The sequence below is a fragment of the Pleurodeles waltl genome, chromosome 10, assembly GCF_031143425.1.
Source record: "Pleurodeles waltl isolate 20211129_DDA chromosome 10, aPleWal1.hap1.20221129, whole genome shotgun sequence".
Classification (NCBI taxonomy): Eukaryota; Metazoa; Chordata; class Amphibia; order Caudata; family Salamandridae; genus Pleurodeles; species Pleurodeles waltl.
In genome coordinates this window covers 150,354,601-150,426,689 of record NC_090449.1, presented here as the reverse complement: position 1 = coordinate 150,426,689, position 72,089 = coordinate 150,354,601, and positions in this window count along the sequence as shown.

The window sequence follows — 72,089 nt, the reverse complement described above, 5'->3', positions numbered from 1 at the left end:
ACGTTCTTTCTAGCTCTACTGCTTACTTTGTGCCGATGACTGCAGGTGGTGGGCATCAGCATGTTTTTTCAGGGAACTGGGACTTATTTTTCATCATTAGACTTTGACCGAGGAGGAAAGGAAATAGACAGAAAAAAAAGAGAAAGATAGAAAAATAGTGACAAAATAAGTCGGCAGGGACAAAGGAGAACCTGAAATAGTGAGATAGAAAGTTAGTGGGGTAAAAACAAGAGGCACAAGTTGGAATCAGGACTAGGAGCATTAGAAGTCAGCCACCGCAGCATTCATCTGCACTAACGGTTGACTCCAGAGACAACCTTGGGATACATGCACTTACTTTTTTTATTTTTTATTAAGCAGTATGACTAACTTCAACCTCTCCATTGTCTTCCTGCATTTGCTATTACCGATCCTGAGAGTAGAAAGCTGAGTCCGTCTTTTATGTTCGTAGATGTGGATTCTATACCTGCTATCCAGGATCTTTGGGATTCAATTCTCTACATCAAATTTACTCTGGCTGGTGGAAGTCATATTAATATCATTATTTTTTACTGTAATTGATTCCTTATGTGTTTTGAGACCCTTTGAACACCGTAAGCATGCAAGGGGCACACACTCGTGCACCCACACAGTAGAAGCCTTATACACACACACACACACACACACACTAGATAAAGGTTTTAAATATACAGAGACACACACTCAGACACACAGACATGGTAAAAGTTTGTAGAGCAGTCAGGGGCAAAAATTCCATAGGAACACATAGAACCTTTTGTGTCCTTGCTACATTAGAACTGCATTTTCATCACAGGCCCTAAGAATGCAGTTTCCTGTCAAAGGACCTAATTGTAGGCAGGGACGTTGTTGCTTCTATTTACATTTTCGTCTGTTTGAACAAAGAAGGGGTCTAGGCAGAATTGACATGTCAAAATATGAAACTAAAGCAGCGAAGGCCCAATATCCTCTGTTTACCATGTTTACCTGAAAAATCATAAATGTGATTGAATTCAGTGTACAGTAAAGATAGCTAGCACCAACCACAGTGAAGAAAGCCTTAGAGGAGGTTGCTAAATAAAATTTTGCACTTTCTAATGAAATGTCCTGGCTTCCCACATCCTAAAAGTACTGTCTTCCATTTATATGTCTGATATTGGACAAGATCTTTTGCTTTTATTAAAATTATATATATTACTACTTAAAGGGGCTTTCAGCCCACCTTCTTCACCCATTCGTCTGTTATTGTGTCATTAACATTTTTCTTCCTGCTACAGCATTTAGCAAGGGGCAGTGGATCAGCCCACTTCAACCATTTTCTAACTTTGTAGTTAGTGATGGCATTCTGCCCTTTAACAAGGAACAAATCAACACAACACAACACAATTCCCTTCAGTGCCAGTGACTACTATCTGAGAGGAAAAAAATGTTTTTGCTTTTAGTCAATTATATAGTTTTTCTAGATTGATGTGGGCCCAGCATTTTTCCCTGTAATAAAAGTTTGCAAATACCATGACAAAAGAAAGCAAGCATTGACAAAGTCAAAAAGCTGATATCCAACACCAGACCTATTGACTTCGTCAATAAATACACACAATAAAATGAGGCCCTTTTTAGGTCGAGGGTGCAAGCGATTTGACCTGTTGTTAATGTGGGCTTTTAACCATGCCTATCTCACGTCCATCACTTTCACTCGTTCGTGGGCTTGCCTTTCAGAACTCACTTTATTTTACTGGTAATGCTTTACGTGTGTCCCACCTTGAGGCTGTTTTTGTCACGCCTTGCAGACTGCCCATCTTACATGGGCTATTTTTTATATTTTGTCTCGCTACTTCTCGCTGCTTGGTGGTCATGGCAATCACAGCGCAAACAGGCACAACAGCGTGAACTCGTTGTATGAATCCTACCTATTTATTCAAAATATTTTGTACGGATACAATGCACTCCTAACTTTCCTTCCACCCTCCGGAAAATAAGATATAACACAGAGAGCGCAGCATAACATAACACAACCCAGCATAGAATAACATAACACTACATAGCATAACATAACACAACCTAGCAAAACATAACACGACATAACATAGCTTAACATAACATAGCATAACATAACACAACATAACATAACACAACATAATATAACACAACATAGCATAACATAACACAACACAACATAGCATAACGTAACATAACACACCATAGCATAGCATAAAATAACACAACATAATAGCACAACATAACAGGGCATAGCATAACAGCACAACATAACACAACATAGCATAGCATAACATAGCACAACAACACGCATACCATAACATAACACAACATAACATAGCATAACATAACACAACATAGCGTAGCATAACATAACACAACATAGCATGGGATAACATAACGCAATATAACACAACATAGCATAGCATAACATAACACAATAATACAGCATAGCATAACATAACACAACATAGCATAGCATAACTCAACATAACATAACACCATAACACAGCATAACATAGCAAAATATAACGCAACATAGCATAGCATAACATAACACAATATAGCACAGCATAAGATAACACAACACAGCATGGAATAACATAACACTACATGGCATAGCATAACATAACACAACCTAGCATAGCATAACATAACACAACATAACATAGCATAACAGCACAACATAACATAACACAAGATAGCATAACATAACATCATAGTATAACATAACACAACATAGAAAAACGTAACACAACATAGCATAATATAACACAACATAGTGTTACATAACATAACAAAATGTAGCATGGCATAACATAACAAAATATAACACAACATAGCCTGACATAACATAACTAAATAATACAGCATAGCATAGCATAACATAACACAACAGCATAACATAACACAACATAGCATAACATAACACAATATAACACAGCATACCATAACATAACACAATATAGCATAACATAGCATATCATAATACAAAATAACCCATATATTTCCACGTCACACCACATACATTCACTCCATTCCAAACCAAAACACATGGGTAAAAAACATTGTTATTTACAACGCCAGTAGCTCTAACTATAGCAAAAGCGAGACCGGTTTTGTTGCAAATGCTTGTTAGGGTTTTGCGAAGTGGGAAGAGTGCCATAAAGTGTCTTCACTCGCCCCACCATGCCTGCCAGGATACCTCCTCTACTTAGAGACTGGGAAAACACTTGGTTACCGTCAGCGGAGCCTCGCTGGCGCTACTGGGGAGCAATCCTGATCCAGTGGTCCATTCACCCAAGGACCACCTCTGGGTCACGGTGATACCTGTCAAGCCATCGTGAGTGCAGGACTACAGTCCCTTATTTTCCAATGACTACCATGCACCACTGTGCAGTGCATGCCAGACAGGGCCCGGGAAAATGTTAAATGGCACTCACGCAGGGTAGACGCTCCGAGCACGTCTGTTCTAGGCCATTTACATTTTGTTAATAAAAAACACAACTCCTGCTTTGAGAGTTTGCTTTTGTATGCACAAAAAAATGTTGCCATACAGGCACTTTAAACATGGCACCCACATTCAAACATGGCAGCTAGGAGGGGAGCGGACCTGGCAGTAGCTCCCTTCACAGCAGTGAACTCCACGCCAGGCACAAGGGATCTCTACAAATGCAGGCAGTCATCTGCCTGGGACGAAGGTTGGCCTAAATAAGGCTGTGAATATTGGCTTGGTGTTTAAATAGTAGGCTCCTTGGTTACAAACCCTAATTAAAATGGCACAGTTGGTCACAGGGGAATGAAAGGATAAGTAAGTCTCAGGGTAAGTTGAAATTTTAAACAGTAGGTTCATGCAAAGGTCCCTGCTGCAGAAACGGAAGAAACATATGTCAGTGCTCTGCTACTTGGGTAGAATATGAACGTGTGGCTTCATTAGAGATCACAATAACAAACAGCCCTCTGGACATAGGTTGTCACAGTTAATGCCAAAAAGTGTGGTTCCTCAAGTCCTGAACTGTCTCAAATCTCTTCACTGCTTAACGGGAGAAATCTTCCAGTTAATGAGACTCATGATAGAATCTATTGACAGGAGGCGCCAAACTGTTTCTATTGCTTTGACACAGCCTTATTTTCACCCGCGCAGTACTTGTCCTGTGTGCTTGCTTGCCTTGGCAAAGTTTCAGTTCTATCTCCTTTTTACCTACACACACTTTTGATGGCAGCCATGATGAAAATGCTTTTTGACCGACATAGGTGCCCGATCCATTCAACCATTTTACCACCTGAGGCAAAGCACCGGATATGTAGAGCGCTCACTCGCCAATATCTAGGACCACTGTAAGCATTTCTTCCTACTATTCCTGTAATCAAAGCTAATGATGACCATCCCATCAACTTCTGTAGAAAGAGCAGCAGAGTTGATCATTCATTATTTGAAACTGTATGTTATACATCGATCTCAGTACAAACAGCGTTAACCCACTGCACTATCTCCTCATCAACATTGGATGACTTACTCCAGAGTTATCAGCAGGTATATTTGCGCACGGTGTGCCATTGCTAAGGCCCTGTCAGATGTCTGGAGGCCATCCAGTGACAGCCAATGACATTCCAGCTAAAGCAGCATAGATCAGAATTTGAAAATGCCCAGCATGTCATTGTTAGGTAGTTACAGGTGCATGAATACACAAACACAGGAGTCAGATTCACAAAATCTTTGGTGCATCCCATGCGAGGTGAGAAAAGCTATATCGAGGCCAAACCCGTTTTGCGGCACATGAGATTCTTTGAGCTGTAGGCCTGATTTCCCATTGAGAACACATGGGATTGACCATATGTCCAGAGTCCTCTGAACCATGAAATAACCACAGATTAAGTAGCTTTGTATACCACCAACCAACGTTGGGAACTCAAATTGCCCTACCTTAATCCGAACAGCAGAAAGAACCCCTAAGAAAGGTGGGGGTTTAATAGCATCCTAGACATAATGCCATGATCTTTGTCAATGAAAAAGGTCTCAACCCTAGCTACCCCATTCTTGAACAGAAATGGGTCTGCTTTCCAGTAAAACTTGAGTTACAAACTTTCCTCGCTATATATTGTAGACCCGTATATGTTGTATACAATTAAAATGTTAATTTAGAAACTGCTCATTCATGCTTATCAACTTTTTGCTGGTATGGCAATACAGCAGCACCGTTAGCCTGCACCAAGAAAATTATTCGTGCATTTATAAGTATTCAGTCATATACTGTCATGGCTACCATTGAATAAAACAGAGACTGAGAAAGGCTTTAACAATCTGTGCACTCACAAGATATCAGTCGCTATATATAGATATCACTGAATTAATATTATTCATGATTTAGCATGCATGCATTTGTGCCACGGTACAGATGGTGCACCACGGAGCACTAGCACAGCACTCCAGCATGGGAACTCAAGGGTTGTGATCATGTTCTGTTTTTGTTAGTGCTCAGAAGCAGCCTCTTGGTTGTGATGGCAATGTACAAAAAAAAAAGTAAATTTGCTGGTATTAGACATATATTTGAACATATAAAGGGCAGTTACATTTTGAAATAACACAAAGGGGCAACACTTTCAAACAAAAGTGAAAATGCTTACTTGGTACATTCAAAAGTGGTTGTTTTTAATAAGTAAAACAAATGTTTTACGCCTTTTTGTGTGTGTGTGTATATATTTATATATACATATATATATTTAACTGTAGCTGTGTAACTGTCACCCGACAGCAAGTGCTTGAAATGGAAATATAAAATTATGTATACTCACTAGCCCAGAGTACATTTTGCTACTGAGACGAGACTGTACTCTCCCATTAAAAGTACTGCACCCCTGCTGAGAGGTGCTGGTACTCTCCCTTTTTAAATGTAAGACCTGCAGTTACTCAGTATATAATAGGACCTGCCAATTCAAAGCACTGCCTATTAAAGAGCCAATCGCCCATCTCAATTCCAGCTTCTTTCAGAAAGGAGGTGGCTTTACTATTGGCACACGGAACTTATGGTGAAAGGGTTTACTCATCTTTTACCGAGCTGCCTGTATCCGTTTTATCCTCCTTGTCATAGATTAGCCTCTTGCAAGTCAGGCCGGATTTAACAAACCTCATTCATGAATTATTGATTGGGCCCAAGCTCCATACCCTACTCAAAACCAGTCCGTGTACACGGGAGTGCAGCTTTCAGTAGTACAGCAGGTGAAGTGGCACCATGGCTCAAGCGTGTGATGGCTCAGAGTGCTCCATTTTGTGCTAACGATTAGTAAACTTTGCTCAATGACATGAACCTTTATAGCTTTGGACTCCAACTTTCACTGAATGCCAGGTCTTTTGGATTCACCAACCTCCCCTTCTATGCACCCCTTTCCAAACAAAGAGGGCCTGGTACAAGCTCTTTCTTCAAATAAAAGTGAAGCAATTTCCTCCAGAAAGCGATTTAGAACTGTTGTTCAAGCACTTGAACTCTCACATAGAGTGGTAACGCCCTGCTCCTTGGCTTCCAAGACTCCACACTAGCGCCTGTTACGCCTATCCTACACAACAGATCATCTCATTCACAGCCTAAAGAAATATGATCATATGCCCCCATCTGCTCTCCACTGGCTCCCACTGCAAGCCTGCACCATCTTCAAAACTATGTGCATCATTTACAAAGCCATCATGACCAACACTTGCGCTTATCTTATAGATAAACTCACCATCTCTTATTGCTCTTGGCACACCGCAGCCAGGGCCATTAGGTTGTTGACTAAGAAATGTAAAGAGAATTAAAAGCCTGCATGACACTTCTATCTGTGTACTCAGAATCTGACACAAAATCCCCGTCTCCATCATGACTGCCCAAATAATTCTCTAAGTATGGAAACAGTTGAAGATGCACCTGTTTAAATAATACTATCTCATAATCCATTAACGGTCCACACACCAGGTACCCCCGCTAGTGCTCGTTTACTCTATACTCATCTTTGACTCTGCACAGCCTTTTGGCTATATTAGCCTTTTATAAATGCCACATTCATACAGTCACAGAAAAGGGTTCCAATTTCTAAGTTTGCATTACGGCCCGTGTCACCCTTGCAATGCCATTACATGTAGCAGTCTGGTCCCACTGACATTAACATAACATGTGGCAGGAGAGGAATAATCGAAATACTCAGGATACGGCTGCAACCTGACCAGCATTCTACCGATTTGAGTATATTTCCACAAGACACTTTTTCTCCTAAGCAAAGTATTCTCAAACCTACAAATCGCAAAATGAAAACATATTTTTTTTAAAGTAATGCTGTCTAGAATATTCATAAAGCAATTTAAGATAGATAGGCACAGGATTACTGAGTTCAAAAGGAGGATGGAGGATTTTTCACACTCTTATTGATGCGAGAAGGTTCGAGAGAGAGGTCGGTTCCTCTGTGCTGTCGTAAGGATATATAGCAAGTTAACGGAAACTCACTGTTCTTTACCGCTGCCTCCCCTCGCCTCCCACTGCTACCTATCCTATGTGTTACCGCACACTAACCCAGTTTCTGGGCTCGAGGCTGCTGCGTGATGACGTCTTTCGCCCGGCGCAGGTGCGGCGCCATCCGCAGAAGAAGAATAGAAGCCGACCACTTAGTCGTCGGAGCCTGGGCTCCCGCACCGCGAAAGCGACGCGGCAGCAACACTTCCATTACAGTATTGATTCGAACAAACTTTAATTAACGTGAACTGAAAAGGCCCAGATCGGATTGGCCTCCTTTTCTACATAGCTGTGAAGCTCCTGGCCCACTAACCTGCTCTATTCAACCATAGCGCACAGGGAGGCGCATGTACCATTCAATATTATTGATTGGTTAACAGCTTTACACTTGTTCCAGCAGCTCAATCGTAACACATTGATTTCTTGCTCAGGTAAAAGCAAAAAGAAAAAAAAAACTTTCTAATTTCGGAAACTCGGTAAAGATGAACCTGCGGAAGTGTGAATAGAATGATGTGTTCTGAAGGGTACAGGGCAAAGACACAACAAACAGGCCTAGTTAATACACTTAGGGCCTGATTCTAACTTTGGAGGACGGTGTTAAACCGTCCCAAAAGTGGCGGATATACCACCTACCGTATTACGAGTCCATTATATCCTATGGAACTCGTAATACGGTAGGTGGTATATCCGCCACTTTTGGGATGGTTTAACACCGTCCTCCAAAGTTAGAATCAGGCCCTTATTGTCCTTTTTAAATACCCAGTGCTTAATTTGAGCCGGTGGTTTCCGGTGTGGGACACCAGCACTTATTTTTGAGGGCCGGCACTTAGTTTTCTGTTTTAGGCATTTTTACCGTGAGCAAAAGGCATATGGGGAACGTGGAGGAAGAGAAAATGAAAAAGCCTCACAAAGGGAGAAAGCAAACAGCTGCAACAGTGAGCTGAAGGGGCAGGGAGTGGCTGTAAATGGATTAAAGCAGAGGTCTTCAAACTGGGGGACGGCCCCCCAGGGGCCTCAAGTGATCCCAGGGGGGCCGCCAAACTCTGGCCAAAAGAAATATTATACAGATAACATGCCTTTGTTTCAAGCAGAAGCATGTTATTGCAGTTTTAAAAAGGTAACAGTACCTAACTGCAATGTTTAAATAGGTTTAGACTTATTTAAACATCAGCATCTTTCTAAAATAATTGTGAAAAATTCTGAGGGGGGGTAATGATTTTTATTTTTCAACTGGGGGGGCACGGCATTAAAAAGTTTGAAGACCACTGGATTAAAGAGTCTTGAGGTGGCTTGCACAATGCAGGAGCTGCGTGTTTCAAAAGAGAGCTTTGGGCACCAGTGCGTTTTTATTTACAAATTAAACACTGTAGATTCCCTGTTTCATACATGCAAATGTTTTAGAAAATGAAAGTGGGAGATTTAAAAAAAATAATTTTGAGACTGTATTTTGCCCACTCGTTTCTGTTGATTGAGAGGCAGTTTCTGACAGGTCTCCGCCAAAAAAAGTCATTTACCATTACCGTCTAGATCCGGTCTATTGGCATGTATGTTATTTTGAAGACACCTGATATCAAACCCCTGTAACTTACATTTCAGCCCCTTCTTGAGGCATCTTTATAAATAATTTAGCTGAACAACAACTTCGACTTAACTAACTATTTCAAGGAAGAGTATAAGTTTATGCTATACATAGGGTGACCCCGCCCACTCCAGGTCAGACACTGTCTCCACTCCCGAAGTTTTCACCTACAAATCAATATTTTAATGTGAGTTTACCTAATTTACTTTACAACATAATTCATTATGTTATCATTAATAAATACAGGGTTTGGAAGAGTCTAAGGGCAAAGGGCCTGATGTAGACTTCAGTGGATGGGTTACAACACCACAACAGTGACAGATAACCAGACGCCAACATATAAATCCCATTATTTCTAATGGGATTTATATTTCGGCAGACGGGGTATCTATCACCGTTGTGACGGAGTAACACGTCCTCCGAAATCTAAATTGTCCCTATGTTTGTGAGGAAAATGAGCAGTTCTTTAAATGGACAGCTGCTATCAGATACTCCGGGCCATATTTATACTTTTTGACGCAAAACTGCGCTAACGCAGTTTTGCGTCAAAAAAATTAGCGCCGGCTAACGCCATTCTGAAGCGCCATGCGGGCGCCGTATTTATTGAATGACGTTAGCCGGCATTAGCCGCCGGTGCTGCCTGGTGTGCGTGAAAAAAAACGACGTACACCAGGCAGCGCCGGCGTAGGGGGATATGGGGCTTGGGCGTCAAGAAATGGGGCAAGTCAGGTTGAGGCAATTTTTACGCCTCAACCCGATTTGCGCCATTTTTTTTCCACTCCTAACCCCCATAGAAATGACTCCTGTCTTAGCAAAGACAGGAGTCATGCCCCCTTGCCCAATGGCCATGCCCAGGGGACTTATGTCCCCTGGGCATGGTCATTGGGCATAGTGGCATGTAGGGGGGCACAAATCAGGCCCCCCTATGCCACAAAAAAAAAAAAAAAAACACTTACCTGAACTTACATTAATGTCCCTGGGATGGGTCCCTCCAGCCTTGGGTGTCCTCCTGGGGTGGGGAAGGGTGACAAGGGGTGTCCCTGGGGGCATGGGAGGGCACCTCTGGGCTCCTTCAGAGCCCACAGGTCCCTTTACGCCTGTCTTTTGCAGGCGCTAAAAAACGGCGCAAAAGCGGACGTACGTAATTTTTTTTGACCCGCCCACTCCCGGGCGTGAATTTTGCCCGGGAGTATAAATCCGACGCACATGCCTCGGAGTCGATTTTTTAGACGTGAACGCCTACCTTGCATCTCATTAACGCAAAGTAGGAGGCCACGCTAAAAAATGACGCAAACTCCATGGACTTTGGCGCTAGACGCGTCTAACGCCAAAGTATAAATATGGAGTAAGTTTTGCGTCGAAATTGCGTCAAAAAAAACGACACAATTCCGGCGCACACGGAGTATAAATATGCCCCTCCGTATCTGCACTTCTTTAATTTGGAAGAAGTAGTACTAGCACTTTTCAGCACTGCTCCAATGCTTTAAACGAGAGTGTCAGCACATCTCAGCAGCAAACAGGTACTCTAGGACAAGGAGTACCTGCCCTTCTATATTTCCATTTCAAGCACTGCCCAGGAGGGATATGGTCTAGCTCTGCTTGTCTCAGGAGTCTGATGAGAAAGAGGCCACTGCTTACTCAAGATCTTGTTGATTCCTTTGGCACTCAAGCACTTCATCTGCCCACGGCTGGCTACTTACCGGTGCATAATTGAGAGCACTCCTCTGGTACCAAGTTCTGTCCTAATATCTGGCTTCTCTTTCACTGCACTTGATTTATACAATGAGAACATTCTCCTCTTACCATCCTGAAAGCAGTTTGGTGCATCATCCAACTTATTCAAACATATGGTTTTTCATTGTGGAATGTACCTCAGCTCCAATTTGAGAGTTTGGAGTAAAATCCAAACAGTAACATTAATTCAATGTCCTCACTGTTACTTTCCTTACACTATGACTCAGTCTCATGAACAACTATATTAAAACATAACGAAGAAGGATTCCATGTAGTTGCTCAGCCGGATACCATTTTCCCTGGTTGTGCATAAATTGCACATGCAAGCTGAACCCTAAATCACCCTTACCCTCCTTTACCTCTACCCGCGTGTTGACCGACCTTCATGTTTTTTAAATAACATGAAAATAATGTTATTAAAAAAGTTTCCTCTGATGGGAAATACCATGTGGTAAAGGGAAACCCCATAGGAATAAGTCACCTGTGTGATACCTGCATGGTAAATGCAATAACTGGTGAAATCCATGTGGTAAATGTAACAAACCCATGTGTTTGTATTGGGAGTGGGAGGGGTCACTATGTGCTTCCTTTAATTGACTGCCAACAACATGGCCACAATGTTCTGGCAGCAATTATAGGACTTTGGATCATCGTCCCATTGAAATGCATTGTAATGAAAGCTTGTTTTCGAGTGGCACAGAAAGGTACACACGTGATGGGTGATACCAGATTTTAATCACAATCCAAATCCTTTTTCTACTGTTATACTCACTTGGGTAATTTAGGAGAGTTCTTTGGTGAGTTTACCTGATGAAAAATGGTGACTCTCTGCCGGGATTCAATGACCCATGTTTGAGAGAATAATGCGGTGTCTCATAATTTTCTCATAAAGGTAATGGAAGGTGTTCCACAAGATACATTGACAATACCTTTTCTATATGTGCACACTATCTTCCTCAGCCAGGTCAGAACAAATGTCTGATATTCTGAGTAAAACTTGTTCTTGCAACAGCTGTAGAAGCCTGCCAACTTATTCCCTGGTGTTCTACCACCGCTTGCTCCAGTGTGCCAGTGAACAGCTAGAGGGCTCAGATGTGCCACACCTGACGGTCATCTTGATGGAATCAAAGCAGCAAACTTAAAGCATTTCATATAGAAATTAACGAAGCTAAGTGGCACATTTTGTGATAGAATGATGGTTAGTGCTCTACCAAGGTAAAATAAGGATACATTTTCTTTGAGTTCTCAAATATTTTCCTCCTCTGTGTCAGTAAAACATTTTGAAATGCAGAAAGAAACCTGTACTTCCATCGCAGACAGCAGTCTATGAGTTAACTCCCTAGTAATCGACTGTAGCGTTGCCACAAAGTTTTAATGAGCAACTTGAGCACTAACATTTTGCATTTAAGTCAAAAGTGAGGCACTCCAGAACCATATTTTGTTAGAGTAGGAGCTGTTGAATTCAAAGCCTTTCTTGAGTAGCAGGTTGAAGTGAAGAATCACTGAGGTGTGATTGCAAGCATGAAACCAGCGGGTTAAAAAAGTGAGTGGAGGTATGGATTTTTATTAAATTTAAGCATAAAATATTTCTCAAGGGGCTAAAATGTTTAAAATGAGAGAGATGTCTTCATAAATACAGCCTCCCCTTTTCACATCGGTTTACTCAGACTACCAATCTTCTCAGTCACTTCACAGCTCCCTAATTTTAAAATGTTAACAGAGAAATAACGAAGTTGAAGTAGCATTAGAGTTAGGTTAGGTGCTAAAACATTAATTTATATTAAAAATCAGAAATTCACTGAAAAAACAACTGTTGTAGTGATGTTCCATAACACACTGAAAATCACTAGTTAAACTTAAGTGAACTAAATATCACTTGTGTCCCCATCATGCACTGCTTGACCTCATATTTTACATCACCAACTTGTTTCCTGTAGGAAGCAGGGTTTCTTGGAGACTGCAGAGGTCAGACACTGACACCATAATAATTGCAGTCATTCATGAGTTCACCTTAAGGAAGTTCTTACATCCAGTCATAGCTTTCAAGCATCTGTCTAGTTTTCCCAAAACTATTCAATGATTGCATTTTAAAGATTAATAAACCTGCATGTAAAACAAGTGAATTACTTTGATTAGTGGTACCAGATATGCTAACAAAGGGGTAACAACGTTGTCAAACGTTGCACTTTACACCGGGCTGGGCTGCCTGATGGAGGATTATAGCCAAAACTTGTGCCCAATATTGACAGAAGAATTGAAACCATTCTCGGGACAAGCTGCTCCTGCCTTTATAAAATTTGGGGATCGTAATGGATCAATGATGCTGAATGGGACTGATAGAGTAATGAAACCGGAGTACTGCAGTTCTCAGCTGTCCCTGGTCGATTAATTGAATTACGATATTACTGTCTGCCTCCTATGACCAGGTATATCATTTTCTTGAGCAGAATCAAATAGGCGATACTCCTAAAGCAAAGGACTACATTTGTGCAGTAACAGCTTGTTCCATCAATTTTCTTGAATAGAGCAGATTGGGCACTGTTCAACAGTTTGGCGCTGGTTTTTATAGTGAATCACCACATACTCTTTTACGTTTATAGGTTTCTGTGGCCAAGTTAAAAATATTTAGTGTTTGAAATACATGGTTTAGCAAAAGAGTGGCTTGGAAATGCCATTGCTGGAATTGGACACTCGAAGTAAAAACTTTTCTGAAGTATTACAGCATTTTTCCATGAAACAGGCAGCATCACCCATCCCTGCCTTCCTTCTGCCCATGTGAACCCACACTCGTTTGCCTTGGTCAGCCGTTCTGCCCGTGTGATGGTTCCGACAAAATAAAACTCCCTGATCACACGTTCTGCCCAGAGGCTGAATCATTAAGAAGTTCAAAATATTTAACTTAAGATGCACTCGGAATATGGAAACCACTGAAATACCTCCTCCAAGGTGGCCACTATCAAAAACAAATTCTTGCATCTGGACCTGACACCTGAAAAAATAGAATTACACTGATTGAAACGCCTCAGCCCCTGCTACGTTTTCTATGTGCATAGTTCTCTTAAGAAAGTTATAGAGTTGTCTTTCTACGGGGTTGTGATCAACTTTATGTCAGTACCTGCGCATGATCAAATGTCTAAGTAGGTAAGTAATAATGTCACAAAATCTGAAGCATGATTTGCCTTAACCATGCTGCTGTCCTAACCGGTGTACGAGTGTTGAATGAGTTGGGCATATGGCGCTAAAGGCAAGTATATCTGGCTGTATATGTTGTGAATTTTGATCCGATGGGGGTCCACAATTGTCAGCTGAATTTATTTGGCAGAGCAGCAGAACCTTTTGTCTGGAAATAAACCTATTTATCAGTCCCCTTGACTGTCTTCTATTTGTAGTGATAAAACTGCATAATTGATGTTGCCTGCTTTGACATATAATTTAGTCCACCCACCACATAATGTGGTCCTCAATTGATGTTTACTTCTATTTGCCCTATACAAATCTAACCGTGACGACAATTCTCTTGGTTTGTATATAGCCTTCACACACACAGCATCAACTTACTCATGTACTTACTACCTATTGCTTAAGTTACTGATCTCTAGTGGTTGCGGATTCTCCCTCCAGATAAGACGCACACTTACTTGCAGGCCACAATTCTACTTCTTGAAGAGGAACTACTAAACAATTAAAAGTCGATGAAGTTTGCAACTGGTGTATTTATAGTCTGGGACAGCTGGTGGTCGGTGGACAAAGCACCATGGTTCTGAGTAACAGGAAGTAGAATGTCAATCTGTGTGCTTTCAAATACAAGATCATGGTATTCTGTTTCCGGGTCATTGGAAGATGTGTCAGCACTGGTTTCCTACTTAAGGGCTTGAAGGCTGAGCCGACATGCTTCTCAATGTTCAAAGATCCGTCCTTACTGCATTCTTTTCCACTGCACCACATGCCCTTGTGTTGGGATTTTGTTTATTTTTTCTTTTTGTGCTTGTGCCTTTTTTCTGCTACTTGTATGATTATTCCTCGCTTGGTTACCTCTGTGTTGCCTCTGTCATCTTGCACAGCTTTCTTGGTGCCAGCTTGGTGTCTCTTTACCTCCTCTCAATGAATCTGGCGACAGTTGTGAGACTCCTGGAGGAGGTCACCCTGACCATCCTTCGCTCAAGAAGATGAAGGTAACGGAAGTGCATCCCGCCATTAACAGGGTCACTGTACCCTGGTGTGCTTTGTAGCCCTTGCAGGCTTCTCGGCAGTCATTTGGTTATTAGTGCAATCAAGATAGTTTCCGGCCTGTCAGAACTTTTCGAGGGCCTGGGAGAAATATAGCTTTGGGGCCCCAACAGTACATCCCAGCTAGTCTCCCAGCAACATTTCTGTCTGTGGTAGAGTGCTCTAATAGCTTACAAGTCACAATTTAGCAGGCCACCGCTGTATTAAGAGTAAAGTATGTTTACTATTTACCACTGGCTGCTATTGTCTGTAAAATAATTACAGACATCCCGGGGGTTCTCAAGTGCAGGGTGTTGGAATAATGCCCCAGCCACCCTCCCTTTGTGACGGCCCTTGTTAGTTTGCTCATGCCACTGCGATCTTCGCTCCTCTACGCAGGTTACCACTGTAACTACATTTCTTCCATTTTTACACGCATCATAGCTAAGTATCGAGTAGCTGTGTTCTTTTTTGCTTATCTTTGGTATTTGCAGAATGGGGGCAATGATATGGTTAAAATGCTTCCTAAACTAAGCCCAAATTGCCAGTTTCGTGTCATGGAAATTCATTGTTACCAAAGTTCAGATGGGTGCAGATGGTTCTCAATTGTGTTTCTGCTTTTTCTTCTGTTCTGGAAGAGCCCTATAAGGAACGGAGTCAGAAGAGGGCTTTAAGTGGGCTGGGTCCCACCGGTGCTAAGCACCAGCAGTTCTAAAACAGGTGCTGAGATGGGTTCCTATCCGGCTGTTCATTTTTGTCCACATCCTTGGGATGAAAATAAATCTTCAGTGGGGTTAAGTACTTACAACCATCACCAGCCTTCGATGTAACCCTGGAGGGACTCCTTTGTTATGCATGCTGCCATGAAGGAGCTGATCAGAAGATACCTGCTAGTGATCTGAACGCGCGCTATGGGATCCGCAGCAGAGCAGGAGGTGGGGTGTGGGGGGGGGGGGGGGGGGGTGCAGAGCGCAGGCTTAGGCTCTAAATTTAACAGCTCTGCAAGGATAAAGTGGGCAGCAGCTGTCAAGTCTTACCAGCGCCTAGACATTTTTTCAAGCCCACAGTAAATAAAAGTAACAATTTTACAAAGAGTTTTATTTAACGTTTATCATGGAGTGGTATAGTTATTTCACAGAATCATAATTACAGAATTGAAGCATTTTCACTATTATTTACCACAAAGTCATTGTTACTCGTTCATCTTCTGCAGCTAACAACCATTGACAAAGCCAATACTCTGGGCTTGTTTCAAGTGCTGGCCAGCTGTTCTATTATATATCTGGATCCGATAACAGAGGCAGCAAAATACCAGCAGGCAGCAGAGATTTTTGTCATACATGTTTAAGCCACGTCATTTATTACAAAATGAATTATTACATAGGTTATGACCCTTTGAGAGACCCCCGTCCCAGTTGTTTCAACCCCCTTAAAGCCCTGAGTGAGAGCATCCATTTTGTGCACCTTCCAGCACTGGCACACTGCATGTGCAGTCACTGCTCTCCTGCTATTTCAGTCACTAAGTCTAACCTTTTACCTGCTGTGTTCCCACAGCAAAGTGGCTTGGCAATGTATTACTCCCAGTACTCACATGTACAAAGTTCAGAAAAACGTACTATTCTGTTGAATAGGAATTTATAGTGCAGGCTTAATACCTATACCTTTCCGAATGGTAGTTAAGAAACATCCTTTGTCATGTGGTCTTATCAGAGAACAGTTTTATAAGTGATAGAGCCCAAATAGCCTCCAGCTCACACGACTGGGATGGAAGCCGAGCAAGGAGGATGCCCTTTATCAAATCAAGCTCCGCCAATATTTGCCCATATAACAGAAAGCGCCTTATCTTTTCCTGATAATATTGACCGGCATCAGCTTACACCTATGTTCCCGCTCATTCTCTTCATTATTCTCTTTGTACAGTGGCAACTTGATTGCTTTCAGCTGTCCCCAAGTGTGGGCGCAGGTGCACAGATTGCATGCACCACTGCAGATAGGGAGTTGGGACACTGCTCTGTGCAGATGGCACCTGGCAGTGTTTGACATCTGACTCACGGTTGTTAATTAAGCCTTGCGGAAGGTTGTGCTATCTGTGAAAGGCCTTGACAGTGGCCGACCCAGGGTACCCTAAATTTATTACCAATATCATAATTGACACTTTCTCCCCTGTACCGTAGTAGGCCAAACCCCACGCAGATCGTGCTAACCACCCCAAAACAAAATCTCGCACTGTACCTTGGCACGCACCTCGTTGGATACAAAGGCACTTCTGAAACTGAGGATGCGTGGGACTTGACTAGGACTCGGGGCCATTGCGGGGCAAGAGATGGAGATGCCACCAGCGGTAGAGCTCATAGTCCCATGCCGGGGGCCTCCCTTGGCACAACAAGCTCAGGCGAAAAGAGTCAGTTGACTAGCCTTGACAGCACAGTGCTTGACCACCTGGAGGACAAGCCCCTGGGACTCTACTGGACTCTTATCCCATCATCAAGTCCGATGCTGAATGGATCTCGTTGACACCCAGAGCTACGGACAATTTAGAGGGAACCTTCCGCACCTCATTCAACTGCTTTTTTTATATACTTTAGTGCATTGCCCCAAGTGGGATGAGTATGTCCAGACATGGGTCCCATGCTTACTGTGACACAGGAACTAAACTGTACCTGGCTGAAGAGCCCTAACTAGGCAAAACTGGTCCTAGATTGCTTGTGTTCCCATTCAGGAAGAATCTGGCCTAGCAGTTTGAGATGGGTTGTTCCCATCGATGCAGGGTCAAGAATGATTTGCATATCGCTGGGTCAAAACTAAGGTGGAAATGTATGCAAAATAACGATAGACTAGGATGAGGCCCAGAGTAATTACCAGTGGCTGAGATTAATTCAAGACTTCCTTCCATCATTTTTTTGTGTACTTTAGGGTCTCATTAAGGTAGGCTCTTTTGGTCCCACTTGTCGAACAATGTGTGGGCACTGATGAATCAGGAGACTATCAGCACCTATTGATGTGACAACTACAAAATTATTAGCAAAGCCATTGCTAACCATATCCTCCAGGTCCTCTTTGACCTCATCCACTGGGACCAAAGTGGCTTTGTGCTAGTCCATAGCACATCCCCCTGGAATCACCCCTCCACCCTCAATTTTGGCAGACTTTTCATATAATCTGGTTGGAAATGCTAGACTGACAATAGTACTTAATTACCTGCATACTGCCTCTGATACCTTTAACTTGGCTTACCTATTTGGGGTGATGGTGAAACTTGGTTTCCCTGTTTCGTTATTCAGATGGACTTGAATCCTGTGTGCTGACCCAGTGGCCACTGTCAAGACCATGCTGGTCTTCTCAGGGCATATTCATATGTAAATGGAGGCCCAACATGGAAGCACCCTCTCACATCTCTTATTTGCTTTAGGAATGGAACCCATGGCAACCAGATTCTGCGAAGAAGGCAAATGTTTGGACATATAAACAGAGGGGAACGTACCACGGAATCTTGCTGTAAGCAGACAACTTCCAGATTCACCTGAGAGACTTGATCCGAGGTTTACCCTGGGCCAGAGTGCTTCCTGGGCAATTCAAGCACATATCCCACTCACAGGTTAACTGGGCAGTGTCCTGTATATTTCCTGTCAAACTAGATGAAACAAATGCCCCTAGCACACTAGGACGAACGATTCCGCTGGGAGCCCTGCTCCTTCAAATACTTAAGCATTCAGGTGTTCTATGGGCCCCAGGATATCACTGAAGCTAATATTGGGAAAACAATTAAGGCAATTCAGATTTGCATGGATTTCTGGAAGAAGCTACCCGTGGTCATAATGGACAGCGTAGCCATCCCAGACGGGAGTATTCCCCAGATTATTTTAGCACTATGCAAGACTACCATATGGAATTCCCCCCAATGCTTCCCGGACCTCAACTGCCTAGTGCCCTCTCTGATGGGAACACTGGGAGATGAAGGGTTGCGCTTTCTACTTTATAACTCCCCCCGACTAGAAGGAGTATGGCGGTTCCTAACTTTGCCTATTATTTCATGGTTCGCTGCCTGTGCCCCGAGCGTCTGTGTTGCCGTGTGTCTGCGTTCGCGCTCCCCTTTTTTTCCTTCTGTATCCCCGAGTGCCTGTGCTGTGTGATCGCGCTCCCCTTTTTTCCTTCTGTATCCCCGAGTGCCTGTGTTGTGTGATCGCGCTCCCCTGGTTTTCTTCTGTATCCCCGAGTGCCTGCATCTTCTGAGTGCCGTCCCCCTTGCCCTCCCGCCGTCTCCCCCTTGTTTTTCCTGTTTTTCTGCGCCTTTCGGCACTTCGCCATTTTTCTAGGCCTCCTCGCCTTCGGAGCCTTTTTCCCGCTGCTTTTTTGCCGCTTTTTTCGCCCTACCCGCCCTCCTCCCGCCTCCCAGCTGACCCTGCCTCCCCGGCTACCCCTTAAATGGCGGCCGCTGCGAGGCAGTAGTAGCGACCCTTGACCCCAGGGTAGGTCGCTCCCCTGTCCTCACAGCGCCACCAGATCCAGATCCCCTGTTCTGCCTTCTCTTTTGCCTGCTTCGCTGCCTGTGCACCGAGCGTCTGTGTTGCCGTGTGTCTGCGTTCGCGCTCCCCTTTTTTTCCTTCTGTATCCCCGAGTGCCTGTGCTGTGTGATCGCGCTCCCCTTTTTTCCTTCTGTATCCCCGAGTGCCTGTGTTGTGTGATCGCGCTCCCCTTGTTTTCTTCTGTATCCCCGAGTGCCTGCATCTTCTGAGTGCCGTCCCCCTTGCCCTCCCGCCGTCTCCCCCTTGTTTTTCCTGTTTTTCTGCGCCTTTCGGCACTTCGCCATTTTTCTAGGCCTCCTCGCCTTCGGAGCCTTTTTCCCGCCGCTTTTTTGCGCAGACGGCAAGCCCGTCTGCGCCCGTCCGCGCCTGGACTGCGCACAGCGCCCGAACCCCTGGCCCCCGCGCCCCCCGCCTGACCTACGACTCCACCACCCTCGTCAACCTCAACCCCGGCCGCACTCCGGGCTGCTACCGCGCCCCCCCCAAACGGACCCACGGACCCTTCACCTGCAGCAACTGTCACTTCACCTGCCTACGGACCAACACCGCTCCCGTCAAGAACGACTCCCCCGGAAGCAATCTCCACTGCATCCTGGTCAACACCCGATCCGTCCACAGGCACGCCATCGAACTGTGGAACCTCATCAACTCTACGAACCCGGACATCGCCTTCCTCACCGAGACCTGGATGAATCCCTCCTCGGCACCCGACATCACCATAGCCATCCCCGACGGCTACAAAATCATCCGGAAAGACCGCACCAACCGCATCGGAGGAGGCATCGCCATCGCACACAAAAACTCCATCCGCATCTCAACCGACACCGACAACTCACTCCCCGACGCCGAACATCTCCACTTCACGATCCACAGCGACCCCAAGACCACCCTCAGAGGCACCCTCATGTACAGACCACCAGGACCCCGCACCAAGTTCAGCGAAGACATCGCAGACTTCGTCAACCCTCACGCACTCTCGTCCACCGACTACATCCTCCTAGGAGACCTCAACTTTCACCTGGAGAACCTCACCGACAACAACACCACCGCCTTACTGGACAATCTCACCAACCTGGGACTGAATCAGCTAGTCAACACCCCCACCCACTACGCCGGACACACGCTCGACCCCATCTTCTTCTCCAGCAAACACATCACCTTCAGCCACACCACCGAACTCACCTGGTCGGACCACAGCTGCGTCCACTTCATCTTCAAGAAGACCACTGTGCACCACCACACCCAGCAACCACCAAGAAGACACTGGAATCGTATCACCACGGATCAGCTCGCATCAACCCTCTCCCAGAACCGACCCACCAGCACCACCGACCCAAACGAAGCCGCCAACAACCTCACCAACTGGATCTCCGACTGCGCCAACCTCCTGGCCCCCCTGAAAACTCAAGCCAGCACCAACAACCACAAGAAAAACTCCTGGTTCACCCCCGACCTCAAGGACTCCAAGAAAGAATGCCGCGCCCGCGAGAAGACGTGGCGCCTCAACCAGACAGAAGAGAACATGTCAGCTCTCAAGGACGCCACCCACCAACACCACCAACGCCTCCGCGCCGCACGAAAAACAGCCTACCGGATCAGACTTGACAACAACGCCCACAACAGCAAGGAACTATTTGGCATCGTCAAAGAGCTCTCCAACCCGGATGCAGAAAACAACTCCATCCCTCCATCACAGGACCTCTGCGACTCCCTCTCGACCTTCTTCCACCACAAGATCACCGACATATACAACAGCTTCCCGACCACCGACGCGAACCCCCCCCCCGGAACCCGCTACCGACATCGCCACCATCCTCACCTGGAGCCCAACCACCACCGAGGAGACCACCCGCGTCATGAACTCGATCCACTCCGGATCCCCATCGAAACCCTGCCCGCACCACATCTACAACAAAGCCGACGACATCATCGCACCGCACCTCCGAGATGTCATCAACGCCTCCGTCACCACCGCCACCTTCCCGGAGAGCTGGAAACACGCAGAGCTCAACGCCCTCTTAAAGAAACCCACAGCAGACTCCACCGAACTCAAAAACTTCCGGCCCATCTCTCTCCTGCCGTTCCCCGCCAAAGTGATTGAGAAAATTGTCAACACTCAACTCACCAACGCCCTGGAAACCAACGACTCCCTCGACCCCACACAGTTCGGTTTCAGGACCAACCACAGCACCGAAACCGCCCTCATCGCAGCCACGGACAACATCAGAGCCCTGACCGACAAGGGTGAGACCGTGGCCCTCGTACTCCTGGACCTCTCCGCAGCCTTCGACACGGTCTGCCACCGCACCCTGATACGACGCCTCAGCAACGCCGGCATCAGAGGCAAGGCCCTCGAATGGATCATCTCCTTCCTCTCCGGAAGGACTCAGAGAGTCCGCTTGCCCCCCTTCAGATCCACAGCCACGGAGATCATCTGCGGCGTACCTCAAGGATCCTCCCTTAGTCCCACTCTCTTCAACATCTACATGACCCCCCTGGCGAACATCGCACGCAAACACGGACTCGACCTAATATCATACGCCGACGACACCCAGCTCATCTTATCCCTCACAAACAACCCCACCTCAGCTAGGACCAGATTTCATGAAGGAATGAAGGAAGTGGCGGACTGGATGACAGACAGCCGCCTGAAACTGAACGCCGACAAGACGGAGGTCCTCATCCTCGGCCCCACCCCCACCGCATGGGACGACTCCTGGTGGCCCCCCGCCCTAGGCAGCACTCCCCAACCCACCGACCACGCACGCAACCTCGGCTTCATCCTGGACTCATCCCTCACCATGACCAGACAGGTGAACTCGGTGACCTCAGCATGCTTCAACACCCTACGCATGCTCCGCAAGATCTTCCGCTGGATCCCCACCGACACCAGGAAGACTGTCACCCACGCCCTCGTCACCAGTCGCTTGGACTACGGGAACACCCTGTACGCGGGCATCACCACCAAGCTGCTGAGGAAACTCCAACGGATCCAGAACGCTGCCGCAAGACTCATCCTGGACATCCCTCGCCACCACCACATCTCAGGACACTTGAAAAAACTCCATTGGCTCCCCGTCAACAAGAGGATCACCTTCCGACTCCTCACCCACGCACACAAAGCCCTTCACAACCTCGGACCCAAACTCATCAACAACCGCGTCTCCTTCTACACTCCTCCGCGCACTCTACGATCCGCCGGACAGGCCCTGGCAGCCGTACCCCGCATCCGCAAAGCCACCGCCGGAGGAAGATCCTTCTCTTTCCTGGCAGCGAAGACCTGGAACTCTCTGCCCAGCCACCTTCGCGCCATACCTGAACACCTCTCCTTCAGAAGGCAGCTCAAGACCTGGCTCTTCAAGCACTGACCCCCCCCCCCCAAGCGCCTTGAGACCCTTTATGGGTGAGTAGCGCGCTTTATAAATGCAAATGATTGATTGATTGATTGATGGTGGCTCAGCTACAGTTGGCTGCGCGATGGCTTGAAGCTACACCACTGTAGAGATGAAATTTGCACACCCATCTAACCGCCTAAATTGCTTGCTAAAACTATTATTATCCAGGGAAACTCGTAGGGAGAAGGACTTACCAATTCAAGTAGCAGATATCCAGCAAAGTTGGAAAGGTGGATAATGGGGCCTCCATGCCTGACCAAGATTCTCTCCAGAAATCCTGCTGACAGTACTCACGGGGGACCATCCTCCGAGTCCCCAGCGTAGAGGCGACAGTCTTGTTCACAGTGGGGTACCTCTATGAAAGCTGCCAACTACAGCCTTGTATGACCATTACAACGATATAAGGGACCGCACCTGGCCTGTTTTAATGTATGGGAGACTCATAGAAGACATCTATGATGCATGGGATGTACAGCAACTGTAGATGGTGGGCAATGAGCACAAAGTGGTTACATCACTCTATAGTGCTTTCCCTGATGAAGTAGTTGGGCCTCCCACATCCTCAGGAGTAAATGGGCCCAGTCCCTGGTGCACTGATAAAGAATTGGCTTTCGCATTAAAGTACTTCACCCTTTTGTTTCTATAAACACTAGGCTTTGATTCCAACAATTCCTCTTCTTGCACAGAACTTACAACAAGCATTTGCACCAGATGCAGCACGGACGTTGCAGGCTTCCGCCACATGGTTTGGTCTTGTCATAAGTTGTCGGCCTATTTTGAGGACATAACATCCCTCCTTGAGAAGACCCATGTCGCTCCAACCTCTTGAGTCCCAAGGATTTCCTACTGGGAAGTTCACCCCGCCCCCTGTCACGAAGGGCAAATGGGAAATGGATTTATCAACTAAGTTTCACACTTGCGAAGGGATGTTTTGCCAGCAATTGAAAGTCTCCAAAGGTTCCCGACGTGCAGCAATGGATAGGGCTCATGAAATATTGGGCTGAGCTTGAGATTGATAACCACAAAGAACTGGGAAAACTCGAATGCACCCAGAGATGGGAAGATTATCTGACCTATGCGGGATCCTACAGTTGTTGACATGGTTGCTGACCCTCCATAGCCCCAGTGTAACAATGCCGAGCCCTACTCGAGAAGGATGTCAGCTGGATCGGAGCTCACCAAATGTTTTCTTGTATTTAAAACCCGACTTCCTTGTCCGGATATTCTTTGTGTAATGAGGCGCGTTTGCATAGTTCCAGTTCATGGCGCCTTATGTGGAAACACCTGTCACTGACTTTGATGGTACCGAACCCCCTCCCCCTACACACACACACAGTTCCCACTCTTTTTACTGCAAGCAGAGAGTTTTTTTTATGTGAAATGATAGGCTTCCACACCATACTCTTCCCCACAGTCCCACAAACCATGTACCCAAACAAAAGACTATGGCCCTCATTACAACTTTGACGGGCGGCGGAGGCCGCCCGCCAAAGTTGCGCCGCAGGAATACCGCACCGCGGTCTGAAGACCGCGGCCGGCATTCTGAGTTTCCCGCTGGGCAGGCGGGCGGCCGCCTTAAGGCCGCCCGCCAGCCCAGCGGGAAACAACCTTCCCACGAGGACGCCGGCTCGGAATCGAGCCGGCGGAGTGGGAAGGTGCGACGGGTGCTACTGCACCCGTCGCGTATTTCACTGTCTGCTATGCAGACAGTGAAATACAAGCGGGGCCCTCTTACGGGGGCCCCTGCAGTGCCCATGCCATTGGCATGGACACTGCAGGGGCCCCCAGGGGCCCCGCGACACCCCCTACCGCCATCCTGTTCCTGGCGGGCGAACCGCCAGGAACAGGATGGCGGTAGGGGGTGTCAGAATCCCCAAGGCGGCGCAGCATGCTGCGCCGCCTTGGAGGATTCTGACGGGCAGCGGAAAACCGGCGGGAGACCGCCGGTTTTCCTGCACTGACCGCGGCCAAAGCGCCGCGGTCAGAATGCCCTAAGGGGCACCGCCAGGCTGTCGGCGGTGCTCCCGCCAACCGCGAGCCTGGCGGTCACAGACCGCCAGGCTCGTAATGAGGGCCTATATTTGCAGTGTCATGTTATTGATAATATGCTTCAGAAGCCAATAAAAATAACTTTAAAAAAATAAACAATTACATAAGAAATCTTTTCGAATACATACAAAAAGGTAAGAATCAAAAATGTTTGAAATGTTTGACGTGAAGAGCATTGTTAGGAAGGAACAGACAAAAGGCTTTCATAACCATCAATTCCAAACTGAGTACAAACTTACATTTGACTCGGTGTTGATCGACACAACCTTCACGAGTTACATTTTCACTTGGATCAATCCCATCTATTATCATCATGTTTTATCCTTGAGATTGTGACAGGAAGCCACAGTGTTGGGCAAGCATCAGCCTGAGCTGTTATGCCCAATGGACAAGATCCGCACCAGTTGTACTGGGAATGAAAACAAAAATTAAGTGCTGCAGTTCGAATTATAATGCAGAACAGACCTGAACCTACTGAGGTACAATATACTATCAAAGTGTACGTTCCGTTTTTGTAGGAGATTTTGTTCAGATTCTAGTATGTCAAACTCTGAATCAAAGATGGAAGACCTGGTTAACCACTTTTTGTTTGGCAGCCCCTCTAGAGTATGGAGCGAGACAGATAGAATGTAGTGAGAAGATAACTGACGCTGAATTTGTGGATCGCAAACTGAGAATTACATTTCTTGGGCCCTCCCCGCACCCCCTGATGTAGTGCAAAACAGCCTAAATTACGGCAAACTGCCCCACACTGTTTTCCTATTTTATTTTTCAAAACGCATTACCAGTATTTAAAAAACCTAACCTCTGCTTCTGTGTGGTTCTGGTCAAGGAATCCTCGCCAGCACTGATACTGGTGCGGCCCGCCGCAAGTTTTCTAGATCTTCCTATCTACAGGCTGCATACCCTAGCGCCCTACACCGATCCGTTTCCTTCTGCCCCTACCCACTTCCAAGCTTTCTACCCTCTCCACCTCCTTCAGACCTGGCGGTACTCTCATACCCTTCCCACACCCTCTAGTTCCCTTCTACTGTGGTACCCTCAGCATAAACCTCTTAAGATACCTAACCAAGCTTCCTGACGATCACTCACGCCCACCTCACACCCTCTGTGATCAAAATAAAGAAGAGAATAAAATGGTGGAATGCCCAATGATGCTGGGATTATGAGTGTCAGGGGAGTAGAACATTGGAAATGCAGACATCATTGCCACTTTTTGCCTGCAAGTAAGGTCCATCTCTTCAATTCCCCTACACTATCTGCAAGCTCAGCCTGAGCACACCTACATCTATTGGCATTTGCACCCACTGAGACCCATTGCAATCTAGAGCCAATGACACAAGCACTCAGTGTGGCCATGTGTAATCTGAACTTTGTGACACCTGCACGCCTAGAAGCAACTGCGCTAACAGACACCTACACCCACTGACACCTACACTCACAACATCTGCTGCAACTTGCAATCAATGACACCTGTAGCCACTGACGAACATTAGCACCTGCAAGCACTGACACCTGCACTTGTGTCCACTGACAATCACTGGCACATGCACCCAATGAGACTTCTCTCCCACAACATCTGCACCAGCTTGCATTCACTGACACCTGCACCTCTGCCCACTGAGAAATACAGGCACCTGCGCGCACTGGTATCTGCACCCACTGACACTTGAACCCTAGCACCCGCATCCACTGATAGCAGGCGGCACCTACACACAGTGACTCATGCACCCATTGGTACCTACACCCACTGGCTCTGTGCGCAGTGGTATCTATACCTGCATTAAATGACATCTTCACCCACTGAAGCCCAACGACTCCTGTGCCAACCAGGATCTTCACCCACTGACCATCACTATCACCTTCACCCAATAGCATATGCACCCACTAATACCAGGCGGCACACAGTGACACGTGCACCCACTGGATCTGTGCCATTGGTATCTACACCTGCACTAAAAGCATCTATACCCACTAGCTCTGTGCCATTGGTATCTACACCCTCATTAAATGGCATCTGTACCCACTTGCTCTGTGCCACTGGTATCTACACCTGCATTAAAGGGCACCTGTACCCACTGAAGCCCTTCAACACCTCTACCAACAGGAACCTTCACCTACTGGCCATCACTAGCGCCTTCACCCACTAGCATATGCACCCACTGACAGTGACACGTGCACCCTGCCACCTGTGAGACTGGGATATCTGCACTCATGGACAATCACTGACATCAGCACCAGTAGACATTTGTACTCCCTCTATGTAGACACTAGGGATTCACCAGTGGAAGTAAAAACTGGGATAGGCACTAGAGACATCAGTGGTCGGAGGGAATATACTGAGTGCCATGAACATTGGGGACATGTGGAAGATATAGACATGTAGATGCGGAACTGGAGATGCAGTTACACAGGCGAGACACTTGAAAATCACACTGGGAAGCCACTGGAGGAATGGAAAGGCGGAGGGTGGACCAAAGCAGGCACTTGGCTCCTTTGGGGAGACACTGAGGAAATGCAGAAAGAGACAGGACAGACCTGGAATAAGCAAAAGACAGTCATAAGGGCTTAGCCAGACAATGGGGAGACGGCGATTTGGGGAGCCACCTCACACAGCTACACAAAGTGAGACACAGGGGGAGCAGTGGGCATGCATGAGACTACATCACAAAACAACGTTAGCAGGACCAGTCGCGCAAGCGTGGTCAGAATAAAATATCCTCTTCCCAGTAGTGCTTGTTTCAGTTTCAGGTTTATTTGCAAATCCGTGTTCATACCATGTGTCTTTTTTGGTGATGTCTTTCCCACTCTCCCTACCTGGTGCCCTTGTGTGATGCACTTTTTTCGTTTTAAGTTCTAGTTACCAAAACTTCACTTTCCTTGCAGAATGTGGGGAGGTAATAATTCTGGCAGAGTAGCTGTATGAAGCAATGCAATGTGCTTAAGCAATCTGAAGGTTACATTTGCAAATTCCTGCAAATGCCTTCCATCCTCTGAAGTCAGTAAAGTGAGCACCATTAAATTAAGTAACATCAACATGTGCTATTTATAGTGATTAGAAACGACATGGTTGTGGTGTGGTGTGATATATCAAAAGAAGATACTAATCTGAATGTCTTTGTAAATGGGATAATTAAGAAGAAAACAAATCTTAGTGCCTACTTCTCCCAGGTCACACTTGGCAGGTCCTATTCTCTTGGGTATGTGTATCGATTATGTTCATATCTGTTTGTGGTGAGAATGTATCTGTGCTCTGGGGGTATATTTATCAACAAGTCACACAACGCAGCAAGTCACCTTGCTCCGCTGTGCTGCGTGACAGGGAAAGGACAGGACTGCACTGTATCAGACGATGTGCTGCCTAACGCCAACGCAGGCACTCTTGCATCATGGTGCAAGGGTGTCTGCGTTGTAAGCAGGATTGTTTTGTGTAAAAAGGTGCGCCTTCCTGCACAAAAACAATCCCCTGAGACATTTCCTCTTTCCATGCGTGCTCCAGAACACAACACATGTAGAAAGAGGAAAAAACAAGGAGAAATAACCATATTTCTCATCGTTACACCTCACCTAGGGAGGCGTAGCAGTTTTGGCGCATTCCCAGGTCTACCACTTATAGTAAATCTGTGAATGCGTCAAAATCCATGTGTGTGGAGCGGGAACACGTATGGACCACACATGAAACACCTGGGGCAGAGTGATTTACGCTGTTTTGCATTACTCTGGATTTATCGAGCAGAGTTGTGTCGCTTTTGTACTTCTTTGCGTGGTACAAAAGTAACACAACTCTTTGATAAATTGCCCCTTAGTTTATTTTTTTAGCAGAAAGATTACAAATTCTTCTGAATGGTCTTCCAATTCATTGTTGCTGTGGTGACGCAGGTGTCTTTCCCGGTACATCGTGTAGTGCTTGCTTTCGGTATGTTCTAAGTCCCTGGGCAGGCCGCCTCTTCCCTGTGGTGTCTGTGGGGTTCTGCTCCAGGACATCTGTAGGGTTGCGAAATAGTGATCTAGAGACGATGTATCGAAATTTGCATATTAGGCTTGTCAAATCCTGGCGCTTAAGTGTGTCTTCATCACTAGGCTTCATAGAGAAACAACATTTGAAGGTATGACTTTGGCAATTTAGCAGCTGGGTACTATCTACCCAACCCTGCCCTGCGCTCGTGCAGGGGTCAGTTTCCGGGCACGCAGAGGCCTTCTCTGGAGAGTTAGAGGTGCGGTGTTTCTGTGGGTGATTTGTCACATGGGGCCAGATGTAGCAAGCAGTTTTGCCCATTCTGTGTCTATAGGAAAATGTGTTTGTACACATGCCCCATGATGTGTGCTCGTTTCTTGCTCTTATATCCCTCTCTACGCCCCACTATGCAAGATTGAGGAGATGTTGTTGTCGCACAATAGTTGTGGATAGAAGGGTGATAGCCTTTTATTCGTGAACTTGAAGGCTAATAGGGAGTTTCATACTTGGCAGAAACAAGAATACATTACGAAGTCACTGGGGAGCGAGGGAGAGACTCCGACATCAAAAGACCAACATAGGAAGCGCAAACACTAGACCAAGGCCCTATGGAGACAGGAACTGTTCTACTCTCTCCTTTCTTTTTGTAACCCCCCATGCCCCCTCCCCCCCCCCCCCCACATTTCTCTCCTCCCCGTTTTGCTTCTTATTCGCATTTAGCACTTTTGCGCTACCTGGTTCCCACACCGATTAGCAATTAAAGTTGTTTTGCATGTTTCCTGTCAAACTGCACCTTTATTTGGGCAAAACAACAAGCTCGACTGTTAAGAATTTCAAACTTATTGGTCCCGTTTTTTCCCTTTCTCTTTTATATCTTTAAGTTGTTCACTACTTTCTGTGTTCCGCGCAACCCATGTCGCTGCTGTCTGTTTGATGAAAACTATAGACTGAAAGCATTATTCCGAATATTAGGCTACTGCTGGTAGTTTTTATTAGAAGCACATCCCAGAATACAGAAGCAGTGGTTTCCTCTGTCACACATCCAGGTCTAGTGCCCACTATATAAATCCTCATCAATAAGCAAATACAGATCAATCACATCTATAAATAAAGGACATTCATGATGTAAAATGAGTTCCACGTTTTTGTTCTCCGTGTTTACTTAGAAGTGAATCCCATCTACTCCAAGATTGAACTGTCTACACTTCTCCGAACCGTGGTTATCACTCGGCCCCCATCTTCTTCTCAGAATCCTCTCGTTGCCATCATCTCAGCCAGGTAGCTCCTGTTTCAACCACTCACAGCAAAGGCCCCTGCTTCTCCTCAATACCACCAGTAAACACACATCTCTGAGGACAGGTCGTAGGCTGAACTCCTACCACCCTCAACACAAGTTACGCGACAAGCAGATTGCTCCAAAACAAGCTGCATTTGTGAAAGGTTTTACCATGGAGGCTTTGAAGGACATTGTCTCCTACTCAGGGCCTCATTTGAGCTGGTGATAGAAGGTGGCACCCACCGGCACTCATTTTTGGGGACCAGCACTTATTTTTTGTCATCAGACTTTCACCCAGAGCAAAGGAGAGAAAATACAAAAGAGTAACAGAAAGGGAGATAGAAAATGGGAAAACAGTGACAAAAAGAAAGCAAGGAAGAGAGTCAATGAGACGTGAGCTAAAGAGGCAGGAGTGTCTGGTGGTGCATTAAAGAGGCATCAGGTGGCATCAAGACTATGCAGCTTTGTTATTCGGCCCCACTGATATTCGATGGCACCGGCCGCGAGCTTCTGAACAAAATTTTGGGCGCCTGGCATTTATTGTTTTACAAACTAAGCACTTAATTTGTACTTTTATTTAGCTTTATTTTATATTGGCCATTTTGTATAGCCAAAGGCCAGCTTCCATTACAGTGGCAAGCATTACACAGACCATTAGCATTGCAGGAGTATCTAAAAAAATGCGCTGCGCATAGACATCCTTGCGTGCAGGGGTCCACTTGGGAATGGAATGCAGAAAAAAGATGCGCGTGGAAACATGAAGCTGACATCGTGCTAGACGGCACAATGCAGTTGTTTTATTGTTTTACGTATTTGGGTGTTACATGAAGACGCACACATTGTGTAACACAATTGCAAACGCTTATATTACATTACCCATATTTACATTTGGAGGTGGGGTTTCAGGCCTCTTTCTCAGAGGAGTGCATATCTGCTTTCAAAGCAAACAGCCTTTCTGCAGGTCTCGTGTAAGTGCCGCTCAGCATGGCAACAGCATTACAGCAGCCCACACTGTGTATTACGCCTGGACAGTATTTTCGCCAGGCGTAAAACTCACCAGAAGACAGACTGCGATACGTTTCCGATGCCTGCGTGGTCTCTTTCATGGCAACGCATCCTTACCTACTCGCTGTAGCAGTTCGGCACCAATTTGACAGAGTAAGATTTTTTGTATTGCTAAACTGTGAGAGAAAAAGGAAACGCAATAATGACGCGTAAGTACGAAAGCTGTACAAGTCCCGTACTTTCTATTTTTGTTGTCTTTGTTGCGGATTTTACGCAGCCCAGACTTGTCCCAAAGGCATTGGGGCGCTTTACAGGAGAGCAGGAAGTAAGTTCTAGTTAACAACCATCACACAATATTTTTTCATTTTTGCAGCACTGCCTGCCTTCTTTCGCCATCTGCTTGTATTAAATTGTTTTTTTCAATTAGAGACACAGCAGCAGATGTTCCTTTGTGACCATTATTAGGAACCCAACAATTTCCATCGGGAGCGGTGCGTAAAAGCTGCTCCCATTCCAGACGTGCGCATCCTGCATGTGTGTTGTTGAGGGGAGGCGGCTACCAGGGAGCAACAAGTGCTGAGGCCTGAAAACAGGCCCAGCGCCTCATCATTCAAAACAATATCAAAATATATCATTCCAAAACCTTAGCAGTGCAGACATAGGGATGAGTCTCTCTCCTTCCTCCATAGACAGCGTAAATTGTATTCATAACTGAAGCCTGAGCTAAGGTGAAGTGTCCCAATGGTGACCAACCCAAGACGAGACTACTGAACGTGTCTAGCCTTCTCCTTCCAAACATAGACTACTTATTTTCCCTGCAATACAAACACATGGCCCTCATTACAGCTTTGGCGGCCGCACTTCCGTGGTGGCCATGGATGTCGGCTGCAACACGGGAGCCGGCTCTAAATGGAGCCGGCGGTGTTGCGGCGGTGCAACGGGTGCAGTTGCACCCGTCGTGCTTTTCACTGTCTGCTATGCAGACAGTGAAAAGCTCCATGGGGCTGTGCCAGGGGTCCCCTCCACTGCCCATGCCACATGCATGGGCAGTGCAGGGGACCCCAGGGGCCCGCGACTCCCCTTTCTGCCAGCCTTTTCATGGCGGTTCCTACCGCCATGAAAAGGCTGTCGGGAGGGTGACTCGTAATCCACTGAGCAGCGCTGCAAGCAGTGCTGCCCCGGAGGATTAAACTGCCGGGACCACTGTGACGGAAAACCGCCGGTCCTGGCGGTGCGACCGCGGCACTTCTGCCGTGGTCGTAATACCCAGGATTGCACCGCCAGCCTGTTGGCGGTGCAATCGACGAAACAGCGGGCCATAATTTCACGCTGGAGTAAAGTGTCTATGTAAATTGTGCCCCCATACTCTCAGCATTCATTGGCCCAGTTTTGGATAGCGATGGACCCTGGGAGGTCAGAGGGAATGAGATGAATAAAGCACACACAGAGGCTAGCAGAGAAGCATCCCCCTACTCCATATACAGTGGCTGGAAGCAACAGCATTTAAATGTCTCCCAGTGGTACTCTGTGTCCCACGTATATGCAAATTCTTAGATGCATTCAGGCACAGGCTACATAGCATTCGTCCTAGCTGTGCCTGCGACTGACGGGGGCAGTGACTTTAAATGTAGGGTATGCATGGCGGCTATTGTCATGGCACTAGGATGGAGACAAAGTCTCCACTACTCTTAAGTACAGCCACAGAGCTCAGCATGGAAGAGGGCTGAAGAGAGAAATGCGATGTAGGTGACCACATCCCCGGATGTATACATGTGTAACATGGTATATGAACCTTGGGCATCACTGGCTTAGGTTCTCTTTCACTCTACAACCATGCGTGTTAATGTCTATCTTTCTAAAGCCAACCTCATGTCACCATGGACCACTTTGGCATTAGGCGGTCTCAGAATAGATGACCCCCTCACTTCGACCCCCATGCCTGTGATTGCCTCACAAATGTGCCATTCTCCTCCACTACAAATTCTGTAGGCCTTATTCTACAGTCAACCATAGTTCCTACTTAATAGGTCTCTGAATCACCATGCTGTACCACATCCAGGCGAGCTACTTGGGCCTCTGCTGCCACCAGCCTGTGCATGCTTCCACGATACGTACGTGTGCCCCACCGCTCAGACTTGTTCTTTCACCACAGGCAAGTAAAACCCCACAGTGCTGTCTTTTATATCTGAGTGGCTGAACAAGAACCCTAGTGGGCCCAACAAGCTAACAAGAAAGTCAGTGTTTGAGAGACAGCACGATTTCCCTAGTCCGGAGAAGGTAGATGCCCCACCAGCCCAGGTCGTGCATAATCTTCCTCATTTAGGTTCAGGATGCTCAACGGACATAACTTTGAAATGCCCACCGAAAAAGTAAACTTTCCAACGCCATATCTGAGGAGTTTTTCCTGTCCAGGATCACAGGACCTCATGATCAGACTGGCAAATTTTCAAACACCCCCATGCAGTCAGGAAAACTTCCAACACATAGGTGACTTATTTATTTTTCCAAAATAAGACCTTAGCTATTCGGATGTGTCTTCTGGAGATTCAAAAAAGTGCTTCCAAGTCCATGAACCATGTATTTCAACTACTTTATAAGCTTGCTTTATCACTTTATTACTTTATAAGCTTGCATTGAGCAATCACTTGACTCTTGAAAAGCCCAGATAAAAGTGCATGTCCTTTTTGGCACATGACAGTGTATAACCTTTTACTGAATAATGTCGACATTCCTTTAATGTTCCTTTGCTTTGTTTAAATTTTGGGAAGGGGGGTGCAGTATAAAGATTCGAAAATATCCACTCAAATACAATTTTAGTTCTAGGTTCCTTTTTTGTTAGGGTAGTTCAGTGGTTACACACTCCTAGGGAATCCATGTGATAGGCTGAGGCAGGCGGATCAGGTGGTGGGGCTCGCTTTGTAACACACCCGTTATTCCATTCTTGATCCTGTTCACCCACTGAACCATATTCATACCTCACACACATGATGTGGGTGTCTATTCCTACCCAGGTGATGACCCACTGATGAAGCACGCCACACGTGGTTAACATCACATTGCCCAAACAGAGAACCTTTTAGGTTTAGGGATACTATGGGGTCCCTTAGCATAGTGAAACAGATAATACACTGTTTCTCTTCTAAACAAAGTCTAACTGAGCACAGTAATCCACATCAGCAAGACCTGATTGGCATCCAGACTCATGACTCGAAACAACTCCATTAAGAAATCTCCACAGAAAAGACCCAGGGGAATCGTCTCTAAAATCTTGGGCCCTTACTTAATTTTAGAAATGGAGAAATCCTCTGATTATACTGTTAAATCCGTAGGAGAATTGTCTGGTGGAATTTCCTCCACCATCCTATGTCTACTTTTGAGATTCCACCTTTGGGTTTTCCTCTGGATGTATCACTTCCTCGAGAAATCTGATAAATTTCCATTACCACTCAACCCTAAATCGGGCGCATTGTTAACTATCTGGTATACCTTGATTGATACAGTGCATAAGTAATTTTGTCGTTTCTGTCTTCTGCAGCTTCCTGTTACTTTTTTCGTCCATCTGTTTAAGCTATTCTGCATCATTCTAGCAAATTCCAGAGTTTTCACCATACGCAGTTTTGTAGGCTGTTGATTGTACTGAGTCACTTTAACAAGGACCATTTCATTTGTTTACTAAACAGGACGCTGCCCAGGTCTTCCCCCAAGCACCTTCTGCCACGCCTGCCCTTCTGCTGAAGATTCTAGATGTACACAAGGAGAAAACTACTTGATTAATAATTGACTCATGTGTGACATCATTCCGTTTTGCACACAAACAGAAAGCATTTGGAGTTATTTTTGACACACGATGAACTTGCATCATCACATTTGCATACTTGCACCATCATGTAACTTGACCTATCAAGTATCAAACAATTCTGGCACGTATACGTCAAATAAAAAAAACCCTAATCTAAACCTAACCATTTCTCCAACATCCCCAGATAGACCTTAGGCCTGGTTTTGAATGAGCCCTCAAAGTGATAAAGACATGGAGCTCATTTAGAAGTCGCAGCTGTGACCCTTGGCTTGCCCTTTGCGACCCCTGGCACTGCCTTTGCGACCCCTGGCTTCAGAGGTGGCAAATTCAGTGTCAGGAGCACAGTGGTAGCTCAGTTGGCGTTCCACTCGCTCTATTGCTACGCTAATAGTGAAAAATCAAATATTCACTATCAGTGTAATAAAAATGTGAATATGCCCTTCAATGGCAGCTGAGGTAAGTAAAAATGATTTTAAATGTATATTGTGTGTGTGCTTGTGGATGAGAGTGTGTCTATGTGAGAGTGTGTGTACGTGTAAATTTGTGTGTATATGTACGAAAGTGGAGGTCAAAGGGCGCGAGATGTCACTTCCGCTACCCTTGGCATTTTGGTGAATCGATACCCATGGATAAAGAGCATCCCAATTTAAGGACATGCAGGAACACATGACTCATCAACACACATAGTGCCAGGTACTCCTAATAAACTAACCTAGATCTCTTCTTTTAAGAGCCTTTTGGTATATTGTCACCCTTCCTGCTCTGGAGTTGAGGCCAGCCTGGCACTCCATTAAGCCTCAGCGTTCTCCCTCTGTATGTAAGGAACATATGACTCCCAGGTAAATATCAGGACCCCTCTGGAATCACTGGTTCACCCACACTAGTTCAATCAGAGAGTCCAGTGACTATCGGTGAATACCAAGACCTTTTCTCATCTGGACCACGTGGCAATCTGTATGTGTGTTTGAAGGAGGGTGTCTGTGTGTGAAGCGTATGTGCCTTTGTGTTTGTGTGTTTGCCACATTAGGGCCACAAACCAATCTGTGGTATGCATGCGCGCGCACGGGAGAGAGAGAGCGCGCAATGCAGCGGATACTCTGTGTGCACGTGCATTCACGTTGTTTCTTTGTATTTACATCTTTGTATATGATATTAACTCTGTTGTGGTGCGCCATCCTGGTGGCAGCAAGGTGTATTACAAAACATTTCCATTGATTTGACCCGTGTGAGGTCTGAAGAATAAATGATAGATCGTCTTCTAGTGCTCCCACATGCCAAGACGGGAAGACGACAGTCTGGGCGATAGCGCAGAGGAGGGCGGGTCACTAAGATTACCTGACAAAAAATTTAGGCTGGGCTTGGGCAAAAACACTTAGCCCGGGTCTAATCTGTCAAATTGGTTGACTCGTCATAACCTGAAAGGGACCATTATCTGACTGTCGATATAATGTCAAATCAAAGGAGAATGTTTTTAATAAACCTTGAGCCACAAGAGTGCCACACTACTATATAATAAATGCAGGAAACACATGCAGTGCATACACCAGTGTGCTCACCAATGGCGTCCTCACTAATGATTTGTATATAATGTATAACTCTAGTGTATATCATACAATGTTTTTACAGCCTTGAGAAAGCCTTAGGCCTGTGCACCAGAGGAGACAAAACACGTGTTGGCTGTCTGGAGCTCTTAAAAGATAAGATGTTCGAATAAATGAACAAGATGGTCAGCACACAAAGAAGAGTGTTTGTTCTTTGTTTGGCATGTATGATTATGAATATAATGAGATGGTAATTGAAATGAATGAAGGATGAATACCTTCCAACTTGTAACATATGTATAAATGTCAAGTAGTAGGCCCAGCCTTCCCTGGAACGCACACCTAAAACACCCTGCAACCGAAATCACACCCCTAACTGGCGCAAATAGAGGATTAGACACCGGAGGGCCACCTACATTAACATTCATCGCCACAACATACATTGGTCTGTCAATTGACTCAGTCATCCATCCTTGTGAGGTTGATAAACTAAGAACCATTAAATTGTGTAACAGTTACAACTGTAGATACAGTAAAAGTCTAACTTGAGGTATAAGTTATTACCAGGGCCACTGAAGTTATGTAGAAGAGGACCAAATTAAGCAGCGTGGTTGAGTAAGAAAAGCCACATTGTGTGGCATTGTGCAGGATAGTTTGTAATGGTATTCCTTCATTATTTCATCATGTTTAAACTTGGTAACACTGATTAAAGGTTGCACCTCATTAGTACCAGCTTAACATCCAAATATAGCAATTAGCAACAGAAGGGTGACCTTTACAAAGGGCCTTTCACTGCGCTGCAACACGCTGCACTGCACTTTTAGTAAATTGTGAACCGTTTGAGCCAGAAACAACATTTTTTGTTGAAATCGGCAGATTATGCGGCAGGTGATGGATTGTGTGGCAAATGCAGCAAAACTATTACTATGTGAAAACTGCCGCAGGAGGACTGTGACAGATGAAAGCTGTCCTAATGTCTTTTTGGGGTTTTGCCTACTAAATAGACAACAGCATCCGCAAAAAATGTATGCTGTACAGCCAAAAGGCATTGGCAAAGCCAATATGTCCCAGATGTGACACCCGTTGGTTTTGCCAATGCTTGTTGGAATAATTAACACGCCATACAGTTTGAGTAAACTACTATATGTACCAGAGCAAAAACAGAAGTGAGAATTATCAATTACATTCTGTTGTCATTCCACCAGCTTAACGATTGAATCATTGAAGTTTTATGCTTTGAAACAGATACTCACTGAGATCCTCACTATGAGTAACCAGTTCCACTGATAGGCGGTAATGGTCCAGTCACCATGAGGACCTCAACCTATTAATAGCATATGATTGCCACCTTTCACACATGATGGTGAGGTGGAAGTTAAAGTTACAATATCACCTTTACTCTTCGAATTCCCCTCTATTGGGGTTTTGTGTTGTTGACAATATTGACCACCTGACAACTTTAACTGAACCTTAACTTTCATTTTATCTAAGCCTCAATCAGCCTTTCCTTTTGAATCCCCACCACTTCCTTCAACACTAACAGAAATTTATGAAAGTAACACATTTTAACACACTTTCACTTTTTCGTGTGAAAATTGTGGTACTTTTTGCCACATTGTTTGGGACCAAGTAAACAGTTGTTGATATTTGGGTATTATTCTTTTGTATATTTTATCCATGGCAGGCAAAACAAGTGTGTGAAAAACAGAGAATAAAACACTATTATTTTCACGTCTGCAAGAAGTGGAAAACTATTCAACTTTCACTTCCCTACATCTCACACTGGTTGCGCACTTTGCCAGCCTGCTGCAATGTGACCATCATCTGGGTGTACAATGGATTGTGCCAGTGGCTTCGCCTGGCTGACATCTGCTAAAGATACTTTAGGCATTATTCATATTTGCAGTAACTTATTGCAGCATAAAGGATTCACAACAGCCAACATGTCCTAGACATCGCTCTCTCCCAGTGTGCCATTACTCTACTAGTGGGTGCTGTAAAACTGAGAGGTGAGAGATGACGCGCTGCACAAGAAGGCAGGTGTTTGGCATTTTGACACGTGGGAGGGTTGTGCATGTATCTTTGTCCTCGCAGCTTACAGTTAAGGTGCATTTTCCAGTACCATGCACACAGTGCTTAATTTGTAAATCAAAACGTGCAGGTGCCCAAAGCTCTCCTCCGAAACACACGGCTGCGGCAATTAAATGTGCGAGCACTTAATACTGAGGCAGCATCTTCCTAAAACCACTTTGGGCCTCTTTCATCCATTTACAGCCACTCCCTGCCCCTTCAGCTCACTCTTGCATACCCACTTCAAAGCTTTCTACCCTCTTCACCTCCTTCAGACCTGCAGGTACTCTCATAACCCTCCCACACCCTTACCTCTAGTTCCCTTCCACTGTTGTACCCTCAGCATAAACCTCTTAAGATACCTTAAGATACCATAACCCTCCTTCCTCCCGATCACTCACGCCCACCTCACACCCTCTGTGATCAAAATAAAGAAGAGAATAAAATGGTGCAATGCCCAAGGATGCTGGGATTAGGAGTGCCAGGGGAGTAGAACATTGGAAATGCAGACATCATTGCCACTTTTTGCATGCAAGTAAGGTCCATCTTTTCAATTCCCCTACACTGTCTGCAAGCTCAGCCTGAGCACACCCACATCCATTGGCATTTGCACCCACTGAGACCCATTGCAATCTAGACCCAATGACACAAGCACTCAGTGTAGCCATTTGTAATCTGAACCTTGTGACACCTGCACGCCTAGTTGCACCTGCGCTAACAGACACCTACACCCACTGACACCTACACTCACAACATCTGCTGCAACTTACAATCAGTGACACCTGTAGCCACTGACGAACACTAGCACCTGCAAGCACTAACACCTGCACCTGTGTCCACTGACAATCACTGGCACATGCACCCACTGAGACTTCTCTCCCACAACATCTGCACCAGCTTGCATTCACTGACACCTGCACCTCTGCCCACTGAGAAATACAGGCACCTGCGCGCACTGCTATCTGCACCCACTGACACTTGAACCCTAGCACCCGCATCCACTGATAGCAGGCGGCACCTACACACAGTGACTCATGCACCCATTGGTACCTACACCCACTGGCTCTGTGCGCAGTGGTATCTATACCTGCATTAAATGACATCTTCACCCACTGAAGCCCAACGACTCCTGTGCCAACCAGGATCTTCACCCACTGACCATCACTATCACCTTCACCCAATAGCATATGCACCCACTAATACCAGGCGGCACACAGTGACACGTGCACCCACTGGCTCTGTGCCATTGGTATCTACACCTGCACTAAAAGCATCTATACCCACTAGCTCTGTGCCATTGGTATCTACACCCTCATTAAATGGCATCTGTACCCACTTGCTCTGTGCCACTGGTATCTACACCTGCATTAAAGGGCACCTGTACCCACTGAAGCCCTTCAACACCTCTACCAACAGGAACCTTCACCTACTGGCCATCACTAGCGCCTTCACCCACTAGCATATGCACCCACTGACAGTGACACGTGCACCCTGCCACCTGTGAGACTGGGATATCTGCACTCATGGACAATCACTGACATCAGCACCAGTAGACATTTGTACTCCCTCTATGTAGACACTAGGGATTCACCAGTGGAAGTAAAAACTGGGATAGGCACTAGAGACATCAGTGGTCGGAGGGAATATACTGAGTGCCATGAACATTGGGGACATGTGGAAGATATAGACATGTAGATGCGGAACTGGAGATGCAGTTACACAGGCGAGACACTTGAAAATCACACTGGGAAGCCACTGGAGGAATGGAAAGGCGGAGGGTGGACCAAAGCAGGCACTTGGCTCCTTTGGGGAGACACTGAGGAAATGCAGAAAGAGACAGGACAGACCTGGAATAAGCAAAAGACAGTCATAAGGGCTTAGCCAGACAATGGGGAGACGGCGATTTGGGGAGCCACCTCACACAGCTACACAAAGTGAGACACAGGGGGAGCAGTGGGCATGCATGAGACTACATCACAAAACAACGTTAGCAGGACCAGTCGCGCAAGCGTGGTCAGAATAAAATATCCTCTTCCCAGTAGTGCTTGTTTCAGTTTCAGGTTTATTTGCAAATCCGTGTTCATACCATGTGTCTTTTTTGGTGATGTCTTTCCCACTCTCCCTACCTGGTGCCCTTGTGTGATGCACTTTTTTCGTTTTAAGTTCTAGTTACCAAAACTTCACTTTCCTTGCAGAATGTGGGGAGGTAATAATTCTGGCAGAGTAGCTGTATGAAGCAATGCAATGTGCTTAAGCAATCTGAAGGTTACATTTGCAAATTCCTGCAAATGCCTTCCATCCTCTGAAGTCAGTAAAGTGAGCACCATTAAATTAAGTAACATCAACATGTGCTATTTATAGTGATTAGAAACGACATGGTTGTGGTGTGGTGTGATATATCAAAAGAAGATACTAATCTGAATGTCTTTGTAAATGGGATAATTAAGAAGAAAACAAATCTTAGTGCCTACTTCTCCCAGGTCACACTTGGCAGGTCCTATTCTCTTGGGTATGTGTTTCGATTATGTTCATATCTGTTTGTGGTGAGAATGTATCTGTGCTCTGGGGGTATATTTATCAACAAGTCACACAACGCAGCAAGTCACCTTGCTCCGCTGTGCTGCGTGACAGGGAAAGGACAGGACTGCACTGTATCAGACGATGTGCTGCCTAACGCCAACGCAGGCACTCTTGCATCATGGTGCAAGGGTGTCTGCGTTGTAAGCAGGATTGTTTTGTGTAAAAAGATGCGCCTTCCTGCACAAAAACAATCCCCTGAGATATTTTCCTCTTTCCATGCGTGCTCCAGAACACAACACATGTAGAAAGAGGAAAAAACAAGGAGAAATAACCATATTTCTCATCGTTACACCTCACCTAGGGAGGCGTAGCAGTTTTGGCGCATTCCCAGGTCTACCACTTATAGTAAATCTGTGAATGCGTCAAAATCCATGTGTGTGGAGCGGGAACACGTATGGACCACACATGAAACACCTGGGGCAGAGTGATTTACGCTGTTTTGCATTACTCTGGATTTATCGAGCAGAGTTGTGTCGCTTTTGTACTTCTTTGCGTGGTACAAAAGTAACACAACTCTTTGATAAATTGCCCCTTAGTTTATTTTTTTAGCAGAAAGATTACAAATTCTTCTGAATGGTCTTCCAATTCATTGTTGCTGTGGTGACGCAGGTGTCTTTCCCGGTACATCGTGTAGTGCTTGCTTTCGGTATGTTCTAAGTCCCTGGGCAGGCCGCCTCTTCCCTGTGGTGTCTGTGGGGTTCTGCTCCAGGACATCTGTAGGGTTGCGAAATAGTGATCTAGAGACGATGTATCGAAATTTGCATATTAGGCTTGTCAAATCCTGGCGCTTAAGTGTGTCTTCATCACTAGGCTTCATAGAGAAACAACATTTGAAGGTATGACTTTGGCAATTTAGCAGCTGGGTACTATCTACCCAACCCTGCCCTGCGCTCGTGCAGGGGTCAGTTTCCGGGCACGCAGAGGCCTTCTCTGGAGAGTTAGAGGTGCGGTGTTTCTGTGGGTGATTTGTCACATGGGGCCAGATGTAGCAAGCAGTTTTGCCCATTCTGTGTCTATAGGAAAATGTGTTTGTACACATGCCCCATGATGTGTGCTCGTTTCTTGCTCTTATATCCCTCTCTACGCCCCACTATGCAAGATTGAGGAGATGTTGTTGTCGCACAATAGTTGTGGATAGAAGGGTGATAGCCTTTTATTCGTGAACTTGAAGGCTAATAGGGAGTTTCATACTTGGCAGAAACAAGAATACATTACGAAGTCACTGGGGAGCGAGGGAGAGACTCCGACATCAAAAGACCAACATAGGAAGCGCAAACACTAGACCAAGGCCCTATGGAGACAGGAACTGTTCTACTCTCTCCTTTCTTTTTGTAACCCCCCATGCCCCCTCCCCCCCCCCCCCCACATTTCTCTCCTCCCCGTTTTGCTTCTTATTCGCATTTAGCACTTTTGCGCTACCTGGTTCCCACACCGATTAGCAATTAAAGTTGTTTTGCATGTTTCCTGTCAAACTGCACCTTTATTTGGGCAAAACAACAAGCTCGACTGTTAAGAATTTCAAACTTATTGGTCCCGTTTTTTCCCTTTCTCTTTTATATCTTTAAGTTGTTCACTACTTTCTGTGTTCCGCGCAACCCATGTCGCTGCTGTCTGTTTGATGAAAACTATAGACTGAAAGCATTATTCCGAATATTAGGCTACTGCTGGTAGTTTTTATTAGAAGCACATCCCAGAATACAGAAGCAGTGGTTTCCTCTGTCACACATCCAGGTCTAGTGCCCACTATATAAATCCTCATCAATAAGCAAATACAGATCAATCACATCTATAAATAAAGGACATTCATGATGTAAAATGAGTTCCACGTTTTTGTTCTCCGTGTTTACTTAGAAGTGAATCCCATCTACTCCAAGATTGATACTGTCAACACTTCTCCGAACCGTGGTTATCACTCGGCCCCCATCTTCTTCTCAGAATCCTCTCGTTGCCATCATCTCAGCCAGGTAGCTCCTGTTTCAACCACTCACAGCAAAGGCCCCTGCTTCTCCTCAATACCACCAGTAAACACACATCTCTGAGGACAGGTCGTAGGCTGAACTCCTACCACCCTCAACACAAGTTACGCGACAAGCAGATTGCTCCAAAACAAGCTGCATTTGTGAAAGGTTTTACCATGGAGGCTTTGAAGGACATTGTCTCCTACTCAGGGCCTCATTTGAGCTGGTGATAGAAGGTGGCACCCACCGGCACTCATTTTTGGGGACCAGCCCTTATTTTTTGTCATCAGACTTTCACCCAGAGCAAAGGAGAGAAAATACAAAAGAGTAACAGAAAGGGAGATAGAAAATGGGAAAACAGTGACAAAAAGAAAGCAAGGAAGAGAGTCAATGAGACGTGAGCTAAAGAGGCAGGAGTGTCTGGTGGTGCATTAAAGAGGCATCAGGTGGCATCAAGACTATGCAGCTTTGTTATTCGGCCCCACTGATATTCGATGGCACCGGCCGCGAGCTTCTGAACAAAATTTTGGGCGCCTGGCATTTATTGTTTTACAAACTAAGCACTTAATTTGTACTTTTATTTAGCTTTATTTTATATTGGCCATTTTGTATAGCCAAAGGCCAGCTTCCATTACAGTGGCGAGCATTACAAGGACCATTAGCATTGCAGGAGTATCTAAAAAAATGCGCTGCGCATAGACATCCTTGTGTGCAGGGGTCCACTTGGGAATGGAATGCAGAAAAAAGATGCGCGTGGAAACATGAAGCTGACATCGTGCTAGACGGCACAATGCAGTTGTTTTATTGTTTTACGTATTTGGGTGTTACATGAAGACGCACACATTGTGTAACACAATTGCAAACGCTTATATTACATTACCCATATTTACATTTGGAGGTGGGGTTTCAGGCCTCTTTCTCAGAGGAGTGCATATCTGCTTTCAAAGCAAACAGCCTTTCTGCAGGTCTCGTGTAAGTGCCGCTCAGCATGGCAACAGCATTACAGCAGCCCACACTGTGTATTACGCCTGGACAGTATTTTCGCCAGGCGTAAAACTCACCAGAAGACAGACTGCGATACGTTTCCGATGCCTGCGTGGTCTCTTTCATGGCAACGCATCCTTACCTACTCGCTGTAGCAGTTCGGCACCAATTTGACAGAGTAAGATTTTTTGTATTGCTAAACTGTGAGAGAAAAAGGAAACGCAATAATGACGCGTAAGTACGAAAGCTGTACAAGTCCCGTACTTTCTATTTTTGTTGTCTTTGTTGCGGATTTTACGCAGCCCAGACTTGTCCCAAAGGCATTGGGGCGCTTTACAGGAGAGCAGGAAGTAAGTTCTAGTTAACAACCATCACACAACATTTTTTCATTTTTGCAGCACTGCCTGCCTTCTTTCGCCATCTGCTTGTATTAAATTGTTTTTTTCAATTAGAGACACAGCAGCAGATGTTCCTTTGTGACCATTATTAGGAACCCAACAATTTCCATCGGGAGCGGTGCGTAAAAGCTGCTCCCATTCCAGACGTGCGCATCCTGCATGTGTGTTGTTGAGGGGAGGCGGCTACCAGGGAGCAACAAGTGCTGAGGCCTGAAAACAGGCCCAGCGCCTCATCATTCAAAACAATATCAAAATATATCATTCCAAAACCTTAGCAGTGCAGACATAGGGATGAGTCTCTCTCCTTCCTCCATAGACAGCGTAAATTGTATTCATAACTGAAGCCTGAGCTAAGGTGAAGTGTCCCAATGGTGACCAACCCAAGACGAGACTACTGAACGTGTCTAGCCTTCTCCTTCCAAACATAGACTACTTATTTTCCCTGCAATACAAACACATGGCCCTCATTACAGCTTTGGCGGCCGCACTTCCGTGGTGGCCATGGATGTCGGCTGCAACACGGGAGCCGGCTCTAAATGGAGCCGGCGGTGTTGCGGCGGTGCAACGGGTGCAGTTGCACCCGTCGTGCTTTTCACTGTCTGCTATGCAGACAGTGAAAAGCTCCATGGGGCTGTGCCAGGGGTCCCCTCCACTGCCCATGCCACATGCATGGGCAGTGCAGGGGACCCCAGGGGCCCGCGACTCCCCTTTCCGCCAGCCTTTTCATGGCGGTTCCTACCGCCATGAAAAGGCTGTCGGGAGGGTGACTCGTAATCCACTGAGCAGCGCTGCAAGCAGTGCTGCCCCGGAGGATTAAACTGCCGGGACCACTGTGACGGAAAACCGCCGGTCCTGGCGGTGCGACCGCGGCACTTCCGCCGTGGTCGTAATACCCAGGATTGCACCGCCAGCCTGTTGGCGGTGCAATCGACGAAACAGCGGGCCATAATTTCACGCTGGAGTAAAGTGTCTATGTAAATTGTGCCCCCATACTCTCAGCATTCATTGGCCCAGTTTTGGATAGCGATGGACCCTGGGAGGTCAGAGGGAATGAGATGAATAAAGCACACACAGAGGCTAGCAGAGAAGCATCCCCCTACTCCATATACAGTGGCTGGAAGCAACAGCATTTAAATGTCTCCCAGTGGTACTCTGTGTCCCACGTATATGCAAATTCTTAGATGCATTCAGGCACAGGCTACATAGCATTCGTCCTAGCTGTGCCTGCGACTGACGGGGGCAGTGACTTTAAATGTAGGGTATGCATGGCGGCTATTGTCATGGCACTAGGATGGAGACAAAGTCTCCACTACTCTTAAGTACAGCCACAGAGCTCAGCATGGAAGAGGGCTGAAGAGAGAAATGCGATGTAGGTGACCACATCCCCGGATGTGTACATATGTAACATGGTATATGAACCTTGGGCATCACTGGCTTAGGTTCTCTTTCACTCTACAACCATGCGTGTTAATGTCTATCTTTCTAAAGCCAACCTCATGTCACCATGGACCACTTTGGCATTAGGCGGTCTCAGAATAGATGACCCCCTCACTTCGACCCCCATGCCTGTGATTGCCTCTCAAATGTGCCATTCTCCTCCACTACAAATGTTGTAGGCCTTATTCTACAGTCAACCATAGTTCCTACTTAATAGGTCTCTGAATCACCATGCTGTACCACATCCAGGCGAGCTGCTTGGGCCTCTGCTGCTACCAGCCTGTGCATGCTTCCACGATACGTACGTGTGCCCCACCGCTCAGACTTGTTCTTTCACCACAGGCAAGTAAAACCCCACAGTGCTGTCTTTTATATCTGAGTGGCTGAACAAGAACCCTAGTGGGCCCAACAAGCTAACAAGAAAGTCAGTGTTTGAGAGACAGCACGATTTCCCTAGTCCGGAGAAGGTAGATGCCCCACCAGCCCAGGTCGTGCATAATCTTCCTCATTTAGGTTCAGGATGCTCAACGGACATAACTTTGAAATGCCCACCGAAAAAGTAAACTTTCCAACGCCATATCTGAGGAGTTTTTCCTGTCCAGGATCACAGGACCTCATGATCAGACTGGCAAATTTTCAAACACCCCCATGCAGTCAGGAAAACTTCCAACACATAGGTGACTTATTTATTTTTCCAAAATAAGACCTCAGCTATTCGGATGTGTCTTCTGGAGATTCAAAAAAGTGCTTCCAAGTCCATGAACCATGTATTTCAACTACTTTATAAGCTTGCTTTATCACTTTATTACTTTATAAGCTTGCATTGAGCAATCACTTGACTCTTGAAAAGCCCAGATAAAAGTGCATGTCCTTTTTGGCACATGACAGTGTATAACCTTTTACTGAATAATGTCGACATTCCTTTAATGTTCCTTTGCTTTGTTTAAATTTTGGGAAGGGGGGTGCAGTATAAAGATTCGAAAATATCCACTCAAATACAATTTTAGTTCTAGGTTCCTTTTTTGTTAGGGTAGTTCAGTGGTTACACACTCCTAGGGAATCCATGTGATAGGCTGAGGCAGGCGGATCAGGTGGTGGGGCTCGCTTTGTAACACACCCGTTCTTCCATTCTTGATCCTGTTCACCCTCTGAACCATATTCATACCTCACACATATGATGTGGGTGTCTATTCCTACCCAGGTGTTGACCCACTGATGAGGCACGCCACAAGTGGTTAACATCACATTGCCCAAACAGAGAACCTTTTAGGTTTAGGGATACTATGGGGTCCCTTAGCATAGTGAAAACAGATAATACACTGTTTCTCTTCTAAACAAAGTCTAACTGAGCACTTTAATCCACATCAGCAAGACATGATTGGCATCCAGACTCATGACTCGAAACAACTCCATTAAGAAATCTCCACAGAAAAGACCAAGGGGAATCATCTCTAAAATCTTGGGCCCTTACTTAATTTTAGAAATGGAGAAATCCTCTGATTATACTGTTAAATCCGTAGGAGAATTGTCTGGTGGAATTTCCTCCACCATCCTATGTCTACTTTTGAGATTCCACCTTTGGGTTTTCCTCTGGATGTATCACTTCCACGAGAAATCTGATAAATTTCCTTTACCACTCAACCCTAAATCGGGCGCATTGTTAACTATCTGGTATACCTTGATTGATACAGTCCATAAGTAATTTTGTCGTTTCTGTCTTCTGCGGCTTCCTGTTATTTTTTTCGTCCATCTGTTTAAGCTATTCTGCATCATTCTAGCAAATTCCAGAGTTTTCACCACCAGCAGTTTTGTAGGCTGTTGATTGTACTGAGTCACTTTAACAAGGACCATTTCATGTGTTTACTAAACAGGACGCTGCCCAGGTCTTCCCCCAAGCACCTTCTGCCACGCCTGCCCTTCTGCTGAAGATTCTAGATGTACACAAGGAGAAAACTACTTGATTAATAATTGACTCATGTGTGACATCATTCCGTTTTGCACACAAACAGAAAGCATTTGGAGTTATTTTTGACACACGATGAACTTGCATCATCACATTTGCATACTTGCACCATCATGTAACTTGACCTATCAAGTATCAAACAATTCTGGCACGTATACGTCAAATAAAAAAACCCTAATGTAAACCTAACCATTTCTCCAACATCCCCAGATAGACCTTAGGCCTGGTTTTGAATGAGCCCTCAAAGTGATAAAGACATGGACCTCATTTAGAAGTCGCAGCTGTGACCCTTGGCTTGCCCTTTGCGACCCCTGGCACTGCCTTTGCGACCCCTGGCTTCAGAGATGGCAAATTCAGTGTCAGGAGCACAGTGGTAGCTCAGTTGGCGTTCCACTCGCTCTATTGCTACGCTAATAGTGAAAAATAAAATATTCACTATCAGTGTAATAAAAATGTGAATATGCCCTTCAATGGCAGCTGAGGTAAGTAAAAATGATTTTAAATGTATATTGTGTGTGTGCTTGTGGATGAGAGTGTGTCTATGTGAGAGTGTGTGTACGTGTAAATTTGTGTGTGTATGTACGAAAGTGGAGGTCAAAGGGCGCGAGAGGTCACTTCCGCTACCCTTGGCATTTTGGTGAATTGATACCCATGGATAAAGAGCATCCCAATTTAAGGACATGCAGGAACACATGACTCATCAACACACATAGTGCCAGGTACTCCTAATAAACTAACCTAGATCTCTTCTTTTAAGAGCCTTTTGGTATATTGTCACCCTTCCTGCTCTGGAGTTGAGGCCAGCCTGGCACTCCATTAAGCCTCAGCGTTCTCCCTCTGTATGTAAGGAACATATGACTGCCAGGTAAATATCAGGACCCCTCTGGAATCACTGGTTCACCCACACTAGTTCAATCAGAGAGTCCAGTTACCATCGGTGAAAACCAAGACCTTTTCTCATCTGGACCACGTGGCAATCTGTATGTGTGTGTGAAGGAGGGTGTCTGTGTGTGAAGTGTATATGCCTTTCTGTTTGTGTGTATGCCACATTAGGGCCACAAACCAATCTGTGGTATGCGTGCGTGTGCACGCGGGAGAGATAGCGCAATGCAACGGATACTCTGTGTGCACGAGCATTAACGTTGTTTCTTTGTATTCACATCTCTGTAAATGATATTAACTCTGTTGTGGTGCGCCATCCTGGTGGCAGCAAGGTGTATTACAAAACATTTCCATTGATTTGACCCGTGTGAGGTCTGAAGAATAAATGATAGATCGTCTTCTAGTGCTCCCACATGCCAAGACGGGAAGACGACAGTCTGGGCGATAGCGCAGAGGAGGGCGGGTCACTAAGATTACCTGACAGAAAATTTAGGCTGGGCTTGGGCAAAAACACTTAGCCCGGGTCTAATCTGTCAAATTGGTTGACTTGTCATAACCTGAAACGGACTATTATCTGACTGTCGATATAATGTCAAATCAAAGGAGAATGTTTTTAATAAACCTTGAGCCACAAGAGTGCCACACTACTATATAATAAATGCAGGAAACACGTGCAGTGCATACACCAGTGTGCTCACCAATGGCGTCCTCACTAATGATTTGTATATAATGTATAACTCTAGTGTATATCATACAATGTTTTTACAGCCTTGAGAAAGCCTTAGGCCTGTGCACCAGAGGAGACAAAACACGTGTTGGCTGTCTGGAGCTCTTAAAAGATAAGATGTTCGAATAAATGAACAAGATGGTCAGCACACAAAGAAGAGTGTTTTTTCTTTGTTTGGCATGTATGGATATGAATATAATGAGATGGTAATTGAAATGAATGAAGGATGAATACCTTCCAACTTGAAACATATGTATAAATGTCAAGTAGTAGGCCCAGCCTTCCCTGGAACGCACACCTAAAACACCCTGCAACCGAAATCACACCCCTAACTGGCGCAAATAGAGGATTAGACACCGGAGGGCCACCTACATTAACATTCATCGCCACAACATACATTGGTCTGTCAATTGACTCAGTCATCCATCCTTGTGAGGTTGATAAACTAAGAACCATTAAATTGTGTAACAGTTACAACTGTAGATACAGTAAAAGTCTAACTTGAGGTATAAGTTATTACCAGGGCCACTGAAATTATGTAGAAGAGGACCAAATTAAGCAGCGTGGTTGAATAAATTATGCTGCAAGAAAAGCCACATTGTGTGGCATTGTGCAGGATAGTTTGTAATGGTATTACTTCATTACTTCATCATGCTTAAACTTGGTAACACTGGGTAAAGGTTGCACCTCATTAGTACCAGCTTAACATCCAAATATAGCAATTAGCAACAGAAGGGTGACCTTTACAAAGGGCTTTTCATTGCGCTGCAACACGCTGCACTGTACTTTTTGTAACTTTTGAACCGTTTGAGCCAGAAACAAATTGTTTTGTTGAAATCGGCAGATTATGCGGCAGATGATGGATTGTGTGGCAAATGCAGCAAAACTATAACTATGCGCAAACTGCCGCAGGAGAACTGTGACAGATGACAGCTGTCCTGGTGTCTTTTTGGGGTTTTGCCTACTAAATAGACCACAGCATCTGCAAAAAAATGTATGCTGTACAGCCAAAAGGCATTGGCAAAGCCAATATGTCCCAGATGTGACACCTGTTGGTTTTGCCAATGCTTGTTGGAATCATTAACACGCCACACAGTTTGAGTAAACTACTATATGTACCAGAGCAAAAATGGAAATGAGAATTATCAATTACATTCTGTTGTCATTCCACCAACTTAACGATTGAATCATTGAAAGTTTCATGCTTTGAAACAGATACTCGCTGAGAGCCTCACTATGAGTAACCAGTTCCACTGATAGGCGGTAATGGTCCAGTCACCATGAGGACCTCAACCTATTAATAGCATATGATTGCCACCTTTCACACATGATGGTGAGGTGGAAGTTAAAGTTACAATATCACCTTTACTCTCCGAATTCCCCTCTATTGGGGTTTTGTGTTGTTGACAATATTGACCACCTGACAACTTTAACTGAACCTTAACTTTCATTTTATCTAAGCCTCAATCAGCCTTTCCTTTTGAATCCCCACCACTTCCTACAACACTAACAGAAATTTATGAAAGTAACACAGTTTAACACACTTTCACTTTTTCGTGTGAAAATTGTGGTACTTTTTGCCACATTGTTTGGGACCAAGTAAACAGTTGTTGATATTTGGGTTTTATTCTTTTGTATATTTTATCCATGGCAGGCAAAACAAGTGTGTGAAAAACAGAGAATAAAACACTATTATTTTCACTTCTGCAAGAAGTGGAAAACCATTCAGCTTTCACTTCCCTACATCTCACACTGGTTGTGCACTTTGCCAGCCTGCTGCAATGTGACCATCATCTGGGTGTACAATGGATTGTGCCAGTGGCTTCGCCTGGCTGACATTTGCTAAAGATACTTTAGGCATTATTCATATTTGCAGTAACTTATTGCAGCAAATAGGATTCACAACAGCCAACATGTCATATCCATCGCTCTCTCCCAGCGTGGTATTACTCTACTAGAGGGTGCTGTAAAACTGAGAGGTGAGAGATGACACGCTGCACAAGAAGCCAGGTGTTTGGCATTTTGACACGTGGGAGGGTTGTGCATGTATCTTTGTCCTCGCAGCTTACAGTTAAGGTACATTTTCCAGTACCATGCACACAGTGCTTAATTTGTAAATGAAAACGTGCAGGTGCCCAAAGCTCTCCTCCGAAACACACAGCTGTGTCAATTAAATGTGCAAGCACTTAATACTGAGGCAGCATCTTCCTAAAACCACTTCGGGCCTCTTTAATCCATTTACAGCCACTCCCTGCCCCTTCAGCTCACTCTTGCAGCTTTCTGCTTTCTCCCTTTGTGACGCTTTTTCGTTTTTCTCTTTTCCTGCCTTTCCCATATGTGCCTTTTGCTCGCAGGAAATGACTGATGCATGAAAATAATTGCTGGTGCCCCTCACCGGAAACCACTGGCTCAAATTAAGCACTGCATTCTCAAGGCGGTGCCGTTCTTACACATTGTGAACAAACAGGCTGACAGTTGTCTCTATAGAATTGTGCCGTTTTTGCTTCCTTTCTGTCTCTCCCATCCTCTCCCTTCCTCTTTAGACTTCTGTCTCCTTTCCTCTCCATTCTTACTTGCTGGTTAGTTCTCAAGATGGTCAGGGATGCAGGAGTACTGGGCCATCTACGGAGCACAGGGGCCAAGGCAGAACTGTGCCACCCAATGAATGTCAAGAGTCTCATATCTGGGCTTGGACTCTCGGGGGTAGCGAGGCCAAGAGGTGAAGGATTCCACTGGACAAGTGTAATAGTTTTAGAAACCCAAATACAGGTAACATATGGATAGTATGGAGAAACTAGAAAGTCCAGTCAGTGCTTTATCCTTGCAAACATAATTTTGCTTTGTTTACAGAACAATGAATAGCACACTAAAGCATAGTCACTGGTAAAACTATATATGAATCCCACCAAGTGAGGGACTTCTTTAAACAGTTACATCACTGAGCTTTCACTGTACGTCTGGCTCTAACAGGAGTAATGCATGTTTGGCATTGAAAGGAGAGGTTCTTAGTCTCTATATGTCAACGGTTTTAACCAGAAAAGCAAGACAGGGTTGGTAATTCAAGAGAGTCACGCTCTTCTGGTGTCCCGGCATTCACTGGGACACCAGCACACGCTCCACAGCAATCCTGGCAATGCTCTCATGCCAAACGTTGCATGAGAGCAACATCAGGATTGGTCTGAGCGGCTTGGCAACCGCTCAGATAGTTCACTGGGGTCTGTGCAGTTTCTCCAGCCCGGCTGTGCAACCTAAGAAACCTAAGTGCGCATGTGTGTTTGGCCGGCCTAAAACAGCTAGCCAAACACACATGTGCACTTAGTGCACTGCACTCCTCCACCCCACTCCCATCCCAGCCCCGCCCCTCCCTTCACATACTGGCTGAGCCCGCAGCAGAAAAATAAAAGGATAATGAAATATTGTTTTTTTTTGTTCTGCCGCTGGCTCTTAGCCAGTGGGGCGATGCTCCTCCACCACTGCGGAAGTGCCGCCCCTGCCTCAGAGTACACACAGGACAGCTGAGTCTCAAGGTTGTGGTCGATAAGCTCAGGATGATTATCTGTGCTGCATGGCCGTCTGAGCACTTCTGACAAGCATCAAGAGCACGCCACTCACCAATCTCAGAGCCGACCCTAGCAATTAGGGAGAGCAACAATGAGATGTTCTTTGCTAGTTCACCACACACTTTGTGATGACCATAGAGGTTCACAGAAGTCAAAGTGACCCAGGCCTGGTTCCATCGGGTGGCCAAGGCTCACCTAAACATTACCTATGGCCCTCCTAGTAACAGCAAAAGAGGCCACAGAGAAAGCACTTGTTAAGTGCATCCTCCATGTCAGCAAATGTGATCTTTTTTTTGCTTTTGTTTACTTACTTATCAGTGAGGGGTCAACGAGAAATCTCTTAAATACATTTTATAGAGCATAGTTTTAATAATAGCTGTTTTACTTGTGCACTAATAGGGAGCAAAATACCACCTTAAGTTGATTTTCCCTATTTTTCTACTGTCTGAGACAAAACTCTTGGCATGCCCGTGAAAAGAAAACAGCCCGGTGGCGACCTTAGCTCATCTCTGAGGCAAGCTGCAGTGGGGGGGGGGGGTGCATTGGGGAAGAGGAGACAGGGGTATACCAGCCAATGATGCAGCAGGTGCAGTGGCACCAGAGCCCAGGTTGTAGGCTACCTCCAGAATTGTAGAACAATTGGACAAACATTGGCCCACCCAAACGCACCCTTGGCCCATCCAGATATAAATTCCTGAAGTGACCTCCAGGTGGAATAGATGAGTGTGGTGTTCCTGCAGGCCATAGGCTGACCAGCTGGAGCTTGATCGGTCCAATATTGCGAAATACAAAGGCCCCCTTCCCACTCATTGCATCTGTGAGGATCTAATCCAGGTACTTAGAACACTAGGTTGTAGTTCTTTCTCTATTGAGAGGTGCGGAAATACGGTATCCAAGAAGGTCAACGACAGATCTGTGTAGACAACCCTGCAACTAGAGACGCAACCACAGGGCCCCAAACGGGGCAGCATCATGGACTTTTGGCACTACATATTTGTCCCTCGCTCTCTCCTTCTTTACACCAATCTCCCTTATTTAAGTTTAGGATGCTGTAACACACACCAACAACTTTGGCACTGGAGACCTGATTGCCATGGGTTGTGGAACCCCACACCATGGTCGAGTGACCTGGAAAATCGAGAGAGCTGCAAGCATGAGAGTGAGTCGAAGGGTCCAAATTGAGCAAGGGGGGTGAACTGCAGCACCCGCAGTATTTTATTTCCAACATTGTCAACCTCTGCTCTGAGGATCTGCCCATTGGAGTGAAGAAGGGGTCCGCGGGTCAGCGAGGAGGGCCTGGGAAGAAGCGCGCCTCGGGGAATGCTTTTTGGGCCCGGGGAGTGGTGACGTATGATGCATACGTCATCCTTTTCCGCCCGACCTCAGTCTTGAGAGCGGAGCAGAACTACGGAAACGCTAGGCTCGCGGAAATCTCTGGTGAAATCTGGAATGCAAACATCTGTTTTCGTACCTCTCAAAGTTAAAAGTGATCCAAGCAGAGAAAACATGCCTGTGGCTCGCACGAGAGAAGCAGCTGAGTTTGTTGATAAAACAAAAACAGAGAAAGGCCAGGCCTGATATGCGGAACCTGATAGAAGGTCTTACCTCCCCTTTCATCCAGCGAAGTCCAGCTTCACTGTCAGTGAGCGCTCCTGGGCAGCACAGCTGCCACTAAAGTTACATATTTTAGTAACAAAAAAAGCCCTTTTTTACAGGCGTCTGTGGGTTGTGGAAAGGGTGACACCAGGCGGGGTTTAGTCACTCCTTTTGCACCCCTCTTCTATGGTGTAATCCAGTGATCTGCAAACTTTTTAATGCCGCACCCCCCAGTTGAAAAATAAAAATCATTGCCCCCCCTTCAGAATTTGTCAGAAATATTATATAAAGATGGCAATGTTTAAATATGTCCAGACGTATTTAAACATTGCAGTTTAAGTACTGTTACATTTTTAAAAATGACAAAACATATTTCTGTTTAAAACAAAACACTTGAGGCCTCCCCGTGGATGGGGGGCATCCCCCAGTTTGAAGACCCCTGGTGTAATGGTTTTAGGGGAGAGGTTGTGGCGTAAGGGCGAGCTACTTACTGGGAACCAGGTTCGAGTCTCGGCATGGGCTCAACATCCTGTGATTCTGGGCAAAGCGCTTAATATCCCCGTGCCTACCTAACTGGTGCGCGCCTAAAACTATCCAATACCTTCGGGTCGAGTTCGTGCTAAATAAAAACTGAAAACAAAAAACATCCTTAAGGATTTAAGGATCCTTAAGGATCCTTCATGGATTTATGAAAGGATGCGCCAGGGATGCTGACTGGAGTTGGGCAACTAGATTCGAGTCTCGGCGCCGGCTTCATCTCCTGTGATTCTGGGCACATCACTTAATCTTCCAGTGCCTACAAAAATTATTTTGACAGATGGGTAAAATCACTGGTGTCTTGTAAAGCGCTTTAATATCGTCTGGTCGAGTTCGCGCGTTTTAAAACATCAACTGGTAGAGAGCTGACCATAGATATGTTGAAGGCTCTACATATGAACTATCAACCTATAGTTGATAGTTTTATTTGATTTAATTATAGAATGAATTCACTTTATGTGTTGTGCTGTTTGTTCTCTCCCTTAATAGCTACGTATCCATTACTTAGTCCATCATGTTTAACCTACTTGGCCGGCCTTTTAAATGGCATTTGTACTCAAAAGTGCACATAAACTTCACATACTAGGGACTTTCTGTCCTGCTGCCTTTTTCCATTTTGCACACAGTAGGGCGCGCCCACTTCTATACAATAGCGAAGGCTCAGGCGCGCACACGCATGCGCAGGCGGGCGCGCCACCTCACACACACGCGGCCACGCCCCTCAATGTATCCCTGTTGGATGAGCTGTTCATCTTTGTACTTAAAGAGTGCAGTCACTTGTGCACGGAAATGATGAAATGTGCCACCTCAGCAGGATGCAGTGTATTTCCAGCGCTTGAAGAAGGTCTGAGACAATTCTAGCCGGGTTTAATCACTTGTCGTAGTCTGAACATTCGGCAACAAGGAAAGTCTTCAAGGACACAGACAGATACTCCGGATGCAGCGGTTGAGGGGTGTAATCTGACTTCCTTCACACCTGACATTTATTCTTCCCACTAGAGGTGGGCGAGTCAGCAGGCTAACAGGGAGGGCCGAGCCAGGGGTGGGCTCTGGTACTAAGAGCCATTGCACGAGCCGAGTCTTGCAAATATTTAGTTGGCATGTAAATCATGTAACAATCGTCATTTTACAGTATGACAAAACTGCGTTGAAAATTCGAGAAAGTGCATTTCTTTACCACGTGAAGTGTTTCAAAAAGTATTTCTTAAACGAAGTAGTTTAAAACTGAACTGAGATCCCCCAAGAAGCAAGTCATTTGTGATGTATACTGTATATGGTGCCTATGTTATTATTACAGATGGGGCTCATTGTATTAGCTATTAAATAAAGAACAAGACGTGTTCGTGTACAGTGCCTGCCCTGAGCTCAGATATAAGGTTCTCTCATTTGTGATAAGAACGAAATGGATGCTTGGTGAAATACAGTATTTGCCTAGAATCACACATTTTTGTCAAGAAGGCAAGATGGGCTTATTCCCAATTTTTCTAGTTTCACACTGTCCAATTCAGTCGCTAGACTGGTGTCACTTTCTACCGCCAAAGGATTATGCTTTGTCCTTAATTCCTGGAGACTGACATGAAAGTTTGAATCGTAAGCAGAATCCTCAGTTTTCTTCTGATTTGCAGTTTTGCATATGCTAAGCATGAGTAACAACATATCCAGGTTGATTTGCTCACTATGGAATAAACCCGTGGCCCGTCTCCGTATCAATAGCTGCACCTCTGGCCCGCTCCTGGTTCAGCGTGCACCAGGCAGGGCTGCCTACCTTTCCTACCTCATCAATGCCCTTTCCATGGAACCTCTCCCAGTTTGGCTGAGGGCGGAGAATTCCTGCAATTCCTCAAAACATATCCTGTTGTCAATGCATGCAGAGGATATTATGCATTCTCTTGAAGAGCCCGAGACTAACTTCACGGCCATCCTCAGAGAGATGGTCCTTACAGTAGATCGTCAGGTGTTCACATCAACTGAGGGAAGTCTGAAATTCTACCACTCACCAGCGTTACTGAAAAGCTAAATACAGCATGCCCGATCCAATAGAGCAAGGGCCCAGTTGGATACTGGTATCAAGAGACAAGCAGGCACTGATCCAGGACAACCATGGCCTCACAGTAGCCAAGCGCACTGTTCAAGCAGATACATGGATGGATTTCCCTTCCATGATCTCTGGGCAGACTAGTGGATCTCATCAAAATGATGGTCTTCCCTAAGTTTTTATACTTAGTCAATAACATCCTGATGCACTTAATAGACACTTATTTTCTACTTTGTGATAATTACTCATAAAATTAAAATGGGTAGGAAAAAGTCCCAAGTTACAATAGGACAGTTACCTTACTGTCCAAAAAAAGTGTCTCTTTGGTACCATATTTGGAGAGCTATTCCCGTGCCACACAATTCCAATATGCTACCTACTGGTTCAGTCATGACAGCAGACCCCCAGATCTACAAATTGAACGTGACCAGGTCCAACCAGGCGATTTGGACACTGTGATTACTAATAATCCAACCAGAACCATGTAGTTAATTCAAACATTGAAATGCCCATGCTGGTCGATCTGGACTATGGCCAAAAATACAGGACTAGATTACATGTACTCGCTAATGCTAAAACTTGCCCACACTCCTGCCATTACACCCACGCTTGAAGTTGGGCTAATGGACAGCATGAAGAAAGATGGAATCATATAGGTCAGCCAGCTAGTTAAAGAGGGGAAATTCCTATCCCGAAAACAAATAAAAGGTTTTAGGCTGATTAATTCCTTGAACATTTCTGAGTACTGCAGGATACAACATAAGGTCTCCGGGCTGTGGTAAAAATTCCCTGCAAGCTCCCCTGACTTTCTTATGTTTGCACTACTAATTATCGCTCCAGCCGCGTGAAGCTGGGTCTCCAAACGGTACTGACTATATACAAATAGCCTCCCAGAAACTAACAATACTGTATTGGGCAAGTAGGAGCACGGCTTGGGCGAAGAGACGGATGATGCTGCTTGGACATACTCTTGCCCGCAGACTAAACTCACTACAGACACAAACTACTACACCTTACATTTCTCAACAGGACATATTGCACACTGAAGGTCTCACTTGCTATGGATCCTGCAGTCCCAGAACACTGCCCTGAATGCTGTACTGACCCAGCAGCCTTCTATCATCCGGCATGGAAATATCCACCAGTGTATTCAATAGGACAGAGCTGAGAGAAACATAGGTTTGATCACTGAAAAGCAGACTGACTGACCACCAAGACTTGTAGTATTGGGTTACATCAATCTGCTCCCAAAACCATTCAGAATAATTGCTGTTATATTGTTGTTACTAGTGAAACACAGCTTGCTCTTCACATATAAGATAGGCCCATTAACTGTAATAAAAGACCAGCTTAGAGACACTACATAATGTATCCAGACTGTAGGGTCTTTTGCCAAACTCCAAGTTGAGCAGACAGGCCCACCAAGACATTTCTGGGGGCGTTGGAGAAGGTACCTGGGCACCGCCATGGTATGGTGGAGTTATGACTATATAAAGGTGTTTGCTTCCACCATTTCTGTAGGATTCCCACAGCAGATCCATACACCCAGCTTTTATAATAATAAATGTGCGCAACATGTGTTAACATTAAACACGCCAAATGTTATGTAACATGGATGCATTGAAATGTACCTTATGTATTTTGCTGTTTATTTTATAACAATATTTATTTTTAAAAATCCTAATCCTCAGTTTGAACTATGGATAGAAGAACAAGGCAGTCAACAATATTCTAAATTAAAAATATGAACTCTCTTCTTTTCGAAATCTATCTGATGTAAGGACACAAGACCACCAAGGCTAAATAAATGGTCAATGTAAAAAATAAACTTTTCCCTTCAACCTGGCTACTTGACCACTAATTACATATTTACCACTTTTTCTACTCGTGGTAAGCAAATTACACTCCTATGATGAACAGTCTAGAAAAAGCAGCTCTACTTTTGTTTAAAATTGAAAAATACAAATTTCACAATTGGCTTGGTTTTTCTATCACCCCGGCCTGACTGAGCTCCCGGCGGGAAGCAGGGAGCGCCGGTGCAGAACTGGCATCCCAGGACCCTAGGCAAAGGGAGAGTGCTGGAGAGAGCAGCCTACCAAAGTGCCCAGTGCAGCCGCGAGGCGCCCGGCGGGTCTTGTGCCTCCCGCACCCCCCTCCCACCACCATAGTGGACTGACTGGGGCATAATCTTTAACTCTTGCTCCCAGGGGGACCAGGACCTTCATCAGGGAGGCCTGGTAGAGCTGTGGTGGAGGGACAGTGTTCTCCTACCACCATTTCACAAATATCCTATGGAGATCAAAGTTTGGGCCTCCTCGAGGGACCTCTAGGATTGCAGGAAGGCTGCCGTATGGTGGGAGAGACACAGTGAAGTGCCAGAACCAGGGTTAAAGAGACAGCGACCCCCAACTTCGGGGGACTGGCAACAAGAGAGCAAAATAGCTGAGTTGCTGTGCCATGGTCAGGGGCAAGAGGGCAAAATCAACACAAGCCAACAGTTTGGACAGATGCGCAGTGATGATGACAGCCTCTGGGGGCAGCGGGTGTGCCTGAGGGGCCGGGCCACAGACGAGGACCTGGCACAGGATGGTGAACCGTCTCTGCTCTCTGATATGGCAGCAAATCGGGACCTCCGAGGCTCGATTCCACCCATGGAACCAAAACTGGATGCAGTAATGGTAGAGGTCAATCTGTTGCGGGCTGACTTCGGGAAAATCTCTGAGTAGGTGAAGGTGGCGGAGACTTATACTGAGGGACTATTGACGACCATGATAGGTTGGAGGAGCAGATTCGGTCCCTCACCAAGGTCCAGCAATGGCGGCCAGACTGGAAGACCGGGAAGGGAGGGCCAGAAGGAACAACATTAGAATAGAAGGGGTGGCAGAAGGCATGAAAGACCAGAGTGTGGACCACTTCATCGAGGATCTTGTCCATAACAAACTAAACCCAATGAGGCTATCAAACTTTTTTATGGCCGAGTGTGCAGACAGGATGCCAGCATGCCTCCCAAACCAGAAGCTCTGCCAAAATCCTAAATTATAGGCACATGGATGCAATATTGCAGGTGGCCAGATCCCTAGCGGACTTGCTGGTGGGCAATGCCGTGATCTGCCCTTTTTCTGACTTCACCCTTCAGGTGCAATGCCAAAGGAAGAGCTTTGATGATGTCAAAGAAGCACTGCGGGCCAAAGAGATTAAATATATGATACTCTTTTCTGCAAAGTTGTGGGTAGTGGCTGATGAAAAGTCATCTCATTTTGTGCCTTCAGAGGCGGCATGGGACTGGCTTGAGGGATGGATGGTTGAGGGCAAGAAACATCCAGAAGAAAAGAAAATGTCTCAGCCCGCCTACAAGGATGAGGTAGGACCTACTACTCTGAAAGGAAACACCAGATGAGCCACTCTTCACTGGGTCCATGAGGAGGACCATTGGAAGTCTACAGTGCAAAGCCTGCTCACTCTGGGGGCTAATCTTAGAGAAGGACACAGAATGGACAGGTATGCTGGGACACATTGCTTTGAGATGTAAAGATGGCTTGGTGGTTCCCTGCCATGATTTAGGAGGACAATTTGATGAGTACAGGTATCTAAATCCAGTTTCATATTGAGCAGGCGAAGGCTCACCCTCAATACAAAATGCTTGGCTTGGGGTGACAGGCGCTCTTCAATTTTGGGGGGGCAGGTTGAGACTCATTCAGCAGGGTAGCGGGAATGGGGAGTTTGAGGGGTTTGTTTTCTGGGTTGTGTTTACTTATAGTATGTTTCATGTTAGTTTATTCTTGAAACAAAAGGGGAATCTCATGGTACTGGGACTCTGCACACATAGCCGCACAACAGAATTTGGGGAAACATTATGGGAAGTTGATATCCAAGTCCCAACTTAGGCCAGTATCCATGTCATGTAAAGTGAACAAACACCTAACTGTTTGGTCTTCGAATGTCAATGGTCTGGGTAGTTCAGTGAAGCGTACACTTGTCCTGCAATATTTGAAGAGATAAGCCCCAGATATCGCCTTCCTGCAGGAAACTCATTGGAAAGGGAACTACTATAAGGCCCTGGGCACATTTGGATACTCATTGAGAGCACATGCTGGATACACTACGGATTCAAGGAACGTGGGAATCCTGATTAAAAAACAGTAGCTTTTACTCTCATTGGGTGTGGCAAGATGCAGCTGTGCCCTTTGTGGCATTGTCTGGCAGTTGGGAGGGCACAACACATAATCTTTGCTCCCTGTATGTCCCACGATACTCCCTAGTGCTACTTTCCTGGAGGTGGGGATCTACTGGTGGGTTTCCCCCAGGCACCCTGGTATTAAAGGGAGGCATTAATTAATTTATGGATGCAGCATTGGATAGGACCCGAGCACCAGAAGGAGGAAGGGCCTGTTGCCCCAATTTGTGAGAGTCTTCAATCGAGTTTCCCTGTGGCAGAAAAGTAATCCTTTAAAGCGCCACTGCACATGGGTGTTTCACTGGCATAGATCATGTGTTCACCCTGTGTTCCCAGACCTCACAGTTTGGGCCGGCGGTCCATCACGCCAGGGGAATCTCTGACCTCTCCCTTGCTGAGGTCCTGCTACAGTGTCCTTCTCAAGACTTCACCCCCCACCTCAATTTGATGCTTGGAACTTGCAAGACAGGGAGGTACAGGATAAACTTAGGGAAGGAGCAGAACTCTACTTTATAGAAAACCTGGATTCGGGTCCCTCTCCGGACACTAAATGGGAGGCCTTCAGGACAGTTATAAGGGGGACGGGCTCAGGCCATACTGGTCACTCGAAAGAAAAAGACACAATTTGAATGTACTGCCATAGAAGGGGACATAGCTCATTTTGAGGCAGTGGCCCTGGAATCTAGGACCCCTTCTGTCCAACTTAGGACACTGTGAGCCTTTGCCTCTTCCTCCAAGACAGAATCCCTGTGCACTGCAACTAAGACTTGTTGACGCTTGCTCCGAGAGATCTTCAGGCTCCAAGTAGCCCTGGCCCCCAGCACCTCTGCAAGGACAATCTTCTCTCTGCTGCTCCAGCGACGTGAGACTTCTCTTCAGGTGTGCTACCTTGGCCTCACTGTGACTTACTGTGCCTGCTGCCAGTGGTTGCTCGTGGGGGCTCCGACTGATTCTGCTGGCTCTCCTGTCTTCTTAGGGTCAGCCCGGATTCCCCTCCAAGGGTCGAGTCCCCAGGACATTTCTGGTCCTCTTCAGTTCTGCAAATCTCCAACAGCTCCAGCTTGTGCTTGTATTTGGTCCTCCTGACCACTGTCCCATCTCCAATCCGACGACCGTCCAGGGGCAGCTCCTAGGTGACTTCAGGGACTCCTCTGCAGCTCCTGGACTCCGCAGTTGGACTTCATCCACCCCCTTCGATCCAAACGTTCACCTACGGAAGGGTGGGCATTGCCTTGTGCCCGACCTGGACACTCCTGTGTGGACTGGACTCTGTCCCCTTCTCTTTCAGGTCCTCTTCTTCCTGAATCCACTGCTGGGTTCCACCGACCTGGTCCTGCTCTTGCAATATTCCAATTCCAAGCCCTCATGTTAGCCTATGGTACGACCAGGTAACTTACCTCTGCTCTCCTGGTCGCTGGGGGTCTTCTAGATACTTACCTCTTAGGGTTCCATGCTCCCCGAGGCCTTGGCCAACTTCTCCATATCCTCTGGTGGGGGGCTCATTCTTGCATTCCACTATTTTAGTATATGGTTTGGCCCCCCTATAGGGCCCTTGCTATTCTTGCTATTCTTGCTATTGCTGGTGTTTTTATGCTTATTTCTAGTATTTACCTGTGTATATTTAGTGTGTGTTTACCCCCAGAAAGTGGGGATTGCCTATAGTAATCTGGTTCAGTGTTCCTGTACTAAAGCGCCTTTATATTCACAACACTGTGTGGTTCTTTTCAGGTGTGATAAGCTACTGTGTGACTGCTGTGGTATTGCAAGTGCCTCACACTCCTTCTAGATAAGTCTTGGCTGCTCACCACAGCTACCACTAGATGGCCCCGGCTTCCTAGACACAGTAACACTTACTAATAAGGGTTGACTGAATCTGGTATGGAGTATTAGGAAAACATATATATTTACCAAGGAGCCCTGTCTCATATAATGAGACAGAGCTCAATTCTCTGAGCTTTTACAAGGGATCAGAGGAATCCTCATCTCATTGAACTAATCATATCCACTTTGATAACTTTTCCTATAGATTTATTTTTTTGTTTTACAGGTTGTCAACAAGTGCATTGATTATTAAAATCAAAGAAAACAGAGAATCAAAAAATACATATAATCGTATATGTTTTTTGGCACTATTCCTAACGATAGTACCGTAGGAAATGGTTCACCTTCGCCAATAATCATGAAAGTGCCAATACTTATAATGTTTTTACTCCTTGCAATATTTCCACCTTTTGATTGCTGTATATATACCTACCTTATCTTGAAAAATATATTATTGTATAATACTGTCAGCTAGATAATGTCTAGCTATACAAAAATAGGGGCATTATTGAATACTCTTACCCAGCACCAATTGACATTCCGTGCAAAGGATATCGTCAGTGTGTGCCAGTGGCTTAGACTTTGGGGGTTATTACAACTTTGGAGGAGGTGTTAATCCGTCCCAAAAGTGACAGTAAGGTGACGGATATACCACGGGCCGTATTACGAGTTCCATAGGATATAATGGACTCGTAATACGGCTGGTGGTATATCCGTCACTTTACCGTCACTTTTGGGACGGATTAACACCTCCTCCAAAGTTGTAATAACCCCCTTCATGTTTTGGGATTATTCTTCTGAGTGTCGCTGTTTCAACAGATGGCTTACACAATATTCTGCTCAAAACAAGGTCAGTGGTGCTTATATGTTGCTGTACATAGCAGGAATGCTGAACCTATTGATGCTGAAGTATGGCTATTTGTTTAGTAATCGTCTTACTGGATTGTTTGTTTTACATTTTTTCAGTTTCAGGGACTTGACGCTGTGAGAGGGCAAGGGATGCCTTCTGTTGAGCAGATGCCCTTCCCCAACCCTACACCACCTGTTCACTTATTTTCCTTACTCTGGACCAGCTTCCTTCTCCGCGCCCATTAAACCCAGACGGATGATATGGACATGAACAAGGGTTAGCTGTGGGTAAAGACTGCTAGTCTGGCTTGGCTTGGACACCACGGGCATTACTCTTGCTACACCTAGAACCCGGGGATCATGAATGGAGAAATAAAGAGGGAATCTAAAAGGTATGATAATAGCAATATATATTTTTCTGGTGTTTCCATTTGCTACTCTTCCGCAGGCATTCAGCTGCCAATAAGAGACTGTTGAGACTGAGAGCCCAAGAATGGGGCATAGGATCAACCCTGTGATGTCATCAGGGGTCAAAGGGTGAGTACTCTCACTTTTGCAACCCTTGACATTTTGGTACACCAATATATGTGCCTTACAGCAGTGGTTCCCAACCTGTGGGCCGGGGACCCCTGGGGGTCCGCGAAGCCTCATCAGGGGGTCCGCGGCTGCTTAAAAAATGTAATAATATTAGGTCCCAGCTATCAGTATTGACTCAGTGGGGGTCCCCCGGTTCCAATAATGATTCAGTGGGGGGTCCCCGGGCTACAGTATTGATAAAATGGGGGTCCACAGAAGTGAAAAGGTTGGGAACCACTGCCTTACAGTGCTATAGGTAGGGACTCCTCACTATAGCACCACTAAGGAGCACTATCTCTAATTTCATATCCCTTAATCTCTTTTTATATCAGTTCTCTATTTATCCTTCACAAATGAAGACTCCTTCTTTTTTTTCCACACCTGTATATTTTCCTCTTTCTCTCGCAACTGCTCCCCTCCCTTCCTTTCCCTTAATACTCCTCCTTTGTCCTCCTCCTTTGATTGTCACTCGGTCTCTTCCCCCTTCTCCCTTTCTCTAGATTTCTGATTTAATGACCTCTGAACACAATGGAACTAGTGAAGTTAACATCACTACAAGGACTCACTGTCCTCTTCCTTTTTCCACCGTGTACACAGAGTGCACACCAAGTGTACACCCACATAACGTCACGATAATCGTGACACAGAAACAACCACAGACACTTATTCCACTGTCCACACCCTGCAATACCCCTCCCTCAACTTAAGACCTGCTTAAGAAAGGAGGAGTTCTATAATGTTTAGTGCTCTTTCCATTAGCAGTTTACTGTACGATGCACTCGTAAATAAAGCTGCACCGATCACAGGGATGGTGTGCGGCCAGAAATATTTTGCAGTGTTTGAAAAGTTGTGCCCGAGGGCAGCTATAAACACTTAGAACAATCTGACATCGGGAAATGAATTCATTAAAAAATAATTTACCGGGAGTCAGAGGACAAGCAGAACACCCACGCAGCTCTCGGCTGCACCCCCTTTCTTCCTGGCATGTGCCGACACTCACCCTAAGGAGAGCGTCATTCAGTCACTGACAACAGCGCCGCTGAAAGGACATGAGCGACATCAATGTAGCCCCTGACTAGTCCTCTTCCATTCCAACCTACTTTGCACCTATACTTGGGCAGGGCAGAGGTTGCCCCACGAGACTGACAGTGGGGCCACAGGAGGAGAGAGAAAGACCCCCTCCCCCTTCCCATGACTGTAACATCCACCCCCACCCACTTCCAGCCAAATTCCCCAGGTCTCGAGAAGAGGCCAAGGGCATGGCAGTAGATCAGAAGCCGAAAAGTAGGTCTTCCAGACACGGATGGCGGTGGTCCTTTGTCAGTGTCTATGTTCTATCCGTGGGCACTGTGTAGTAAGGATCTGTCCTTTGCCTTTTGTCGATCTCTGGTGTAGTGCCGTGGCACCTGTAGGCCTAATGTGTGCTTCAGTGAATAAACACTACTTTTCCTGTGTTTGTGGAGTGGGCATTCTTGTTCATCCATGAATAAAGGTGCAAAACAATGAAGTCCCCATCTAGGAATAAAAGTATCTACTTATGGAAATGCTAAACAGCTAGCTACTTATTATTTCTGACTATTTAAATCTCAAATAAGAGTAATGATTCCCAAACTGACCAATCGCAACATAGGTAACAAGGCCTAGAAGTTAAAGAGGACCCAGAGTATGGTTAGCTAAATTATTAGTGTGGGTCACCTGGTTGGAGGTCAACCCCCTTCCCACAAAGACCCATTAGTTTTGAATAGCTGCTTACACTTCCCTTACAACATGTAGTCAGGAGTCGGCCTCTGAATAAGGGGACTACCACGTGCCACACTCCCTAGAGCCAATTGTGCTGTCATTTAAAGGGTCGCAGCACCAACTCTTTCCCTAGTTGCAGCCAACATTGCAGCTGCTAAATCACCCCCCCCCCCTCATTCCTTACCCCCTGCATTCCAAGAATTCTGTGTTTATTTCGATTTCTTTAGGCTTTGCAATGATGACTTTACCATCTGAACAGGATGCAGAGTTTTTGCATCACAGCCCTAAAGCATTTTAATAATATCGCCCTGGGTCACGAGGGAACTCCTTGTTCAGCGTTATTGACTGCTCAGGCACACACCAGAACGTTATCTTAATATGTAGGTGGAATTAAAATTGTACCACGGAAGACAAAGTTGGTAAACCTACAGTAACACGTAGATCCAGAAGTGTTTCAACTAACCCTCCATCTCCCGGGTGTACCATGTGTTTGGTGCTTGGGGATAGCAGGAGCCCTCTACCCACTTATTTTCTCAGGGGTGTTAGGCATTGGTAGTCTTGTAAATCAAAAGCATATGCAGCAAAACAATTTATCAGCAATACATAGCTGTGAGCGAGCCTGTACTAACCTTCCAAGACGATTTGAGAAGGCTCCTGAAAAAAATGGATGAAATATATTGCAATATTTTTGAATGTATTGTCTAAAAACCGTTGTAAATTTCAAGTATTTCCGGATGTGAAACTAATTAAATATTCCAAACTTCCAGATCTGCCAGAGTACACTGAAGCACTATTTTTAGTAGCAAAATATGCAACCGCATTTGACAAAGTGGGGGTCCACTGCAAATACTAAGGGGCAGATTTACTTAGACTTCATGTAACACAATGTAGCAGGACAAGTTTACTGCACGGCACTGCATGAATGGGAAAGCTGAAAGGAGCCATATTTACTAGGATAGGGGGCTCTTCAGCTCTCCCCCTGCACTGGGGCATTTCAGACTGCCTAGTGCCAACACAGACACCCTTGCACCATGGTGCAGCACACATAGAAACCGGAAGTAACGTGGGGGAATAAACATAGTTCTCCTTGTTATGCCTCACAGGGGAAGGTGTAGCATTTTGACGCATTCTCAGGTTTACTAGCTTTAGTAAATCTGGGAATGCGCCAAAATCCATGGGTGGATGCATCGGAACGCCCCTGCAGTAGTTGTAGTAGTAGATAATCTTTATTCAGTATACAAAAGTATAACCATGAAAGAAAAACATTCAAATGTATTTAAAATCAAATAAAAACCAAAGCTAAATATTTGCTGTCATATTATAGTGCAGCGATTCATATTCCAACTTCATAACAACTACAAAAAAAAGAAGTTTACAACTCTCTCCTATAATTACACTATCCAAACATATATACCACATTGGCAAAAGTAAAAAAGAACTGATATACAAGAAAAAAGTGTTTGATGCAGTTGTAAATGCAGGAGAGCTTTACGCAGGAGACAAGATGCCCCCTGCCCCAATTACACCGCTCATACCACAACTAGTACGGAGGGCTCATGATGTTTATTTCCCTACGAGTTTTCTCATTCGGACGGCCATTAGGCAGGTGCACTCTGTTTGTAGAAGCTGTAAGTAATATAAATCTGGTCTACAGCTTCTGATGATCAAATGCTTTAGTAAGGGAATTAAAAACTACTTCAGATGAGCAGTAAAGAGCTTACAGAAAAATAAAAGTGGCTGTCGCACACGGACAGGGGTCCAAGAGCGAGTCACGATGAGCCATGCAAGGATAAGAAAACAGATACTGGGCTATGCCGAAACTAAATCTAGTTAAATTGAATCTTTGTGAGTGGGAAATATGGTTCCATGTTCTTGGTGGTAACAAGAGGTAAGAATTCCTTTGCCTGCTTCTTTTTAGACTCATAAGCTAGCTGTAGTTTGGCACATAAAGCAAAAAAAAATCAAGCTTTAGTTGCTTTTTTGGATAGCCATTAAGAGAGGGTTGTGGTAACAATCTTCTCTTCCCATGTAGGCAAGGTGCTCCTTCACATATCGTAGCCATGTGATATTCTGCCCTTTTCCTAAAGACATGACATCTTTAATTAAAGGCTGGTTAAGCAAGGTTCCTGTTTGACCCATATTGCTCACCAAACTTTAGTGGTGCTAATTTAAAGTTGTCCTCTAGCAGGACTAGTCCCAAATCTGTATAGCAAAGGTATTTAGGGAGACTATTTGGGACAGACCACGCTCCACCTATGAAACTCCTTCCCAACACAAGCCTTGCATTACTTTGTATTTACTAAAATTGGCTTTGCATGGCTTATTAAATGCCCAAAAATATTTTGCATTGGGGCTCCGCCATAAACTGATGTACCCCTGATGCAAAACCTTAGTAAATCTGCCCCTAAATATACAGCAAGCACATGTTTGAAGCATATGAAACCTGAAAAAACAGTATCATAAATGTATATATTAAGAAATAACCCAAGCATTAAATACTATGAAAGGACCTAATGGCCATTAAAATATATATTCCTGTTATTAACCCATCAAAATCTTGGTGGCAAGAAATATAATATGTGGAATTTATGCTACCAAATTCCAGAACATATCCAAAAGGGAGTTATTCAAATATCAATGGAAATTCTGATGTGCCTACTGCACCAGTAGATATAAGGGGGTTCAGGAATGACAGTCCCTCAAAATGTATCCACCTTGAACAACTCAGGTGCATTGACTGTTCCCGTCACAATTGATCCTGTAGTTGCTTTGTATAAACCTGGACTGACAGGAAGTACTACTTATACCTTAGCTATTCCTATTGAAATAGGTACCACACGTAGCAATTCTATGGGCTCTGCAATGAGAAGAATCCCTTCAGTCTCAACATGTGGGAATACTCCACCTACTGCAAGTGTAGATCCAACATTAAGTTAGACAGGGTTTTCCCTGAACGAAAAGTTTCCTCAGAGGTCGTCACCCTTTTTCGTGCCCAAGACGAATGTACCTCCAAATGTTAATTGCAGTACCCCAGGACAGAAATACTCTTAGGTTCTCCAAAATCTGATTTGCCCATTTTGAATTTACCAGATAATGCAAATCCTAGTACCAGAAGGGGAGAGATATTAATTAATACCTCACCAGAACAACCAAGTAAGTCTTAGGCCCATATTTATACTTTACTGTAAGTTTGTACCGATTTTGCATAAAAAAATGACGCAAATGCGGTGCTAAAAAAAGTATGAATTTGGGCCTTAGTCTCCAAGAATTAGACGATTGGCTCAAAGGTATAGACATTCTAGATGAAGGTGAAGGTTCAGGAGCAACTAGAAAGACTGTTCAAACCCCAAAAAGAGGAAACACAATAGATGTGGCTAAATTAAAATTAGAATTAAATGAGGTGATGTTTGGAACCCTGGACATGTCTCAATTAGATACTTACCAAGAAAATTAGCTCTTGTTCATATGTAAATATATCACCATATGTGCCAGTCAAGTGTAAGAAAAATTGTCAGAATTAGCTCATAGATATAAAATTGATTTGAATAAATTCAAAGCTTTACACAGTTTAGGCTTTAGGGACGGTAACCCCTCTAACATGAGTTTGTCAGGAATGAAATGGCATTTTAAGCAATAAACTGGCTATATCCGAAAATGGAGTGAGCTGGATAGATGGGAAGGCAGATGGGTAAAGAAGAAGGAACCATGGAAAGTAAGATTAGGCCTGCCTTCAGTTGGGACAGAAAAAGACGAGGATGATATGCAAATTCTCCCAATGAGGGAAGTACCTGGTGGAGGTTATGTCCATGTGCCTTGGAGTAGAAGTGATCTTGCGTCATTCACAAATTATTTCCCAAAATTGAGTGAAAAAGCAATGGAATGGTATAGACAGGTTCATTGGTTTGTGAACTATCTAAGGTACAGTGGATAGATTTGAATACCTTGTTTGAGATTGCGATTCCAAGTGATTTGTGGGCTGAATGCAAAAGCTGTGAATTGGCTATACAAAGAACCTATGAGACATCCAACGACGAAGGCTCTATCTATAGTGGTCATGAGGGAGTATCATCAGGTGATAACATTCTTGAAATCAAAGATGTCTTCTAAAGAGAGAGATTGTGTTAAGATTTACAGAACGACTCAAGAGTCTAAAGAGTCAATACACTCTTATTATGAGAACTGCTGCAGGCGTTTAAACAGTATAGTGGGACAGAGACTTTTGAGAGCAAAGAGATGGGACATTTTGTGTCCAGGTTTGTGCATAGACTGAGGCCCGAGATTTGCGCAATGATTCAACAGCATTTGATTTGTTGGCAGTGTAAGTCAATTGAGGAAATATTGAGGTATGCCAAATATTGTAGTGATGAACTGGAGATGAAGCAAAAAATGGAAAGAGAAGCTGGTGATGACACAAATGAAAGCTGGACAAAGAAGTCAGAATCAAGAGTTTGGTGGCAATGATGGTTCTATGCAGGGTGTGTATCAACAGGGAGCTTCGGTGATGCAGGGTGGTAATGGATTTCCACAATAGAGTAGAGGTTGTGGTATCCCAATTGATCCAAGTACAGGAATTGACGTGTCTACTTTGAGGAAAACAAGTCCTTATCACATTTGCGGCCAGATGGGGCATTAGAAGCAGGAGTGCCATTGCAATGCGGTAACATGATGAATGAGAACCAGGTTTAAAGCAATAGATTAGTACAACTGCAGGCTAATAATAATCCAGTTCAGACACAGCATGTACAGAGACAGAGAACTCAAAATGTTCATGTTCCCCAAACTCAGGGAATGCAGGTTCCACAAGCCCCAACGCCACAACATGACGCAAATGCTTCCAGATCTAACCTGAATCAGGTCTACAATGCAAACAAAAATCGTCTCAACAGTACTCTATGATACACACGGACAAGGACGACAACTCAGACCTGTCCATTGATGGGGAGGAGATTTGTGTGCTTGGTGCAACCTTAGCAGTAGACCAGAGAGGTCCATACGTGGCTAGTGAGGTGAATGACCACCCAGTAACATTCTTTATTGATATCAGTGCTACCTGCTCTTCTGTAAGAACAGCAGAAGTTCCCAACCTATCCCCTCTTGGGAAAAATAATGCAAGTTGTAGGAGTTGCCACTTAACAATTGATTAGCTATGTTACTCAGGCCGTACCTGTTAAAATAGGGTCTTTTCAGGAGAATCACCTATATGTGGTGTGTGATTTGATTCCTGTAAGTCTGATTAGATGTGACGTTTCGTGTAAGCTGAACAGTTCCATTTATGGTACCCCGAAAGACATTGAGTTTCAAACTCCTAATGAAGATGTTGCCTTTAAAATTATAAGCCAGGATTCAGATATCAGCCCGTGTTGACAAGTCATGATTTGCCTCAAGAGCTGAGAGACACGGTTTTACCTTGTCTGGGACTTTTCAGGGAAAAACATAGGTCTCATTAAAGGAGGTGTTGAACTAACTAGACTAACACAGCAAAACCTAATGCTAAATACCCTCGAACCCCACACTATAATCTGACCACTAAAACCATTCCTGTGATTAAATCAATGATTCACCAAGGCATACTAAAAGAGATTATAGGGAGTCTTTGTAACTCACCAATTTTGGGCTTGCAGAAACCTAATGGCAAGTACTGCATAGAGCAGGGCAGTGCTTAATTTCTGCT